Below are 60,948 nucleotides of genomic sequence, written 5' to 3'. Positions count from 1 at the left end.
AACTCACGTCTGCACAATAACCGCAGTAACTAATCTACTCTCTGGAATTTTGTTCCCACAAATCCAGTTGAATCTTCATTTTGTTTCTAGAAGATTAAGGAAGTTTACTCTACCAGTTATAAAAATGAAAGCCAGTTAGAATTCTAAATATAAACATTATTTACGTTAGTTTGTAAAAATAGATTGGGAGTTTAGGAAAAGTTAAACAGCTAGTCATTTCTACTTCAGTTCATTAGGCATAATGAATTCCTTGCTTTTCAAGCCTGACCCTGTTTCCTTAATGTTTAGCAATATCAATTTGGAGGGAGTGGGGGAAGGGTGCCAAAACAATACTTACAAGATCCTTTAGCTGATCTGTGTCCCACTAGGTAAGTTACTGGCTTAAAAAAAAAAAAAAACCAACAAACATTAATCTTCATACATAACCACTGATAACTTAAAAAAATGGTCTAAACTCTCCAAACATTCTTGATACCATAATTACACTACTATACTGTATTAAATTGCTTTCTAAGTATGGGTAATTATATTTTTGCTACTTTAAAACTTTTAGGGGCTCCTGGGTGGCTCAGTGGGTTAAAGCCTCTGCCTTCAGCCCGGGTCATGATCCCAGGTTCCTGGGATCAAGCCCCTAGTCGGGCTCTCTGCTCGGCGGGGAGCCTGCTTCCCTTCCTCTCTCTGCCTGCCTCTCTGTCTACTTGTGGTCTCTGTTAAATAAATAAATAAAACCTTTAAAAAAAAAAAAAAAAGAAAAACTTTTACATTAGGGGCACCTGGGTGACTCAGTCACAGTTAAGCTTCTGCCTTTGGCTCAGGTCATGATCCTGGTGTCTTGGCATCAGGCTCTCTGCTCAGCAGGGAACCTGCTTCCCCCTCTCCCTCTGTTTCTGTCAAATACAATCTTTAAAAAAAAAAGTTAAATCTGTAATTGGTCTGGGAAAAACTTACCTATGGCTTTCTTGGGTATTCCTGGATTAGCAGACATGTTCATTGACTAACACATCTGGAACTAATGGAAAAACTTGCACAAAAGTTTAAAATCCAACACCATCATCAAAGCAACTAAATGACAATTAGGAAAACAATTTAAAACTTTATTTTCTACAGAAGGCATATTTTAAAAAGTTAACTTTGCTTTCTTCCTATTTGGGCAAAACAACCTATCCTAGGGCAGCATTCCTTTAAGTTCCATAAAACAGTGGTTCCCAAATGCATGGGGGTGAAATGAGAAAAACAAGGACAATGTAGGGTTTTTTTTCCAAAAAAGCTGTATTTATTCCATTTAAAGGACTCTCATTCTGAGACTATCCTTTCATGAAAAAAAAGTGATATAATACAGTGGTTTCTTTCAGATTACTTGGCAAAATACACTGGCAACCCTGTCCCCCAAATTTTTGGAAATGTTACTGGTCCATGGAATCCAAAAGTCTGGGAACCACTGTCATGTAAAAAAGACTAATTCTGTAGGTTATTAACAACTGTTAAGTGGGAAAAAAACTTCTGTGGTCAAATGTTTGGGAAATGATACTACAGAATTTCACACAGTCATGTGAACTAATGGCAGGTACACACCATTCCCCAAACTTCGACCACTAAACACATTCAGACCCCCCGTTAATTGGAAAGACATTGTAAAAATCTCAAGTGAACAACTCGTCTGACTTTGGAATTCCAACCATTTTCAAGTGAAGTTGACATTAGCATCAACAGAGTCTGACTGACTATGACTTAGCTGAAACTAAGGAAATGGTATCAGCAACATTATCATCAATATTAAACTTTTAATATCAAATACATTTTTGTACATTGTTACTAATTTATATAATTATAAAACAATCAAAAGTTCCATAAAATCAGTAAGGTAAAAGCCCTTACTGAATATTATATAAACTTCGGATGTTACCAGGCTGATTTCAGGAAAAGTCATTGGTTTTTGATACAAATTATCTACAAAACAATGTGGTATAAATGGTATTTGGATTTTACAATAATGTGGCCACAATCTGCCCACTACTCTCCTAGGCGTCAGATCTTTAAAGTTCATTTCCATTCACACATTTCTGCTGCTGAAGCCTGGTTCTTCTTAAAGACTCCAGCTGCTTTGCTCTGAGCCATCGCTCTCTTGACAGTGTTGTCTGACCGGCACTGAGAGACAGAAACCTGGCGTGAAACACAGAAACGGATTTAAGTGTAGACCTAGGACAGGATCTAGTTCTTTTTCTTTCCTTTTTTTTTTTAAAGAACCTCAGATATGCTGGGTTAGGGGTCACGACCATCTGGCAGCTACAGACAAGTCAAGAGCCAAGTTAGACTTCCACGAAGGGATCTTTGAAGGTTAGAGACAAAAAAGCCAGCCAGTTCCACTGGTCACTGGCCAAACACAATCCCCCTTCACTAAACCCTTAACGGAAAAACCTTTCCACTGGTACAAATCTCAGTTACTCCTAAAAATCAGAAGGTACACACCGAGCTCACTAGAACAGCAATCACGGATACCGACTACTCACCGAGCCACAATGAGCAGCTGGTGGAGGTCATCTGCGGTGATGCTCTGAGGGTCGCTCTTGCGCATTTCCACAAAGTCATCTTCAACTGCCTGTACCGAGAGAGTAAGTGGACTTGAGCACGACTGCTTATGAACAAGCACTGTGGATTACGCAGGGAAAAAGTAACAAGGTCCACTGGCCGATGTGCAAACGAGGTATCAGCCCTGCTTAGGCTTCTTCAGAGAAAGGAGGGTGAAAGTCCCGCCTCACCCGCAGGCCAGCGCTGCCCACAGAGCAGGCTGGCGTCCAGGCAAACATCGGGTCAGCAATGTGCAAGGCCAACAGGGCAGGGTGACGTCAGCAAAAGTGGCAGAGTGAGGGGGGGGCCTCAGAAAATTCTGCCCACCACTGACGGGTACAAGAACACTAGCAAAAACTATCAGAATCTGCTTCTTCTAGAATCTGAAAATTAACCAGAACACAGGGAGCATTTGTTCAAGAAAGAACACTGGGCTCTGGGGCATGTTCATCCCCCCCCCCCCCACGCCCTGAAAAGGGACAGCCTGGAGACCGCAGGAGAGAGTTCTTTCAAAGCACCATTCCTGAGATCTGTCACTCTCTGCCGGCGAGAATCCACGTGCAAGGCTGTCTTCATTCAGCCAGACTCGGCTTACCCATGGTGAACAGCCTCTTCTCCCAGGGAATTTATCAAAATCAGAAGCAATTACTAATCAACCCGGCTGCTTCACACACTGGATAGTAGTCGGGGCAAACAGACAACCCACCAAAATCCTTAAAAGAAAAAACTAGAAAATGAAAAATTTTCCCCCTAAAGCCCCCAAAGGACGATCTCTATCTCCCCAGGAGTGCAGGTCACCCACGTGCAAAAGGCCACGCGCACACTCTGATTGGAGGAGGCCCTAAGCTGACCTGAGTGACTGTTCTGTGCAGGCAGAAAGAGAAGAGCGGGTCCCAGCTGTACACTGTGTGCCGGAGTGCTGGAGGCCTGCCCCCTGTGCACACAGGGCCCGGGCCCTTGGCTTTGACTGGGAGACCTGTTCCCAGGCATCTAAGGAAATTAAATTTCTATCTGCTCACTGACTGACCAGTGAGCTCGCAGACACTCCAGGAGCCGCATACAAAGAATGCGCTTCACAGAGTTCATTCGAAGAGTCACTAAGCAACAACAAACCCTAGGTGGGGAGGATCCACCGCAGCAGAGCAGAGCTATCCTGGCTTCCACATATCTGGTTTTCAAAACAAAAATGAGACACAGAAAGAAGAGTATCTGGACCCCTTCGCTGGAAACAAAGAAGTCAACAGAACGGTCCTCGAGGAAGCCCAAATATTGGACTTGCTAGACAAAGACTTTTTTTTTTTGACAGGCAGAGATCATAAGTAGGCAGAGAGGCAGGCAGAGAGGGGGAAACAGGATCCCCGCTGAGCAGAGAGCCCGATGCGGGGCTCGATCCCAGGACCCTGAGATCATGACCTGAGCTGAAGGTAGAGACTTAACCCACTGAGCTGCCCAGGGGCCCTGACTATTTTTTTTTTTTTTTTCAATTTTATCTACTTATTTGAGAGGGAGAGAGACTGCGCGCGCACAAGCACACACACGAGAGAGCACAAATGGTGGAGAGGGAGAAGCAGACTGCACGCTGAGTAGGGACCCTGGTGCGGGGCTAGATCCCAGGACCCTGGGATCATGACCTGGGCCAAAGGCAGATGCTGAACCAACTGAACCAGTCAGGTGTCCCTCGAGAAAGAGTTTAAATCAGCTCTTTAAATATATTCAAAGAACTAGAGAAAACCACATATAAAGAACTAAGACAAAGCATGAGAATGCTGTCACCATGAATAAAAAAGTATAGAGAGAGATTATTTTAAAAGCAAGCAGAGGGGCGCCTGGCTGGTTCAGTGGGTTAAGCCTCTGCCTTCGGCTCAGGTCGTGATCCCAGGGTCCTAGGATTGCGCCCCGTATCCGGCTCTCTGCTCAGCAGGGAGCCCGCTTCCCTTCCTCTCTCTCTGCCTGCTGCTCTGCCTGCTTGTGATCTCTCTCGAATAAATAAATAAATAAAATCTTTGGGGGTTAAAAAGGCAAGTAGAGGGGTGGCTGGCTCAGTCAGTCAAGCGTCTAACTCTTGGTTTCAGCTCAGATCATGACCCTGGGGCTGTGGGACGGGGCACAGCACTGGGCTCCACGCTCAGTGTGGAGGCTGCTTGGGATCGTTTCTCTCTCCTCCACTCACTCGCTCTCTCTGAATAAAGCCTTAAAAAAAAAATAAAATAAGAAGCAAACAAATTCTGAAGCTGAACAAGGTGACTGAGACTTAAAATTCCCTGGGAACGAGGCTGAGCCGTGCGCGGCAGGCGGAGCAAGTCTGCCCATGTGCAGAAAGGTGGGCCGCCCGCGGCCGGCCGGTGCAGGAGGAAGCGAAGGGAGGAAGCAGCACGGAGCCCCCGCGACTGTGAGCCACCGTCACGCGCGCCCGCACTCCCAGCAGTGCTGGAAGGAGGAAGGAGAAAGAGGCAGAAAGGAATTTCAACAAGTTCATCGGCCAAAGCCTCCCCAAACTCCTCGCGCACTCCGGCCCGACGCGCGTCCACCCGCACACGCGAGCAGCCGGCCCGGCCCGCAGGCCTGAGCGCCGCAGCCCCACAGGCGGCGCCCGCGGCCCGGCCCGACCCGGGGAGAGTCTGGACGGCACCAGCGCGGGGGAGCCCCGGCCGGACCCCGGGGAGAGTCTGGACGGCACCAGCGCGGGGGAGCCCCTGAGGCCGAAGCAGCGGCTCCTCGGAGCCCACGGGGCCAGCGGGCGACGGGAGGACACACGGACAGAGTGCTGAAGGAACAAGTCTTCACACCGAGAACTCTACGTCCAGGAGAACCCGTCTTCAAACGCGGAGAAACCAAGACCGCCCCAGATAAGCGACAACTGGACGGAACCGGCCGCGGCCGATCTGGCCTTCGAGAACCACGCGGGTCCCCCGGGCCGGAAGGAGAGGACCGCGCGGCGCCGCGAGTCCACGCAGGTGACCGTCCGGGGGATGACACGGCAAATGGACAAAGCAGTCCCGGGTCTCTCCCGCGCCGGCTGAGGGACAACGGCACGCGGGACGGAGCCGGACAGACGGACGACGCACGGAGACCGCCCCGGCCACGCGGCTGGCCGGGAGCCGCGGAGCCCGCGCTCACCGCTCACCGCACCGTCTAGGGCAGCCCGGGCCGCGGATCCTGCGCCGCACACGCACCTTGGTTATCTCGTCGGAGATGCTGTAGTCCAGGAACCGGAGCAGCGTCAGGTAGATGCGGAACTTGTTGAGCAGGGAGGGCAGCACGGCCGACAGGAGGCTGTCCGTGTACTCCTCCATGTTGGGCGGCACGAGCTGCGGCTGCAGGTGGATCCGGCAGTCCGCCTGCGGAGACAAGCCCACGCCGTTCGCCGCGCTGCTCCACCACCCGTCCGGGTGCGTCGGGAGGCGGCTGCGTCCGCATCAGCCCGCGAAGGGATCGGGGACGACTGTCCCTCCCGGGGGAGGGGGGGTGGGGGGGCACTTTTTACCACGAACCCACAAGCGCCGGGACGCCCTCCGCGCTCATGGCTAGAGTGAGCCCTTCTTTGGTTACCGACCCCTCCTGTCCCCTCCTCGACAGGACGAGCGACACAAAGGCCGCCAGCCTCTAAAAAGCAGCTACTTAAAATTCTTTCAAGGTTTCCTTAATCTTGGAATCTGTACTCTGTGTCTTACTGGATCTGCCTTTCTAGAAACCACATAAAGCAAACCACACTTTCCCACAAAAAACCTACACACGGGCCACTTCATTCTTGTTCACAAGCAATTTCTCATAAATCACAGTGACCACGAGTTCAGAGACTGTACACCTTTGGAAACAACTGGGCGTACTTCTCAACATGAAAAAACTCAATTAAAAGCTCTCTTCATCAGTCACTCTGATGATTTACCAGAGCATTTCACCATAAAGCACAAAAATAATTACCATGTCATCGGGAACATTTTAAAAGGAACTCTAAAGTATTTCTCACGTTAGATTGACAGAAAACAATGGGACCGAGACAGTGAGAACAAAGGTCCAGATGTGAATCAGGCAATCAGACGGCTACTCCTTTCTCTGCCTGGATGCGGGAGTTGCTGCGCCAACAGCCTTCCTCTGCTTGTCTTGTGATTTGCCATATCTGGTTCCTCACAGATGGGTGTTCATCCTCCAGGCAGGGACAAAATAATCAATTCTCTTACTAATAATCAGCAGCCCCAATTGTAAAACAAGTTTAACCTCTCAATAACAAGTCGTGCCAAGAAACAAAACAAAAATACAGGATCCTTCCAAGGTAACCTCCGTCCATCTTACAATACCTCACCGTACCGGAAGGAGTGACCGCCCCTCCGAAGTAATAAACACATTAATATTGCAGGGGAATTCCATCTGGTGGTAACTGAAGTCATAATCCACCTTTTGCCACGTTATTAGGTTGCTCAGGGCAGTCACATTATGAACACCTAGGGAAAAAAAATTTTTTTTTTGCTTACTTGATTTTAATCACCTAAACAAATGGTGTAAGACATGACATTTCTACTGCTTTAAAAAAGAAAGAAAGAAACAAACAAACAAACAAAAGTATCTCACGCACTGTTCAACTTCCTAAGCTAAATGTTCACTAAGTAATAGGCTTCACAGACAATACTGGTCAACCTACATAAATGTATTTTGGGGCCAAGACCCCCCAAAATCTAATCTAGCATCTTGTATGCAACTGGGCATAAGACAGGTTCCCAGTAAGCATAATCACTTTCTGTATGGTGTGTTCACAGGTCTAGAACAATATGGTAGAACTAAAATGATTTTTATGCAAAGAAGTAAAATTACTGAATTTTACAGATTTTTTATATTCATCTGTGTCTTAAGGATACCCGTCCACACTAATTTTTTTCTTCTACCTTTACCTTTTGAACTTACCGCCAACAAAGTGTCTTCTCAAATGTCATTTGAGCACAAATAAAGCAACCAGTTTCCTTGTCAATTTATAACAAGTTCCATAACTGAGGTTAGTTCAACCCTTCCAACCTTTTTCCAGAGTCTTTGATAAAAAAATTTTAAACTTACACTCACAGTAAAAAATGGTTTATTAGATCTTCTCTACACTTTTCTTTTAAGCTAACAGATGACTGAAGGCAAGATCTCCTTCTCAGCCTCTCAAGAGCAACTTGCAGCGTCCTTGTCCCATCACTGTACCATGTTTACAGCAGGTCAAAACCCAGCTGATGGACACGGGCTGTGAGCGGACAGTTCCCCCATTAGACAAATTCACATGGCAAGCCTTGATCTTAAATACTTGTGAAATGTGAGTGTCTCTCGATCAGTGATTCTTCTACAAGTCATCACCAGATCTGGCTTTCATGGGAGGTTAGACATGAAGGGAGACACCCGTGTCTGTACCTGGTGTATCCAGCTGCCCTTGCTCGAGGAGAGTTTCATCAATCACGAGGGAAGTGTTGCTCGGGAGCTGCAGGAGCCCGCTGACCAGGCGGTTGGCTGTATAGTCTTTATGGGGGATGAATTTCAAATGGTTCATGTTCTCTATAGTCATTTGCAGACGAAAAGACTGCAAAGAGAAATTTTTTTAATGAGCGAGAAATAAAATTTCCTTGTTTTCAGAATACATATTTGGGGTTAAATACTTTCCATTTGTGTATAAGGAAAAATCTTAATTTCTAAGGATGTAGTTTCGTGGCTTCTTGAGCTCTTAAAGCAAAAATGTTATATATACACCTTAAATAATAAAGCTCCATCTTAAATAAGAATTTCACTATTCTTTTTTTTCTAAAGATTTTATTTATTTATTTGGCAGACAGAGATCACAAGTAGGCAGAGAGGTAGGCAGAGAGAGGGAGAGGAAGAGAAGCAAAGCAGGTCTCCTGCTGAGCAGAGAGCCTGATGCGGGGCTAGATCCCAGGACCCTGGGATCATGACCTGAGCTGAAAGCAGAGGCTTTAACCCACTGAGCCACCCAGGTGCCCCAAGAATTTCACTATTCTATGTGCTGTTTTATTCTCAACTGTTTTGTGCAGTATTCTTAATTTCTAATTTACCAGCAAAGCAGAAACAAACGATAGATAATTCAGATGCATCTGCCAAATATTCAGAAGCTTGAATTCTTCTATCTAATGCAACTCCAGGCTAGCAAAACAGAAAATATTTATTTATTGAAGATGGGAAGAGAAAAGCTTAATTTTCTTCGGTGCTCCTGGAGTTAAAATCATTAAAATCACAGTCATTCCTCAGACTCCCGCTGTCGCAAAGAGAGCTGAGGAGCAGCGCGCGCTGCGCGGGCCCGGGCACTGCAGGTCCTAGAACGCGCTGTAGGCCGCCTCCTCATCCGACCTTAGCCCAGGGTCTGTTAGACCCCTTCGCACCCCCTCCGGCTCTCTGAGCCCCCCAGTCAAGGCCCTCTGCCCCTGCTTCACACTCCACTCTCCCCTCCGATCCCTCCAGCCTAAACAGAAGTTTGTGTGGTCAGGGCGGGGACTGGAACTGGGAAGAAGGGGGCCAAGGAAGAGAGAAACTTTCAGAATTTACGGGATCACTGTACTATGGCTCAGTGATGCAAAGAAAATGGGGCAGAGGGCTGGGAACATTTTATAGCTAGAAGCCAACAAGCCCTAAAGAAGCCCAGACTGTCAAAACACAAGGGGCACACGGCAGGGTCTAGGTCCACATCAGCAGAAGCAGGTCGTGCATACGGAACCCACCGTGAAAACGAGCAAGATATGAGCGAGCCAAGTGTTCAGAAAGAGTTCGGCCCCAGAAAAACACACAAGAGGAATGGAAGGGAATAGGATATGGTAACAATGAAAGAGTGAAACCCACAAACCCACTACGAAGCGATGCAAAATAAAAAGATCAAAAAGGAAATAACTTATATTTAGAAACGTAACTCGTGCCCGTCTGGGCACTCGGCTGCTGCTCAGACTGGACTTCCTTCCCTTCTCCCGAGAACTCACTCCGCACCAGCCGCACCAGCCTGTCTGCGTGCCTCCAGCTGCCGAGCGCACAGCTGCCTCAAAGCCTCTGTGCCTGTCCTCTCCTCTCTCCCAGCACGGACATTCCCCCCAACAGAGCCGTGCGGCTGTGCTCCCACACTGCACACGTGAGCAGCCCCGTGCTCTCCCCCAGCCCCGTGCTCCCCAGTCCCCTTCTCCTGGGCCTTTATTCTTCCTGTGGCACTTCAATGGCAGATTCTGTATTTACTTATTATCTGTTGGTGTTCTGCTACAATAATCTAAAACCTATTTCAGCAATTCCCAAAATGTGGTCCAGGGAACTCCCAAGGAGTTGCTGACACAATTTTTATAGAATCCACGAGGTCAAAATCATGCATGGATAAAAGACCCATTCGATATGCAAGACAGACCAATGAATTTACTACAGCAGAGTATAAAAAATTCATTGAGGACATTAGAGATTTCACACTTGCAACTATCCTTCAAGAAAATGTTATGTAGGGGGACGCCTGGGTGGCTCGGTCGGTTATGTGTCTGGCTTCGGCTCTGTCATGATCCCAGTGTTCTGGGATTGAGTCCCGCATCGGGCTCGCTGCTCAGCAGAGCACCTGCTTCTCCTTCTCCCTTTGCACCCCCTGTGCTTGTACGCTCTCTCTCTGACAAATAAATAAAATCTTAAAATTAAAAAAAAAAAAAAAAAGAAAGAAAAAAGAAAAAGAAAACGTCATGTGGGCAGTTTTAGTCCAGTATCCAAGAAATCCACAGCTATCCAAAAAGGCCAGCTTTCTGTCATATACTTTAATCAAAACATCCTATTACGAAAGACTGAATGCAGAAAGGGTTCTTCAATTCAGCGGTCTTCTATTAATCCAGGTATTAAAGAGATTGGTACAAATTTTAAACCATGTCACTTTTATCACTAATGTTCTTTGAATTGGGAAAATGCTATTGTTAAACAAAAATATTTTATGTTCATATGTAATTGATATATTGATATATTTTCATGAATATTTTAGTCTGTTTTTAGTTTTAATTTCTACTATGGCAAACTGGTAATAAAAACAACCCAGATAAACTACACCTCTTTGAGTCCTCCATAGTTTTGTCAGAGTGCCAAGTGAGGCGAGGAGTGTGAGAAATGCTAGTCTGTTTGGTTCTCTGCTGTTTACGGGCCTGGCACCCTCCAACAACATGGTCACATGAATGATCTATTTTAACCTCTTAAATCTCCAAAAGAAGTGATCAGCATTGTCAGTCACATGACGAGTCAAAAGCAACTCTCTCCTTCCCAGTGTCTCACCACCACACAAACCCTGCATTCCACACACCCTGGCAAACAAAGGCAGCTCGACTTTCTAAACAGGAATTAAAAATTGGGCCATGGAGATAAAGATCTTTACTACCTCAGCTAAATGAATTATGCTCTTGTAATTCAGGCTAAATTTATTTAAAGACTTACGATTTTAATGCACACAAAGGACAGATACCAAGTTGCACAAACTGGGATCAACCAACAGCATAATTTTAAGGGATTTACTTGCAATCGTGCTGTAAGAGTCACAGAAATTTGTGCTAAGGCAATAAAAGAAAAGCGAAGTGTTTCGGGGTGAGTATGTAAATTGTGGAACCTGGCAGGCTTTGTTTCCCCTTAATAAGATCTATTACAATTTCAAATTTAAATATTTGGGTTGAATGAAAGACAATTAGATGAGTTTTTAAAGTGTGCTCAGGTTTTCTTTTTAATTTATTTGAGAGAGAGACCAGAGCGAGCAAGAGTGAACATGAGTAGAGGGGGGAGGGGCAGAGGCAGAGGGAGAAGCAGATTCCTGAGTAAGGAGCCCAACGTGGGGCTCAATTCCAGGACCATCGGATCATGACCTGAGCCAAAGGCAGATGCTTAACTGACTGAACCACCCAGGCGCCCCAGTGTGTTCAGATCTCTAATAATTACTATTTATAATAATTTTTATATTGATCTTACTGCTGGAACAAGATGTTGAATAATCCGGTACAAGTGTTCTGTGAAGGTACTATTCCGTGGGCAACCACTCAAGTTAACTGTGAATTTTCCCAGTGGAAGAACATCTCTTCTTGTATACCTAGAAAAAAAAAAAAGAAACCTACCGGTAAGATTTCAGGTGGATTCCAATTTCCATTGAAAAGCAACCAAAGATTAGCAAAATATTGTCATTAAAAATAAAGCAAATTACTCTGACCAGTTCACTTATCAGAATAACAATAATAGCCAGCATTTGCGCGTGAGCATTGCGCATGCGCCAGGACTGTTCAGCGCTTAACTGTCTCCTGTAATTCCCAGGCTCTCTGAGGCAAGTCACCTTCGCTGTACGGGTGAGAAATCTGAGACAGAAATCTGAAGTAACATGCCCGAGTTCACACAGCAGGATGTGGGAGAGCTGGATTTGAACCTGTGGGGTTTGGCTCCAACGCCTGTGCACTCAACCATTATGTGCTGCGGTCTGAAATCCTAGCCGAGGCAGGATGTGGAGAGCAAAGGCACTGACTGCAGGGTCATTTGGAACTGAGGAAGTTAGGAAACCAGCATTTACGGAACTAGGACAATGGTCTACAATGAAATACCGTGCAGCCGTTGAAAAGTTCATGAAGAATTACAAAGGAAGAATGTTTAAGACATAGTAAATGATAAAAACAAGATCAGCGTTTAGAGTACCACGGAGACCTGTGCAGGGATGCACGCATATGTAAACAAAAAAGATGAAACAAACACGAGCCAAATGTGTTAACGGAGATCATCTCTCAGTGGGTGAGGTGACCGACAGTTTCCAGCTTCTTTATGCTCCTGGAACTTGCTGAAAACCCCCATCACTTCGGAAATCAGGAACCAGAGACCTGCGGTGGGGTGGAAAGGAGGTGAGCACCTTCACCTACAAATGACATGTGCGCACGTGGGCCTTGCAGAGCTGTGGGATGAATAAACCAAGAATTCAGAATGCAGAAAGAATAAAACAGCTCATTTTACTTATCAGCCAGGTTCTCGGTCTGACTGTGGCTCTTATATTTAAGGGAGACATAATCAAAGGTTACATGTAAAACAAAAAAGGTGGACAAAGAATGTGCGATTTGATGTAACACTTGTCACACTGGATAAAAACCACCTGATGATGCAGCTATTGAACTGTAACACCGACGGCCTGAGCAACCTTCCTGCTCTCCTGCGCCGCCGGCACCACCCCCCACCGCCAGCCGCCGGGAGCTCGGCACTTACACAGTGGAGATGAGATGCAGGATCAGGTACTCGGCGGCCAAGCTGTCTCCCAGAAGCGCATGCGTGAGGAACCCAAGCAGCTCTGCGCGGACAGGAGACAATTCAGACATGAAACCTGAAACGACTGGAGAAGGGAGGGAGACCACTCAGACACACACACCAGCCCCTCCTGAGTGTCTCAGGCTAAGAAGGAAAAAAAAAACAAACCCAAGTGGAACAAAGCACTAAAGTCACTAGACAACTAGTGTAGACTTAAATACTGGTCATTAAGTGATGCCAATCTTTGAGATAAGACAGTGTGTAAACTCTTTTTTGCCTCATCTTAATAAAGAGAATTAATGGGAAGGAAAACGGGCCAGGGTCACGGCGACTACTAGAGAGACTGAGGCTGAGCACGAGGATCTGGCTGCCTTGGCCCCACCGTGAGCAGAGCACGCGCCGCAGGCGGCTCCCGCCCAGGGGCCCACGGTCTCTGGCTCCCAAGGCATTAGCACTTACACTTACAGGTTTTGCTCTCCTCCTTGTTAAGGCAAGCGGGCAGTAAAGGATTGATGTGCTGCAACTTCTGGGCTAAAACCACATGAATTCTTGGCACTAATGAAGCAGGAGGACTGTGCACTCTTTGCTCCTCGGCCGTGTCTGTGCATTCCATCGGATCCAGGAGTGAAGAGGCATCCCTGTGGAGAGAGGAGAAAGTCACAAGTCACAGCCACATCTCTGAACATGAGAATTCAAGCCAAGAACAGTTCCACCTGTACATCTCCCTAGAGAACGGAAAATGGCTCCTCATTCTCAATGGTCAGATCACACAGTTCTCAGGCTAATTAGGTCACACAAGGATATATATGTGTTTTTCAAGAAAAAGAACACTTCCACTGAATATGCTGTAGCTGCAGTTAATGGGATAGAGCACATCACTGGTGAAGAGCGTCTGTGTTTTGAAATCACTTCTTCAGCGGAGACATGAAACGCTTCACAGCATGTCTCAAAAACCAGGGTCTTTTTCTCATAAGCCATTAGGCATCTATTACTCAGTGTGGAAGATCCATTCATCTCTTAATCTTGCTAATTGTTTTTCCTAACTTTTATTCCTCCACGACACCTCCCTTGAATAGTGAGTAGTCAAGCGGTGAAATGAAAAAGTGTGAGTTTTTCAGATTTGCTAAATAAATTAGCAGACAATGGATTTACCGTGATACAACTGAAACAAATCACTAAGATGTGTTTAGAACTTCAGACTTCACAGGCTGCTCTACAGAGCTACCCATTCACATGACCGCCTGCCTCCCACACGAGGACGACGACAACTGTACGTGGTCTGGACCATGTGCCGGGCAGTGTCCTTCTCCATGCACACACCAATTCATTAACGCCTCACCTACCCTGGTCTCCAGTGAGGAAGGTGAGGCCCTGCAGAAGTCACGTGGCCGGTAAATGGCCACACCAGGATGGCACCCCAAGCCATCCGGCTCTCTCTGGGCACTAAGTGGCTTCAACCAATGAAGTGACTGAAGCAGGAAAATCATCATCACCAGAAACAGCCAAGGCAAGCAATTTGCAATACTATTATTAAGGAATGCTATTTAAGTTTATTTAAAGTTGTTTAAAAATGTCTGTGTCTCCCCCTTTATTGTAATAGTGAAAAGTAAGTTCTTCTTATAGGGAAACCAAGCTGAATGTCCAATACCCAACAAAAAAACAGTTATGTTGGGGGCGGGGGGGTGGTTCTGACTCCATTCCTCGGCAAACTCAAGACAAAACAAGAAGAATGAGGAAGATCTGAATTCTCAGGATATATTGTTAGCTGTGGAGAGAAAGTGTAAAAGAATACATATAATATGCTATCTTTTATATAATAAAGGGGAATAAAATATACACGTGTCTACTTATTTTTGCAAAAAATACAGTAAAGATAAAGGCAGAAACAGGTTGGTTCTCTATGGAGCTTGAGTGGGAACAGGGCAGGGGAGAAGGCACCCCTACATTCTTTGTATATAGCTCTGATTTGGGCAACAATGTCATTGTTTTCTATACTTAAAAAATCAAAACAAAGGAGAAAATGTTAACAGATTTTAAAAGTTTAAAAATTAGGGCGCCTGGGTGGCTCAGTGGGTTAAGCCACTGCCTTCGGCTCAGGTCATGATCTCAGGGTCCTGGGATTGAGTCCTGCTGAGCAGAGAGCCTGCTTCCTCCTCTCTCTCTCTCTCTGCCTGCCTCTCTGCCTACTTGTGATCTCTTTCTGTCAAATAAATAAATAAAATCTTTAAAAAAAATAAAATTAAATAAAATAAAAGTTGGGACGCCTGGGTGGCTCAGTTGGTTGGACGACTGCCTTCGGCTCAGGTCATGATCCTGGAGTCCCGGGATCGAGTCCCACATCGGGCTCCCAGCTGCACTGGGAGTCTGCTTCTCTCTCTGACCTTCTCCTCGCTCATGATCTCTCTCACTGTCTCTCTCTCAAATAAATAAATAAATAAAAATCTTAAAATAAAATAAAATAAAATAAAATAAAAGTTTAAAAATTAAACTCTTCAAAACATGTACCACCACTTTCACACAAACTTAGTGTATGCTCTAATAAAAACTCATGAATATGTTAAAAAAAAAAAACAGTAAGGACAAAAGAAACACTCTGAAGAGAAACGCAATGGAAACCAACTGAACCTAAACACATAAAATGAATAATGAGCAAAAGGACCAAAGGGGAAGAAAACTCACCCCGGTGATTTTAGACACAGCACTCTAACTATACGCCTCATTCTAAAATAAAAAGAAATGGAAACCAATCTTGGATGCGAGTTATAAAGTTTGTTTTTTGCAGCGGTATGGACTGCTGATTCTGAGATTACCTTCTCTGCACTGTGGAAGGACGTTGAGAACAATGCGAGTCAAGCTCTTTCTGTTAGAAGAGGGGCTACAAACATGGGAAGGGGGAAGGGAGAACATCTGAGTGCAGAACTGGAACTGGAAACACTGTGAATTCACAGTTCTGAGAGACTTGAAAATACATGAAGATGCATGTGTATGGGTATCTAAATGTGCATTTACGTGTACGTGCACAGTGTGCGCGTGTATGTATTTCCTAGCCCCGCCCATTAGAAGGGCAGAGAAGCAATACCATCCTGATACCAGTGAGCACACAAGCACTCAGATCTTGACTTCTAAATAAAATTCCTCACTAAAACAAACTGATGCTCCTTAGAAAAATGGCTGCTACTGCAGCCAGATAATAGGGAGGACAGATGAGGTTGAAACAGCATATGTGCCAGGAAAGACATTTTCAAAAATGAGGTCATGTCAGCAAAGACGCAGAGCCTGCTTACAATGACTCTCACTAGCCAAATGAGGAAACCTGAATTTTGAGCACCAGACTAACAGCCACACTGATATAAACAAATTACTTAAGTAAACAAAAGAGAAGGAAAATCTCTCTTCTAAGAGAAGGCCAATAAACAAGTGTAGAAGGAATGACTGAAATAGAAAATCACCATCGGTTATTACCGATCAAGAATCATCAATGGACAGGGGCATCCGAGTGGTGCAGTCAGTTGAGTATCTGACTCTTCGTTTCAGCTCAGGTTGTCATCCCAGGGTCGTGGGACTGACCCCTGCACCGGGCTCCATGCTCAGTGCGGAATCTGGTTGAGATTCCTCCCCCTCTCCCTCTGCCCCTTCCACTCATGCTCTAACGAAAAATAAAATAGAATCATCAATGGATATTAAAGTAAGTGGATGAGGGACACGTGGGTGGCTCAGTCAGTTAATCGTCTGCCTCTGGCTCAGGTCATGATCCCAGGGTCCTGGGATTGAGCCCAACATGGGGCTCCCTGCTCAGCGGGGAGCCTGCTCCTTCCTCTTCCTTTGCCTGCTACTTCCCATGCTTATGCACATGCCCGTGCACACTCTCTCTGACAAATAAAATTTTACATAAATAAGTGGACAAAAGTTAAATAAGAAAATGGATATTAATGTAATCTCCAAGTACCTCCTTCCAAATCACTTATTACAAAGTGAAAAACAGTAACTTTATAGGACAGAAACCTGGCATATGCCACCTTAACCAAACAATCAAAATTACCACCACCAATAGTGCTGCACACGGACATAAGGTGCCTCCTCATATGACAGCCTGATTCTAAGCATGAGGAAAGGCCACATAAACCCAAACAGATATTCTACAAAATGACTGGCTGTACTCTTCAAAGGTGTCAAGGCTCCTGCCAGGTGAGGACAAGGAAAGACAGCCATCTGCAACCAGGAAACGGGCCCTCACTAGACAATGGATCTGTCAGCACCTTACTCTTGGACTTCCCAGCCTCCAGAACAGTGAGAAACGAATTTTGGCGAAGTTTAAAAAAAAAAAAAAGGTGTCAAGTTCAGGAAAGACAGAAGTTGAGGACTGTTCCAGATTAGTGGAACATGTGACCCTACGGATCCGGACTCACGGAAAAGAAGAAAAAAATTTAAAAAGAAAAAGAAAAAAACAAAAACAAAAAGAACATCACCAGAAGAAACAAGATTGAGATAACTGGTGAAATTAAGTATGAAGTATGGATTAGTGTTACTAATTTTCTAAAAGTTCCTAATTTTGATAGCTGTACTCTGACTACATAGGAGAAAGTCCTTGTTCTTAGGAAATATGGACTCAAGTATTTAAGGGATAATGTACGCAACTTACTCTCCGGTGTTTCAGAAAAACATGTACATATACAAAAATGTGCACATGTAAGAGAACAAACGAATGACAGAGCAAATGGGGCACTAAGGGTTAACAACTGGTAAATCTGGGTAAAGGGAGAAAGCTCTTTGTAACATTATCTTCCAGCTCTTCTGTAAGTTTGAAATTTTATCAAAATAAAGTTACCCAAAAAAGAACAAACAGACTCACCTTTCATCATTATTCAGTATACTTAGCACAGGATCCACAGATAGGACACCATATAACTCAAGAACATCATTGACTTTGAAACAATCCCAGTCTTCATAGACCTGACAGAAGATCGTAAGAAATCACGTTGTTAGGACTAAATAACACCCAAAAAAACCATAAAATATTAGTTTTAAGGCTAAAGAAATAATATTTTAGATTTTTAGGTCAGGAAATGGAATTTAAAGCCATTCTTTTGTTTCATAAATTGAAACCAAGAGAGATAAAATACTTGCCTGAAGTCATTCTCCTAGTTAGCAATTAACACTAAAACAGAGGACTCCTGACTCCCAGACCAGGGTCTGTTGTCAATACACCACACTACTTCGAAGAGGCTTTCCCAATGGATGACTAACATTACAAATGTGCATGACTGGGTGCTTGGGTGGCTCAGTCAGTTATCGGCTCAGGTCATGATCCTGGGACAGAACCCCACGACGGGTTCCCTCCCCAGGAGAGAGAGTCTGCTTCTCCCTTCCCCTCTGCCCCTCCCTCCACTCGTGCTCCCTCTCACTCGCAAATAAATGAAAAATAAAATCTTAAAAAAAAAAAAACAAAATCTTAGATCCTGTGCTAAGTATCTCAAAATCTATTCAGAACACCAAGAGAAGGGGGGGAAAAACAGAAAAACAGCTGCAGGATTACTAACGTTGGACTTATTCACCAACTACACACCATTAGGAGGGTTAACACAAAACTCAGAAAGGCCATGAGGGTTTTCAAAACTTTCAAAACTTTCAAAGTTGTGTCTTTGATGGATGCTAGTAACTGTCAAAGCTTCCTCTTGGTGAGGCTGAACCGAAACATGGCAGGAAAGCCGTCCTCACTCTGGTCCCTATGGTATGGTACAGAACTGAAGTGCCACTTAAGTTAAAACCACAAAATAAAAGAATGGAAATTCTCAATGATCATTTCTGAAACTTACATTGCTTGCTTCACCTATCAGGATTAAAAAACCAGGGTAAGCAAAATAGAACAAACTGCCAACAGATTTTTTGCCTCTATTTTATTTTAAATACAAATGAGAAATACATTTTGATGACAAGAATGCTGAAAAAGTTAGATATTGTTGGAAGCTGGAAATGACATAGGAATTCACATGAATTTAAAAAAAAACTGTTATACTTCTGTGTTCAAAATATTTTTCAATTGTTTTTTTAAGTGAGCTCTACACTCAACATGGGCCTCAAACTCAAAACCCCAAGACTAAGAGTTGCAGGCTCCACCGACTGAGGCAGCCAAGCGCCCCATAATCTTCAACTGAATTTAAGAATGCCGTGGTAGACAGAACATGGCCTCCCAAAGAGGTCCACATCCTACTCCCTGCAATCTGTGAATAGGTTACCTTATAAGCAAAAGGGGGTAGGAATAAATTCAAGACCCTGAGATGAAGAGATTATCCTGGATGATCTGGCTGGGCCCAATCGAATCACAAAGGTCTTTTCCAGGAAGAGGTGACTATGAAAACACTCTGGCTTTGAAGATGGAAGAAGGGGCCCCAAGCCAAGAAATGTGAGCACTTCTAGAAGCTGGAAAAGGCAAGAAAACAGATTTTCCCCCAGATCATTTAGAAAGGAATGCAGCCCAAAGGACACCTTGATTTTTATCTTCAGTGACATCAATGTTGGACTTCTGACCTAAAGCCTGTAAAATGATAAATTTTTGTTGTTTTAAAAGCCACTGACGTGGTGAATATTCGCTCCAGCAGCCACAGAAAATAAACACAAATGCTAAGAGTACTCCATGTTAACTTTGAGACACATTCCACATCTACATCAAGGTTAGGTCTATAAAAGGTTTAGTACCTTCACAAGGCATGCAGGGCCCTTCTCCCCTGGCAGTGGAAAATTCAGGTCAAAAGGAGAAGAGAGGTTCAAGAAGTTCAGCTGTTGGCCAGTAGAAGCTTCAGTTTCTAAACGTTTTGGCTCTCCACACCACTGAAGACCACCAACACTCCCTAAATTCAAAGAACAGCACTGCACTTAGTCATTTTTAAGGCTTCCTGGAGAGAAAGAACATTCCTAAAGAGCCTTTCAAGTCTGATATAAATGATGCTTCTGAACACAAAAAAACTTCAAGTTGTTACAGTTCTTAAGGAAGTAAGATATGCTAACAAAACCCTTTGTCTGACCTAAAAGAGAACAAAGATTATGAAGATCTAAAAAATTCAATCATTTCTCCCACACAACACAATGGCAAAAAGCTCCCCTCTTCAAATCTCAAGTATATTTTAAAAGTTGATATTTACAGTTACTTTGACAACTTTAATCTAAAGATGTCTACTAACAACAAACCCACCTTGGTAGAACATACTTTTTTCTACTTACTACTCAAATAAAATCATATAGCAATACATTCATTTACCAAATATTTGTAACATCCACTGTGTAGTAGGAATCAGACTAATTGTTGGGGACACAAGGATGATTTTTAAAATGCCCTCTATCGCTGAAGTGGTCACAGTTTAGGGCTTATAACTAATTAAAATCAACATATAGCCTGCTACACCATAAAATATTGTTCAGCAATAAGAAGGAATAGACTACTGATACACAGATTAATCTGGATGGATCTCAAACTTTGCTGACTGAAAAAAGCCAATCCACAAAGTATACATACTGTATGATTCCATTTATGTAACTTACCATTATTTTTTAAGGTTAAGCTAGACCGGGATCTTTTTTTTTTTTTTTAAACTGAAGTATTCCCGACTATGCAACACTCTTGCAATAAAATAACATTAGTACAGAGATGAAGAATGGGTTAGTGTTTGCTAGGGATTAAGGACTTCTGGGGAGGGGAGAGGCAGGAGAGCAGTGGGCAGGACTCTACAAGGACAACTCTGAAAGATGTGGGCGATGAACCATTCTGGATCCTGACTGTGGTAGTGGTCCCTTTAGTCTACATGTGCCGACACTGCCCAGAACAAAATACACGCACACAAATAACTGTGTGTAGGAAATATAAATCTAAGGTCACTGGGCGGTAGCAATGTCCATTTCCTGGTTACGATATTCTACTAGAATTATACAAGATGTTACCATCAGGAGAAACTTATTTCTTACAGCTACATGTGATCTACGCTTATCTCAAAAATATTTTTTAAATATATATAGCTTGAAAGATTAATGAGAAACCAACAAACAAGTTACATTGTAAATAAATGATGCACCCAAATGTACAAAAAACCCTACAGTAGGACATCCAAATAAAAGCAAAAAGGGGGAGAGATCGTCAGTTGCTTAGATAACAGAATTACCATATATCCTGGATTCTAATGTTACTTATTGTTATGATACACCATTAATTTTAATAAGCATTTGGGGGGGGTGGAGAAAAAGACCACCACATTTGTACAGATTTACTATAACATTCCGATGTTAAAACCATTAAAGTATGCCTTAACTCTAAGGAAATATATATAAAGTAGGAAAAACATGGCTAAATGAAATTCATTAGTAATTCTTTATTTACCACTCTCAACCCAATCTTGCAGATGCCCCCTGACTAGACTGATTTGTTTGAAACCCCACCCCCCCAACCCTTCAAAACTTGCCCTCTGAGGATGGTGCTACAGAGAAATGACTGGCCATAAAAGGAGGAATAATGACAAACTTCTATACCTGCCGCAATAAAGAAACTCACTATTGTTAAACACTGTGATTGGTAAAACCAGGAATTAAATATGCTAATTCTGAAACTATCTCATGCTCTTTGGATATTCCAAACTTTGGTCTCCGTGTTAATCAGAATTTACTGGGTTTTCAGCATGTTTCAAGATAAACCACTACAAATGTGGGTACATAGAATAGAACTGTGACGATCTCAAGGGCTCTCTGGTCTCAAGCTGAGAATGAAGTTACCTAGTGCCCCACAACTTCATGGTTTTCCTCCGATGTTTTCAATCAAAGTACCACTATCTTGGGGTGCCTGGGTGGCTCAGTCCGTTAAACATCTCCCTTTGGCCCAGGTCATAATCCCAGGGTTAGGCACCCTGCCTTATAAGGAGTCTGCTTTTCCCTCTCTCTCTGCCCCTCCCCATGCTTGTGTGCATACATGCACACTCTCTGTCCCTCTCATGAATAAAATCTCTTAAAAAAATAAAAATAAAAAAATAAAGTTCTACTATGTCCAAAGGAAAATTAAAAAGGATGTTTTCAGATATTAAAAAAAAAAAACATTTTCAGGATAAACTACTAGACTTCCATATTACTTAGGAGCTGAGATAAAAATATAAAGAATGAGAAAAAGACTTTTGTCCACTAACCACCTGAGACTCTTAAAAACTAACAGGAAAGCAGACACTTCTCGCTAAGTGATGCCTAACTGCTCAGTTATGAAGCACGGTTTGACCAGAGTACTGCAAAAATTCTCAAGACTGTTTATAACAGCGATGAACTTGAATGCAAGGTTGTCAAATCGCTGTCATTTCCTAAATCTAGAGCTGTATCACACAACAATTAATTCTGGAAATGGACCTGCGGGAGAAGTAAACAGAAAGCCTGCTGGCTCACACCACCTGCTTGCCTGGCACCTGCATGTTGGTCCTTCTGTTTATTAGGCTGTAGGTCCATATCTTCGTCATCTTCGTAACTCCTCTTGTGACGACTAGGAGTGTAGGATGTTGAAGGACTGACTCGAGCTTGGTTTGCATTAACATAGGCGTTAAATGAAAAGTTAAGGAAAATCTATCAGGAACTGAGGAATATCCTAAGGTATGCTAATTCTAGGGCTAATAAAAGATTATTAGTTTGGCAATTTGGCTAAAATTAAAACATCCTTTTAAAAGACTGGACTTCCAGTTTTGATCATGAGAGTAGCAGCTTAACCTCATGCCCCCTACCTATGCTATATATAAAGAAACTATACAACTGGACAAAAGTTATGAGCAACTGTTTTCAGTAACTGAACATCATAAGGGAACATAAGGTTATAGTTCTTCAATAAGGAAACACACCAGTAAACTCCACACCCTTCTTCCCAGCTTTCTCTTGGGAACATTTCCCAAACCGCAACAAAGAGAAGCAAGCACCCCGCCCTTGCACGACAGAGAAACAGAGCACACAGATCCGGGCTCCTAAGCAACTGGAAGCTGCAGAAAGTAACAGAGGCAAGAGTTGCAGATAAGACCAAGAAACCTGTGCAGGCTCCATTAGGGGCTTTGGTGAACATAACACCATGGATGTACAAGTCAGGATTCCTTGAGGGCTAGCAGGGAACAGCTGCTAGTTGGCTGGGAGCTAAATGGAGATTCGGGACTTCTACAATACTAGTACTGGACCCTGATGGACAACCTGGGCACTGAGGTGTGACCAGAAATAGCACATTTCATGGGTAAGGACTGTGTCCTACAGACCAAGGGCTATTCCATACCCACCTTAACAAATCGCAAAACCAAGCCATGACAAGGTCAAAGTGATCCACTTACATCACCTGCCTGTCAGAATAAAACGCAACATTCTTGGATGGAAGACAAAACCGAACTCTCTACAATGCTGTACATCAGCATACAGTAACACATTACTAGTTATATATGAAGAGTCAAGAAAATATGACCTACAATCAGAATTAAAAATAACCAATAAAAACAAACCCAAAGATGACTCAGATATTGGAATTAGCCGACAAGGACACTAAAAAGGCAATCTAAAATTCACTATTTTTTCATATATATATATTGAGCTATGTTTATGTTCCCTTTAAACCTTATTATGTTGAGATATGTTCCCTCTAAACCTTAAAATTCACAATTTTAAAAGAAAATATAATTGCTTCTTAGCCTTTTGGCTATGATCAAGTGCAGTATCTGGTCTTATCAGTTTAAAAGAAAATATAGACAAGATCGATCTGAGTGGCTCAGTTGGTAATGTGTCTGCCTTTGGCTCAGGTAATGGTCTCAGGGTCCTGGGATGGAGCCCCACATTGGGCTCCCTGCTCAGCGGGGAGTCTGCTTCTCCCTCTCCCTTTTGCCCCCCCAACATGCTCAATATCTCAAATAAATGGTTAAAATCCTAAAGAAAGACTGATGAGTCAAAGATGAGGAATGTTAGCAGAGAAATGGGAACAACGGGAAAGAACCAAATGAAAAATCAAGAACTGAAAGATATCTGCAATGAAAACAAAACAGAACAAAAACAAACAGAATCTCAGTTACCTGGAGGTCAGTAACATCTAATGATTATGTGACTGAATTCCTAGAAAATGAGACAATACAAGAGACTGGGACAGAAAAATATTTGAAGAAATAAAGGCTGAAATCTGAAAAATACCAGTCCACAGATCCAAAACCTCGAAAATACCCAAGCAAGATAAACACAAAAATACCCACACCGACCCACATCACAGCCAAACTGCCAAAAACCACAGAGAGAGAGAGAACATCAGAAGTAGCTGGGGAAAAACAAAGATGTCACACACAAGGATAGAGTAAAATGACGGCTAGCCCTTCGTCCAAAAGCAATGGGGATCAGAGGCACCTGGCAGGCGCAATGGTTTGAGCATCTGACTCTTGATTTCAGGTCAGATAATATCTCAGGGTTGGGGACTGAGCCTCGCATCAGGCTCCCCACCCAGCATGGGGCCTCCTCAAGATTCTCTCTCTCCCCCTCCCCACACTCACGCTCTGGATCCAAAAAAAAAAAGGGCAATGGAGGCCAGAAGACAATGGAACAAGACCACCGGAATGCTGGGGAAGGATAAGAGCTGTTAACCCAGAATTCTATAACCAGCAAAAACATCCTTCAAAAATAGAGGTGAAACAAAGACATTTTTCCTTGAACCAAAGCTGAAAAATTCATCACCAACAGATCTGTACTTAAAGTTGAGTTAAATGACTCCATTTAAAAAAAAAAAAAAGAACAGAGCTAGAAATGGTACATACCACAAACACATACAAGACACTTTTTCCTCATTTCCTAATTTATGTAGAAGACAAATTTTTTAAAGATTTTTTTAAAGATTTTCTTTATTTATTTGACAGAGAAGAGAGTAAAAGCAGGGTGAATGGTAGGAAGAAGGAGAAGCAGGCCCCTGCTGAGCAGAGAGCCCAATGCAGGGCTCAATCCCAAGGCCCTGGGATCAAGATCTGAGCTGAAGGCAGATGCCCAACTGACTGAGATACTCAGGCACCCTTTTTTCAAGATTTTATTTATTTGACAGAGAGAGAGAGAGAAAGAGAGAGAGAAGCTTGATCTCAGGGGCTTGATCCCAGGACCCTGGAATCATGACCTGAGCCAAAGGCAGACGCTTAACCAACTGAGCCACCCCAGCGTCCCAAGACAAATGTTTAAAGCAAACAGGGTAATATATTGTGGGCTCTATAGTTTAAGTACAAATGAAGTATAGGACAACAGCAACACAAAGAATGAGGGGATGAATGGAAGTAAACTGCTGTAAAGATCAAGGAACAAAACAGAAATCACAAGGGAAATTAGAAAATATTTTGAGTTGAATGGTGGTAAAAACAAATCAAAGTCTGGAATACAATCAAAGCAGTGATTAGAAGGAAATATATAGCCTTCGATGCTAATATAAGAAAGGGAAGATTTGAAATTAATGATCTGTGCATCCACTTTGAGAAGCCAGAGAAAAATTAAAGCCAAACTAGCATAAAAGGAAATAAGAGCAAAAGTCAATGAGATAGAAAACAGAAAATTAAACAGTTGGTTTTCTGACAAACCACTAACAACACTGATCAAGAATTAAAAAAAAATTAATGAACATTATTATAAATGAAAAGAGATCATTGCTAGATATCCTCCAGACATGAAAAAGAAATTAATATTATGAAAAGCTTTGTTACTGACATAAATTCAATTAAGACTAAATGATTTTGAAACAATTCCTTGAACAATACAACTTATCACAACTGATACACAGAAAAAACTGTTAAAAAAAAAACTAACTATAAATCTTCTCACAAAATGCCAGCCCCCAAACTGGAAACAACCCAAATTCTTACCAAGTGGAAAAAAATATAAACAAATAAAATCAGCAATAAAAAGGAATGAGCAACACACACACACACACACACACACACACACAGGGATGAATCTCAAATGTGTTATGGAGAACAAATAATCAGACACAAGACTCTGCATGAGTCCATTTTTTGGCATATAGAATAGGTAAAACCAATCTACAGTGAAAGAAATCAGGACAGTGGTCACAAAAGGTGAGTGAGGTGGCTAGAAAGACACAAGGGAACTTTCTGGAACAAGTACTTTACTTTCACAGGTGTAATTTAAATGGGTGTGCATTTGTCCACTCAAGTGCACCCTTAAAATCTACATATCTCAGGGTATGTGAAATACACCTAAAAAAAAAGTATACCAAGATGTTTCCACATCTCTCAATGAGCCAACATGTTGTTTCCCCTTAAGATTTGAAACTATGTTTTTATTTAATTATGGTACTTTTTCAGTATCTTTAAATCCACGGTGGGCTCAATCTTTTTAACAGTATTTCACTACAGGAATGTACCACAATTTTATCATTTCTCAATGACGCATACTTTGGTTGTTTTATAAACCTTTTTGTTTAGGACAAACGAAAAACATTTCATTAAAATAAAGCCAAGTTCTGTAAATGAAGAACAATTTTTTCCCAGCTTATTTTGTTGGTGTAAACACACTAAGTTTCAAAAACTCAAAATTTAACTGTGGTTTTTTCAATTAAGAATATAATCAGGAACCACTCAACACAGAAGAAACTTTAGATAAAGGATATTTCTTTTACCCACGTAGATTCCCCAGGCACTGGGACACAATAGAAAGTCTGTCTTTCCAAAGTGGTAGTTCGTGGGGAGTTTAAATCAACTTCTTGTTGAGGCTGTGATATACACAAAAAGCATATTTAAAGTTTTATTAAGAAAAAAACAAAACTTTAATTAGCAAACCACATATTCATGTTATTTGTAAAACCACAGTAAATACTTCACATTAAGAATTAAAAACTAAATACCAAGCCCAAACCCATTTAAAAAAAGGACATAAAATCATTTCACATGCAACCATCAATATACTACCTTCCCTTAAGTCCATAATACATCTCACCCTGTCACAAAATTAAATCTTTTAATAAACAGGATACTTTATTTTTTCAAAGACAAAGCACTATCTCTTTCATAGACCTTATCAGTATCAGCCTATAAAATAGGAACTTAATGAAATATTCATTAGCAGTAACTCTGACATGAGATTTCAGTCAGATTATATTCCCCAGAAAAGGAATGTTCTCCATTTCAAATATGAGAAAATCCTAAGACATAGAAAGAAGCCAAGATGCAATATTAAAATATTACTTCAATAAGCACATATTACTTTGAGCACATATATTACCAAAAAATCTCTTAAAAGTAAAATAAAACGTATACTCCATTTTGGTGGTGGGAGGAGGGACCCAAGCCAAGGCACATCAAGTTTCATCTGAGCTAGTATGTACAAGCAGGGCTTTCTATGTGTTTCTTTCTTTCCAGGCCCAAAGTATTCCTGGTTTGGTGCTTCTACTTATTATTTCTAGCAACACAATACAAACTCTTTGCCTTCAGCAGTGTCACACGTGGACAGACTCACCTATTTTACTTTCCTATTTCCAGATGCTGAGATTACTAGCTTATGGTGATACTCCATTACAGTGTATTGATAGATGAGGCTAATATGACTAAGGGCTCTTCAAATAAGGGACACAGCAACTATCTGTAAAGTTGACACATTAGACTAGGCACCACATTTTACTTTATGGAAACACTCTCAAAGAAAAAAGATATTGGGAGACCTCAAGTTCATTATGTGTTAAGATTAGCAGATCCGGGGCACCTGGGTGGCTCAGTGGGTTAAAGCCTCTGCCTTCGGCTCAGGTCATGATCCCGGGGGTCCTGGGATCAAGTCCCGCATTGGGCTCTCTGCTCAATGGGAAGCCTGCTTCCTCCTCTCTCTCTGCCTGCCTCTCTCCCTACTTGTGATCTGTCAATAAATAAAAATCTTAAAAAAAAAAAAAAAAGATTAGCAAATCCAACTCTCATGAGTTCCCCTAAATAATTATATGAAGTTACATTTTTGTTTTACAGAATCTTTGCAGCAACCTTCCATATTAGGGCTGTTCTGCTGTCCAGACTGGCCCTGAGCTAGGACATTTTAATCAGGCACAGCCTCTACTGTGAGTAAATGTGCTAATATTAGGGTTTACAAATCAATCTCTTGAGGTTTGGGTAAGCAGAAGTCAGACTCCCAGAATGTAAAAAGCCCCACATAATGTGATTAAACTGGGAGTCTGGATCACCAAAGCAGAGAACTAGACCCAGAATGGGGGAGCTCCACCAATGTGCCATCTTTCTACTTAAGCACCTGCTGATCAATCCCTACCTGTGATACTTTGATTTTTTTTCCCCTCAACGACTGACAATTACCACCAGTTTCAGTAGAACCACACAAAAAAACAATTTTTAAAAAATACAGATATACTGTAGTGTCTCTATAACTGCTTTTCTAGTAAGTTTCTACCTCAAGACTATCCCTTTCATAACCACAGTTATATCCAGTGTCCTCTACCTTCTTGCCTCTCCCATTACTGATATGTAAGTTTCCCTTACTTCTCTTTATCAAAGAAAGTTTAAATTTATTAAAAACTTTCTTCCTCCTAAGAAAAAGCTGCAGGACGTAATGAAATTTAATTAAGCAAGTGTTAAGCCCTAAGTTAATCTTCCACTTTTACTTTAAAAGAATTTACCATAACCCTCTAATTTTGAAACCAAGTGTACAGATATAAGGAAAAGAAAGAAATTAGTTATTTACAATACTCCACCTTTTAAGAGATTTTTAAAAGATCAAAAACTTTAACAGAGAAGCTTAAATAAAAGGTAAATAAAACATTTCACATGACTTCTTAGAACTTATTTACACACAAAATAAATACACTTAAGATCAACCAAAAGAAATAAATTCGCTGCTTAAGAAGTTCTTAAGATGTTTTATATATCTTAAGAATACATACCCCACACTCTGCTACATCTCTGTATTTTCCAAAATGAAGGACCTATGATCCAAAACAAAGGATAACAGCATCATGTCAGTATATCTGAATCAAAACTACCATAAACAACACAAGGATAAAATACCACTAATTAGAAACAGAAATTTTCATGAAGAAAAGCAATACATACCCGTGCTTTTGTGTTTCGGTTAACCGTTTCATAAACTCCCATGTAAAACTCAGGGTCAAACATATCTTGAATCATGCAACGAAACTTCACAAAACTGTTAGGTTTCAAATAATGAAGGGGAACTTCATTCAGTGATGGTACCTGAAAGGAAAACAAGTCAATAAAATATTCTTATCTGTAGAATGTTAAGTACATATACAGAGGTTGTATATCCAGAAACACCCCACCCCCCGCACCACCTCCCACCAAGCCCCATTAGGAAGCCAGTGATCTCAACAGTCAACATAACAAAAGTGCTGGACACGAAAGTATTTTTTATGTTCCTCCAAGTTTGTATAATGACATCCGACTCTAACGTAAAAGGATGTTCTTCCTTCAAAACACTTCTCAAGCAGCAGAAAGGCATTTGCTTTGTTGAGCTCTTCGCTTAAGACTAGTACATACCAATTTTCTTTAAATGAAGATAATAAGGATATTCAGGACTCACAATTACTAATTTTTTTGGTCTTAGAAAGTAACACGGTCAAACACTGCCACCTAGAGACTCCAACACAGAAGCACTGACTCGCTTGAATCTAAATTTCAGTTGGAAAAGTGCAAAATCTTTTAATACATATGCACTTAAAGGGGAAGACACTACACATGAATGTATACAGTTTAAAATTTTAGCACTTACTTCAGCAGCACATATACTAAAATTCTGTGTGGATTACCACTCTACTGAAAGAAACTGAAAGCCCAACCCTCTCCTCTGAAAATAGCAATAAACTTACCCATTTAGGAGCGTTATTTTCCTTCAGCTTTTCCTTAAAATATTCAATTACTTTCTTCTCCCAGTCAGGATTAACTCCATTTTGAGCTGAAAGAAAAACAGACTTTTCAGAGCCAAAGGGACAATAGCTGACAAGACTATGTTCAGGTCACAATCTCGTGGAGCGCTGCCACACTGAGCACTCGGGAAGCTGTCCTGTTGAGGGGCTGGGTACAACACCGGCCAGTGCTGGCCTGGCGCAGGCTCTCAGGAGCCAACAACCTAGTTGAGACTTCCCACAGGATGAGATACGAAGCTACCTGGACAAAGCACAGTGCTCTTTGGAAACATTTTTATACACATTTTCCTCTTTATAACTACCCTAAAATGAGAAGGTGTTCTAAAAAATTTTTTTCAATTTGGGAATAATTTCAAACTTTCAAGAAAATCACATGAAGAGTACAAAGAATACTTGGTACTTTCTCCATTTGCTTTCTCTCATCCCTCACATGTACTTTCCTGCCCGTCTGAGATGAAGTTATACACATCATATACCTTTGCGTCTAAGTATTTTCATGTGTGTTTCCTTTGAACAAAGAGATTATCTTAACGTAGCTAACAGTACTGTTACCCACCTCGGGAAATTCAAACCGATACCACACTTTCTCTCTAAACTACCACCACACTCCCAACGCCACCTGACTGCCCTTTCTCCTCGTCAGGGCAGGAGCCAGTCCAGGAGCACGTACTGCTCACAGCGCTCATGTCTCTCTAATCTCCTTCAGTCTGAACAGTCCCTCAATCTTTCCTCATCTGTGTTTTATGGCATTTATGTTTAAGAGGAAGACAAAACCGTGTGCATGGGTGGCTCAGTGGGTTAAGCCGCTGCCTTCGGCTCAGGTCATGATCTCAGGGTCCTGGGATCGAGTCCCGCATCGGGCTCTCTGCTCGGCGGGGAGCCTGCTTCCCTCTCTCTCTCTCTGCCTGCCTCTCCGTCTACTTGTGATTTCTCTCTGTCAAATAAATAAATAAAAAATCTTCCAAAAAAAAAAAAAAAAGAGGAAGACAAAACCTGTAAAAGAAATAGAGAATGCTCACTTTGGGTTTGTCTGATGTCCACTTAGGATCAGACCGCCATTGTGCACAATCAGTCAGACTGTTCCATTAGTGATGCTGTGTCCTTGTAATGGAATCATCTAGAGACAAGAGGTCCGTCTTCCCCTCACTGATGATGTTCACTTTAATCACCCAGTCAGAATGACAGCCAGTCTTCTGACAGTAGGTTACTTTGTTCCCTTTGCAACCATTAAGTAACCTGCCAGAGACACCTGAAGACCATGCAAAAAGTTTTATGACTCTTGCCCCAACCCAGTTATAACAGCCACTGACAACTCTTACCATGAGTGAAAAATGATGAGAAAGGTGTTTCTGATGTCATATTAAAAATAAGAAAACCGGGGCACCTGGCTGGCTCAGCTGGCAGAGCATGTGACTCTTAATCTCAGGGCTTTATGTCCAAACTGCACGTTGGGTATATAGATTACTTAAAAATAAAACCTTAAAGGGGCACCTGGATGGCTCAGAGGGTTAAAGCCTCTGCCTTCGGCTCAGGTCGTGATCTCAGGGTTCTGGGATCGAGTCCCACATCGGGCTCTCTGCTCGGCGGGAAGCCTGCTTCCTCCTCTCTCTCTCTCTCTGCCTGCCTCTCTGCCTGCTTGTGATCTCTCTCTCTCTCTGTCAAATAAATAAATAAATAAATAATCTTAAAAAAATAAAAATAAAAAAATAAAACCTTAAAAAAAAAGGTAAGAAAACCAAGGCTTTGGGGAAAAAATTATGGGAACTGGTCAAGACCAAAGAAAATCACTGCCAGAATCAGGAACACCTATTTTGAGAGAGCGAGCAAACCACGCAGCGAGCCAAGACTTCTGCCATTTATATTCATCACTAGGTGCTCTGCAGATGTGAAGTAAAGGAACTGTCTCTATTTGTTACAGAGCTGATTGTTAGAAATACTCATAAAATCCCACTAACACCATGCTTAGCGGGGATTCCAAACACTTTTACAAAATTGAGCAAAGTCTAGTTCTGGAAAAGGGGCGGGGGATAAACCCCTCAGGTGATTCTGACGTGGAATGAGGGTTCAATTCACTAGTAAACTGGTCCTCGACCACCAGCATTAGAATCACCTGAATAGGTATTAGAAATGCTAATTTTTCAGCCCATCACAGACACACTGAATCAAAAATTCTGGAGGTGAGGCCTAGCAGTTGATGTTCTAAAGTGCCTGCTAAGTGGTTCTGCAGTGCCGGTCCCTTTCTGCTGGCCATGCCCTCCCCGTGGAGCAGCCTGGCACCTAGCTAGAATGGCATGACCCCGAAGTCCCGCTTTCACAAGGACTGGCAATGGTGCATGGCCACATGGTTCAACGAGCCAGCACGGAAAATCCACAGACAAAAGGCCTGACCCAGGGACCCCTCCAGCCCAAAGTGAGGTGCCCCACTGTGAGGCATCACACCAAAATGTGAGCTGGCGGGGGCTTCAGCTCGGAAGAGTTACAGGTGGCTGGCATATACTAGAAGGTGGCATGGACCACTGGGATCTCAGTGGATGCAAGAGGCAAAAAAAGTCCACAGAGTCCTTGAAGGCTAGCACACAGCAGCTGTGGGGTACGACTTGAAGCCCACCCCTTCCCAGGAAGTCCTTGGTCCGTCCCTAAGCAGGGAGAGAGCTCTGCTGAAGACCTCAAACTGGCTACTCAGCTGACATGACCAGTCATGCCGGCATGCAATGTCTAGGAGAAGGAGAAAGCCAGAGGCACAGTGGAGGAGAACTGCAAGGTGTTTTGGCCAGAGTTCACATGGCCCGTGTCCATGCCCGGCTCTGGCACCCAGGCAAGCAAAAAGGGCCAAGGAAGCTGCAGAACAGGATGTCGAGAAGAAAAAGTAAGTGCCATTGGCAAATTGTGACAAAAAATAGTACAAATACATAAAGAAAATGCCCTCTGATTCTGATGCACACTAAAGTCTGAGAACCACTATTACTAATGCCAATAAAGGACTACTGAATTAGAAAAAAAAAGAATATGAGTTTTTGCTTCCACTGAAAATGGGTATTAAAGAAAAGGCCGATACACAGTCATGACAGCACACCAACACTGCTGTTCTGACTGCACTTGTGTAAGATACATGAACACGCTTGGGGAGGCTGGTGGGCTGGCTGGCTCGTTCAACTGGTGGAGCATAGGACTCTTGATCTCAGGGTGGTGAGTTCAAACCCTACACTGGGTGCGGATAAAATAAAGGAAACAAAAAAAGAAAGAAAATGAACAAACAAACATGACCACGCCACCTAAGAGATGCTGAAGCTCCATCAGAGACCGACTGGGAGGCAGGAAGGTGTGTGTATTCAGACTGGATTTTCCCCAAGGCCACCTTACAAGTATCTGGTACTGCTAGACAATTAAAGGACTGCAACAGGTAATTAAAAAAATCAAATGTGCAATAACTGTCCATTATTTATTAAGCCTACGGTGTGCCTGGCACTCCACTAGGTTCAATAAGGACACTGAGAGCTGACAAACTTACAGAAAAGTGGTGAACAGAGAATAACAGCCAAAAGCAAGGAGGTCAAATAATCTCAGAGAGGGCTTCTCGGTGGAGGGGGTACTTGAGCTGGGCCTTGAAAGAGGGGTAGACCTGAAACATGCTGAGGTCTAAGAAATTAGTGTATTCCAGACATAAAGCCAGGACAAGGATGGCACTACCAGATATTCAAGTACACAGAGCAACGTCGGAAGCTACACGTGGCACCTAGGATTAAGTTCTGTCTCAAAATTAAACCATTCCAGAGGAAAACAGCAGACACGGCTTAATTATTTGGCTTAACTGACAGCCCGACCTAACCCACTCGTGAATTTGATTACCCAAGATAATGTAGTCATCATTTTGACTACATTTTGCAAGTTGGGTCACTTGCAACCAAGAATCCTGCTAATTAGCACACGCGTATCACTATCGTTATTTGCTAAGAATTCTTGGCCATCTGAATTTGAGCATTGCCGCACTCAATCACTCAATCTTGATCTAGTTTAAGAGTCAAAGGAACTAGGAAAAAATATATAGGCTCTCACCAACAGTGTATGAGCTTTAGTTGGTTCTACCTTGCCAATACTTGACCTTGTCAATCTTAATCCTAGTCATTCTGCCGGATACATACTGATATGTCACTGTGGTCTTAATATGCATTTTCCTAATGACATTGTACACTTTTCATGTTTACTGACCATTTCAATGAATTCTTTTGTGAGATGCCTAGTCACAATTTTGCCCATTTTTAAAAAATGGTTTTGTTGTGGCATCACTGATTATACTAATTCTTTGTTTATTCTAGACATGTCTTAAGTCAGATATATATGTAGAGCACATTCTTCTCCTAATCTGTACTTTGTTTTTTAATATTCTTTTATGTCTTTTGATAAGAAGTTTTTCATTTTGATGAAGTCCAATTTGCCAAGTTTTTCTTTCATAGTTACAGACCCCAAGGTCATGAAGATATTCTCCTAGGTTTTTTGTTTTCCACATTTAGGTCTGTAACTGACACCAAATTAATCTTTTTGTTTATATTGTGACAGAGGGGTCAAGGCTCATTTTTTTCCAAAAAAGATCCACTTGTTCCAGCGTTAATTAAAAGGCTTTCTTTCTAGCACCGAATTGTTTTGGCATTTGTGTCAAAAATCAACTCATGTACTGTACTTGTTAGCCTATTTCTACATTCTCTATTATGTTAACTGATCTATTTGTCTATCTTTATGCTGCCTTAATACTATAGTCATACTGTGTTAACCACTACAGCTTGCCCTTGAGTCTTAAAATCAAGTACTTAAGTTCTTCAAGTTTGTCTTGATTATTCCCATCCTCAATATATCTAATTTTGAGGACCACTTTATTGACTTCTGTGTAAAGTCTGCTAAAATTTTAGTAAGAGTTGTGTTGAATCTACAGATTAATTTGAGGAGAAGAGACATCTTAACAAAACTGAGTCTTCCAATCTATGAATTCTCCCTGGGAGAGAAAATAAAGGGGCCTACACTCAGATTCCTCCAGACTCGACCTGTCTCTTTTTCCCTTAGGATCCAGCTGTATATCTTCACTATTCTGCTATAATAAACCTTAGCCTTGAATACAAATATATATGGAGTCACAGTAAGTCCTTTTAGTGAATCTCTGAAGATAGAAATGACCCTGGGAACCCCAACACATGAGTATATTAATGGTTCATTTCTTTTAATTGCTGAATAGTATTCCATGGTATAGCTGAATGACAATGTTTCTCCATTTAGTTGTTGAAGAACATTTGAATTGTCTCCAGATCTAATAGCTATGAACAAAAACAAATACAAACACAAACATTTGTCAACAAGTTTTGTGCGAACATAAGCTTTCATTTCTCTAGGTAAAAACCTAGGAATGGGACAGTTGGGTACATGGTAAATGTATGGTTAATTTTTAAGATTTTGCCTGTGTTCAGAAGGGCTATACCATTTCGCATTCTCACCAGCAACGTATTTGAAATCCAGCTGTTTGTATCCTCACCAGAATTTGGTACTGTCACTGTGTTTTCCAATTTTAGCTGTTCTAATAGGTGTGTAGTATCTCATCATGGTTCAAATTTGCATTTCCCTAGTGGCTAATGATACTGAGTTAGTGAAGCATCTATTTAATGTTGGCCCTTTTTACAATTGGGTTAATTACCATTGTGTGTAGGGTTTTTTTATATTCTGGATACAAGTGTTCTCTGGGAATCTCAAACATATTCTCCTAGTCAATAGCTTAACAGTATTTTTTGCAGAACAAAAGGTTTTAGTTTTGATGATTATCAAAGTTTTGTTTTATGCACATCTAAAATCTCATTGCCAAACCCTGAGATCTTCTATTTCTGAAAGCTTTATATGTTTATAGTCTTGGGTTTTATACTTCTATCTGTGACCCATGTTGAGTTAATTTTTGTATAAGGTATGAGATCTTTGGTTAAAATTCGTATTTTTGCAAATAAATATCTAATTGTTCCAATATCTTTGTTGAAAAGATCCTTTTCCATTGAATTACCTTTGTACTCTGTCAAACAATGAAGACAAGGATGAACCTTACAAACATTATGCTGAGTAAAATAATCTAGACACAAAAGAACAAATATTATAGGATTCCACTTACATGAAGTACCAAGAATCAGCAAACTCATCGAAATGAAAATTAGAACAATGGTCCTTAGGAGGACACAGGAAGGAGGGGGAACTGGTGGGGAGGGGTATCTATTTCATCTTGGGTGAGTGTGCATAACATGAGATTGTGGTAGGCAGAATTATGACACCCCCTCCCCAAGACGGCTACATCCTAATCCCCAGAAACTGTGAATATGTTACCGGACAAAGGGGAAATTTAGGTAAAAGATAAAACAGGGAGATTTTCCGGGTGGGTTCAATATTATCACAAGGGTACTGTGGGAAAATGAGACAGAAGCAGCAGTCACTAGTAAGATGAGAAAAGAACTTGAAGGGGGCCTTAACCCAAGAAACACTGGAAGATTCTAGAAGCTGGAAAACAACAAGGAAATAGATTCTCCCTGAAAGCCTCCAGAAAGGAATGCAGTCCTGTTGACAAGTTGATTTAACCCAGTAAGACCCACATCATTCCGGCCTCCATAACTGTAAAATAATAACTTTATGTTGTTTTAAGCCACTAAATTTGTGGTGATTTGCTACAGTAAAAATAGCAAAAAATAGTGTTTTTTGAGGAATTACTCCACTAACTTACTGAGTTAATGTCCATAGAGCTATCTTGTATCATCCTTTCCATGTCCATACAGTCTATAGTATTATCTCCTCTTTCATTACTGGGACTGGTAATTTGTGTCCCACCCCCCTTTGCTAGTCTGGCTATAAACTTGTGAATTTTACTGAGCTTTTTATATCAAAAAAAAATACAGCTTTAGCTTTCATTGATTTTTTTTTTCTTTTGTTTTCAATTTCGTTTATTTCTGACCTATCTTCAGTAGTTCCTTCTATTTGACTTGGGTTTACTTTGCTTTTCTAGTTCTAAGGTAGTAACTCAAATTATTGATTTGAGACATTTTCTTCTAGTAAGTGTACTTAATGCTTCTTAGCACATCTTTGGCTGTATCCCACAAATTTTGATATGCTATGTTTTCATTTTCATTTAGTTCAAATATTTTTAAATTCCCTTTGAGACTTTTTGATCCACGGATTGTTTAGAAATATTATTTCCATGAGTTCGAATTTTCTTGTTATCTGTTACTGATTTCTAATCTAACTTCATTATGGTCAGAGAACATACCTGATGACTTCAACTCTTTAAGATCTCTTAATGTTTGTTTTACAGTCCAGGATGTGGATTATATTGGGGAATGTTCCACATACACTTGAAAACAGTGTAATATCCTGCTGATGTTGGTGGAGCATTCTACAAATGGTAATTAGCTGTACTTGGTTGGTGGTAGTGTGCAGGTTTTTTTAGATCCTTATTTTCTGTTCACTAGTTCTGCAGACTACTAAAAGAGAAGTGGTAAAATCTCCAAAACAGATTTCTCTTTTTCAGTTCTGAGCTTTTACTTCATGCATTCTGAAGTTCTGCTGTTAGGTACATGTACACTTACATCTTCTTAGCAAACTGTTTTATCATTGTATGATGTTATCTCTTGTTCTCTTCTCACACAACCTTACACAACCTTTCTTAAAAAATATTTTTAAATTTAAGGGGCATCTGGGTAGCTCAGTCAGTTAAGCATCCATCCGACCCTTGGTTTCTGCTCTGGCTGTGATCTCCGGGTCCTGGGATTGAGCCCTGTGTCAGGCTCCACACTCACTGTGGCATCTGCTTGAGATTCTCTCTCCCTCTGACCCTCCCACTCATGCTCTCATGCTCTAAAATGGTCTTTAAAAAAATATATTTTTTTTTAATTTAAAATGAGGAGTCCACTAAAGAGGAAGATCTGAGATCCTAGAACACATGAACACAATGGGGGAAAAAATCCAAGCATTGCAAACAACAAACCTAAAAAGCAACTGGCACAAATTAAGAGGAATAATCCAGAGGGCGAAGCTGAAAAACACCCACAAAGAAATCATAGTTCTCAGTAAATAATATGAATGAAATGCTGGAAGAACTTGATAAAAATGTCAAATTTCTGCTCAATAAGAATGCAGTAATATGGGACGCCTGGGTGGCTCAGTTGGTTGGACGACTGCCTTCGGCTCAGGTCATGATCCTGGAGTCCCGGGATCAAGTCCCGCATCGGACTCCCAGCTCCATGGGGAGTCTGCTTCTCTCTCTGACCTTCTCCTCGTTCATGCTCTCTCTCACTGTTTCTCTCTCAAGTAAATAAATAAAATCTTTAAAAAAAAAAAAAAAGAATGCAGTAATACAAATATAAGTAAGTTAAATTTTAACACAGTCCTGCTCAATAAAATACACATACACCTGAAAGCATGGCTTCAAAATACACAAAGCAACAACTTCCAGAACTAAAGAGAAAAACTAAACAGAAACCACAATTAGAGACTTTTAACAGAGCCCTCTCAGAAACATATATCAAAAGCATAAACACATATCAAGCATAAACAGAAAAATAACTATACAGCAGGTATGAAGATAATAAGCTCTCCAATAAATACAAATATTCAGGATACTGCTTTAGCACATGTGACGTTCACAGAAAGTTCTATGTGCTAGTCATAGAGAAAACCTCAATAGATGCCAGGTATATATTCTCTGTCCAAAATGTTGACAAGAACTCCTGACAAAAGGAAAGCTTAATATACAAACACCCTTATGTCTACAATGATTTATTTATTTGAGAGAGAGAGAGAGAGAGAGCAAGCACAGAGGACGAAGGAGCAGCAGACTCCCTACTGAGCAGGGAGCTCTCCACCAGGCTCAATTCCAGGACCCTGAGACCATGATCTGAGCCAAAGGCAGACACTTACCCAGCTAAGCCACCAGGTGCCCCTTTACAATGATTTTTTTAAAAAACAAAGAAGCCCATACTAAAAAATAATCCGGAGAGAGGAATTTGTAGGGTAATTACGAAATTTTCCCAGATGGCTAACAAAGAAAACTACAAGGGTTAATGTTTGTGGGTTACTAAGGTGGTGTTCAGAGAGAAAGTTATAGATTCAAATACAATTTATCAAGTACCAAGAAAGAGTGGAAATGGATGAGCTTCAGTTTAAGCTGAGTTGAAAAAGGGGGCACCTGGGTGGCTCAGTCGTTGAGTGGGCTGCCTTCGGCTCAGGTCATGATCCCAGCATTCTGGGATCAAGCCCCACATTGGGCTCCGTACTCTGTGGGAGGCCTGCTTCTCCCTCTCCTACTCCCCCGACCGTGTTCCCTCTCTCGCTGTGTCTCTGTCAAATAAATAAATAAAATCTTGGTGGGGGTGGTGGGGGGAGGATGTGTAGAAGAGGCTAGAAAAAGAAAATAGAGCAAATTCAAAGAATAAGAAAAATAACAGAGTTAAGGACAAACATCAATGAAGTGGAGAACAAAAATACTAATAAAAATCATTAATATTAAGATGGACAAATTTTTTTGGCAAGACTGTTCAGAAGAAAAACAAAGAAGATCCAAAAGAAAGAACTGTACAAATAAGTAAAAGCAGAAGACAGAATACAATACTAAAAGAAACAAATAACTATACAAGAACAAAATTAAAAAAGGGGAAATGTTATACAGATAACAGAAATATTAAAAAACTGTGTGAAATATTATGAATTAAAAATATATTTGAAAATTCAGGTGAAATGGATAAATTTTTTAGAAGATTTTTATTTATTTATTTAGTTTTGTAAGAGAGAGCGGGCCCACGGGGTGTGTGTGTGGGGGGAGCAGACTCCCTGCTGAGGAGGGAGCTCCATATGGGGATATAGGACCTGATCCCAGGACTTTGGGATCATGACCCAAGCTGAAGGCAGATGCTTAACCAACTAAGCCACCCGGGCACCCAGAAATGGATAAATTTTGAAAGAATATAAGCTGCCAAAAAAGGCCAAGACTGGCAGAGTTCATATTGTTACCACAACTTGGTCAAAGAACATCGTATGTTTAATATCGATATGAAAGGGAAAAAAACTGCTGATTCTTCCTCTCGATTCCATGAAGTCCCAAGTCCAGATAATTTTGCATTTTGAAGCAAAGTTCACAAAAGATAAAGATGCAAAAATCCTACATAAACTGTTAACTGAATCCAATGGAGTATTCAAAAAAAAGAAAAATTAGACCAAGCGGTACTTATCCCAATACAAAAACAGTCTATTATCTTTGAGTGTAACCTAGGACATTGAAAGATTAAAGAAAAGGGGCACCTAAATGCTTCAGTGGGTTAAATGTCTGCCTTCAGCTTGGGTCATGATCTCAGGGTTCTGAGATCAAGCCAGGTATTGGGCTCCCTTCTCAGCGGGGAGCCTGCTCCTTCCTCTCCCTCCACCTGCGGCTCCCCAGCCCATGCTCACATGTGCACACTCTCTTCCCATCAAAAAAAAAAAAAGAAAAGAAAAAATATAACCCTCTCGGGGACAGGAAAATAGGTATTTAATAAAGTATAAAACCTATTTTATGATGAAAAATTATAAGTTATGGCTTGATAGTAAACTCTGGAGTGTAAGAGAAACCATTTGGCCTTGATTCTTGAAACACTGTCCTTAAAGCAAAATAATTTAATGACAGGATTGGGCTTCCTTCCCTACTGGTCCAAACACACTAGCCAGGCCTGCAGGGAAAGCGATTACACCATCATAATAACGCACATGTTATTCACTGGGTTTTGACCTTTATAATATGATAAGATAAAGCACTAAAGTACTGTAAACTAGTAATGCACAATGACTGACACGAATGAGACAGAAGTAATAGAAGGTCGTAGAGATACTAATTTTCTCATCTTATGGAACAGAAACCCTGAAATAGGATCTAAAGTTGCTGGATAGAAGAAGTAATTTTAGAATATGCCTTTACATTCAAAAGGAAAGCAATCGAAGAATTAAAAATAAGTGAAAAACCAACAGCTTCCCACTAAGATAGGAAAAAGGCAAGGATGTCCCTCTCACCACTCCTTTTCGACACTACTAGAAGTCAAATTAATGCAGTAAGACAAAAAAAGGAAATAAAAGGTATACTGAGAGAGAAGAAAAAAATAAAAGTGTTCACAGATGAGATGTTTCTACATAGAAAACCCAAAGGGAATCCACAAAAAAACCTCCCGGAACTAATAAGCAATTATAGCAAGATTGCAAAATGCAAGGTTAATGCACATGAGTCAATCATATTCCTACATGCTATCAGTGAACATGTAGAGTTTGAAATTAAAAACACATACCATTCACATTAGCATCCCCCAAAATGAAATTCTTGTGTATAAATCTAACAAAATATGTACAAGATCTGTATAAGGAAAACTATAAAATTCTGAGAAAGAAATTCAGGAACCACATAAATGGGGAAATATTCCACATTCGTGGATAGAAAGATTTAATATTTTCAAGTCATCAGTTCTTCCCAGCAAAAACTCAGCTAAGTGCCTTTGCTTGGACAGTAAATCTTAAATGGTCCAGAACAGTCCAAAGTTGCTTAGGGGGTAATAAGCATCCCCCAACCCCTGCGTGGCAATCTACAGTCCCACATGCATATGACAGATTTTAAATAAACAACACAGTGATTACAAAGATGAAGGAACAAAATTTGAATCATTCAATTCTATCTTCTATGAGGTAACTTGGGAGTGTTCAGTAGTGTTTAATATATAAAACAGTGTGAGGGCACCTGGGTAGCTCAGTGGGTTAAAGCCTCTGCCTTCAGTTCAGATCATGATCCCAGTGTCCTGGGATCAAGCCCCACATCAGGCTCTCTGCTCAGTGGGGAGCCTGTGTTTTCCTTTCCCTCTCTCTCCCCCTGCCTCTCTGCCTACTTGTGATCTCTTCCTGTAAATAAATAAATAAATCTTTTTTTTTTAAGTGTGAAATAAGAGGTATAATAAGTGCAAATTTTAGCTCATACATGAACTATTTCACTAAATTTGAATCATAGATTTAATACTGAAATGTATTCTTCTCAGTTACTTGCTTTGTAACTAAAGAATGAATCAATAAAATACACAAACATCAGGGGCATGATTTGGTAACTGCCTCACTTATGTCTTTTGCAGTTGCCTGTTCTGTTAGAATTCACTTATTAATTATCAGACAATTATTTCCTTTTTGTACTGCAAGAACTTGGGAAGTTATTTTTGTTCAAAGAATTCATTATACAATTAACACAAAAATTTTCAAATCTCCTGTGTGGTACCCACCAACATGAAACAACATCCAGAGTGATACCAAACAAAAAAATACTCAAAAATGGGGGAGCAGGGGACAGAGGAAGGTGATAAAAGCAATGCCAGAACCATTTTGAAATGTGGAATACCCTAAGCATTGTATATGGCTCTATTTACTGATTATTACTGAAAATAATTCTGTAGTAAAAAGGGAAGTATCTTTAAAAAATGATCCAGGGAGCCAAATATGGTCCTGATTAAACAGTCTAGTTCTAGAGTCTATAATCTTAATTATCTCTATTATCAAAAGAACTAAAAGCACTACAGATTCAATGCAATTTCTACCAAAATGCTGTCACTTTTTGCAGAAATGGGCGATTTGATTCTAAATTTTTATGGAAATGGGAAGGACTCTGAAGAGCTAAAACTGTATCAAAAAAGAACAAAGTTGAAAAGCTCACATTTCTTGATTTTACAAGACCAGTGCTCTAACCCCTGAGCTATGGAGCCTTCCCCTACATTTCTTGATTTTAAAACTTACTGCAAAGCTACAGTAATTAAGACAACATGGTACTAGCATAAGGATAAACATATAGACCAATAGATGGAATTGAAAGTTCAGTAAAGCTATACATCTATGATCCAGTGGTTTTTTTTGACAAACGTGGCAAAACCATTCACTGGGGAGAGAGGTCTTTTTGACAAATAGTGCAAGAGCTTCCAGGTTGGTGAATGCATTCCCTGCTGGGAGGTAGTAACATGTTCCCTGGAGACAGAAGCGAGAGGTACCATCCAAATCTCACCCTATGTCCCTCTTCATCTGGCTGTTCATCTGTAAAGTTCATCATATCCTGTATAATAAACTGGTAAATGTAAAAAATAAACCAAAACCAAATGATACTGGGACAACTAACTATCCACATGCAAAAGAATGAATCTGGATCCCTACCTCATACCTTATATTAAAAACTAATCCAAAATGAATCAAAGATCTAAATCTAAGAGCTCAAGCCACAAAACTCTTAGAACACAAGTATAAATTTTTATGACCTGGCATTAGACCATGGGTTCTTAGATTTGGCCATCAAAGGGAAAAGAGATAAACTGGATATGACTTTGTCAAAATTTAAAACTTATACAAGTAAAATGTTATGAAAGCTTTTCTGTTGCTTTCTGTCCTTTACATAAATTATAGTATATTACGTACAAAAAAATTAAAACTTACATCAAAAGACACTACCAAGTGAAGACAATCCAAAAAATGGTAACAAACATTTGCAAATAATATATATCTGACAAGTCTAGTATGCAGAATATTTTAAAAAGTCATATCTCAACAATAAAGACAAAAACCTAAAGGATTTGAATACACATTTCTCGAAAGATATACAAATGACCAACATGCATATTGAAAAGGCTATTATCATTAGTCAGTAGGGAAACGTTAATCAAGGAGTTACCACTTCACACCCACTAGGATGCCTATAACAAACAAAACAGCAGAAAATAACAAGTGTTAGATATAAGAAAGTGGAAACCTCACAAATTACTGATGAAAATTTAAAATGCTACAGCCACTTGGGACAATAGTTTGGCAGTTCCTCAAAGAATTAAACATAAAATTACCTTATGACCCAGCAAGCCCATTCCTAGGTATATTACCAAGAGGACTTAAAACATACATTCACACAAAAATTTGCACACGGATGTTTACAGCAGCACTATTCACAATAACCAAGAAGTGGAAACAACCAAGGGCAATTCATCAATGAACGGATAAAGAAGATGTGGTACATCCACTCAATGGAATATTATTTTCAATCATAAAAAGGAATGAAGTGATGATATACGCTACTGCATGGTTGAACTTTGAAAATCTTGTGCTAAGTGAAAAGCCAGACACAGAAGTCCATAGTATTATTCCATTTACATAAATGTCCAGACTAGGTAAATATTAAACAGAGGTAGACTGATTACCAGAGAATGGAAGAAGGAGCAATTGGGAGTGATTGGCTCACTGGCACAGGATTTCTTTTTGGGGTGACAGAAATGATAGTGAATTGTACATTTCTAAATGGTTAATTTCATGTTATGTGAGTTATATCTCAATAAAAAAAATATTTTTTATTTTTATTATTTATTTTTTATTTTACTTTACACAAAGGGGGTGCCTGGGTGGCCCATTTGGTTAAGCATTCAACTCTTGGTTTTGGCTCCAGTCGTGATTATCAGGGCCTTGAGATGGAGCCCGACATAGGGCTCTGCACTCAGCTCTGAGTCTGCTTTAGATTCTCTCCCTTTGTCCTTCCCATTCATGCTCATGCTGTTTAAAATAAATAAAATCTTAAAAATAAATAAAGGCACTAAAAGCAGAAACAAAAGTGGTCACCTCTGTGGGGAAAGAGCATTCTTTTACTGATCACTTAATACCATTGTGATTTTTTTTATAACCATGTGCAAGGTATTATTTAATAACCTCGAAATGCATATATACATATTTGTACTTTTTGCCCCAGGTACTTCTCAGGGAACTTGCCCCACTGTTGAAGTGTGGGCCTCAGTAGTCAGGACTGTCCTACAAGACTCTGTGCCCTGGCCATAGCTGTTGGTGCATGGGTGGACTCCTGACTCCATGCCGGGCCAATCAGATTCTCTAGCCCTAGCATCTGGGATTAAGACAAAGATGCTACCTAGTGTGGAACTGAGAGCAAGTGAATTTGGGAGTTGCGGAGTTGAGGTAATTAAATTCATGTACAGAGATGAATGTGGCCTAAGGAAGAAAAACTGATAAGAGTTGCTTAGATTCCTGCTATCTTTCCAGTTCCTGATTCTGCTCTTGGGATGCCAAGATGCCCTCCCTATCTCTGGGTTCTACAGCCTTTTAACAAATGCCTTTTTTCAGTGGCCTACCAAGATCAGGACGATAGGAGAGATCTAAGGTGGATACAAACAAAAGGTGATGAATTATCTAGAATCATGGTGACAATAAAAAAGCAGACTGACTTTCAGTCGATTTTATTATTGCTTTAAATTCTCTAAAATGATAGTGATAAAGGGGCACCTGGGTGGTGCAGTCAGTTGAGCATCTGACTCATTGTTTCGGCTCAGGTTGTGATTTCCCATCCTGGAATCAAGCCCCTGCGCCAGGCTTTGTGCTTGGTGATGAGTCTGCTTGGGGACTCTCTCTCTGCCCCTCTCCCCCAGCTTACACTCTCTGTTTCTCTACCTCTCTCTCAAGTAAATCTTTAAAAAATAAAATAAATAAATAGAATACTAGTGATCAAATACTTCTCCCTATCCTTCTCCGCAAACCACTGCTTTTTGCATGAGCTAGTCTGTTAGATACAAAGTACCTTGAATGTAACCAGTAATAATGATCTTGACTGAACCAACAATCTAAAAAGAAAATAGTGAAAGAAATCAGAGTCCATATGCAATCCTGCTTTGTCCAAAATTAACAGAAGTCATTAATTCAAGTAAAGAAAATTTATTTTAAATATTAAAAGAAAGAAAAGTAAATAGAACCTTTTTTTAAAATTACAATTCCTGCCTTTGTTTAAAGGAAGTGATTTGATATGGATCACTAAATGAACAGTCACTGTAGGGACTAAGCCATTAGCACTATGCACATAACAGAGACCAACAAAGATAGGCTGAACCAAAGTATTTCTAAATCATAATTTAAACCTTTGGATCTCAATGTCCTGTACATAAGATCTTTTAGAAACTCTGAGGGAGGGGCGCCTGGGTGGCTTAGTGGGTTAAAGCCTCTGCCTTCAGCTCAGGTCATGATCCCAGGGTCCTGGGATCGAGCCCCACATCGGGCTCTCTGCTCTGCGGGGAGCCTGCTTCCTCCTCCTCTCTCTCTGTCTCTGCCTACCTCTCTGCCTACTTGTGATCTCTGTCTGTCAAATAAATAAATAAAATCTTTAAAAAAAAAAAAAAAAGAAACTCTGAGGGAAACATTAAAGATATTTTATGAATGCTTACAGGAAAAAAATGTACATATGAACAACTGTAATATGGCAGATACAAAATCAAAATACAGATTGTATCACAAAAATGAATTATGATCCCTGTAGTTATGACTGGCCACTCACTGAATTTCAAAGTTTCCTATCTGAATGAAGAAGAAAGAATTAGGACTTGCATGGGAAGGAACTCAAACCTGGTAGGATCTTGAATCCTCTGAGAAGAGGAGTTCCACCAGGACCGTCCTAAGTCTGAGACTTGTGGTCACAGTACCATCCCAGTTCACATTTGATTGATTAATCAGTCTTTTCACTGCCTCTATTCAGCACATATTCATTGAGCATTTTTTAACGTACAAGGTGTATTCCAGGCAATGAGGATATATTGGTGAATAAGTCAGATACAGGCCCTCAACTCCCTGAGTAAAAAACGTAGCAAAGGAACCAGGAAACAAGTTCTTCAACAACTTACTTTACGTATGTGAAAATTAATAAAAGGAAACCTCACTGAAGTGGACCTGGGTGGCGCTTGGGTGGCTCAGGTGGCTAAGCATCTGCTTTTGGCTCAGGTCATAATCCTGGGGTCCTGGGATGGAATCCGTGGTTGGGTTCTCTGCTCAGCAGGGAGCCTGCTCCCCCACCCCCGCCTGCCTCTCTGTCTACTTGTGATCTCTCTCTGTCAAATAAATAAATAAAATCTTAAAAAAAAAAAAAATTAAGAAGGGACACCTGAGTGGCTCAGTCATTAAGATCTGCCTTCGGGTCAGATCATGATCCCGGGGTCCTGGGATTGAGTCCTGCATCAGGCTCATTCCTAAATGGGGAGTCTGCCTCTCCCCCTGTTTGTGCTCACACACACACCCTCTCTTTTTCTGGAAAATAAATCTTTTTAAAAAATTAATTAAGAGGGACGCCTGGGTGGCTCAGTTGGTTAAGCGGCTGCCTTCGGCTCAGGTCATGATCCCAGCGTCCTGGGATCGAGTCCCACATCAGGCTCCTTGCTCCGCAGGGAGCCTGCTTCTCCCTCTGACTCTGCCTTCCACTCTGTCTGCCTGTGCTCGCTCTCACTCTCTCTCTCTTACAAATAAATAAATAAAATCTTTAAAAAAAAATTAATTAAGAAAAATAAGTAAAGGAGCTAGAAGAGGCTGAAAAGGGGAGCTGTACCACCCAATGTCAATTATAAGAACTGTCATTTACACACCCCTAACAAGAAGTCTCTGCAACAGGAAAGAATCAAATACAGGCACCAACAGGGAGAGCTGTACATCGCATCTCCTACAGGAAATCTACTGGCCTTACAACTCAGCCACTGAGGAACCGACATCACCCTCAACTCCTGCTTTTCTCCAATGGGCTTTTCTTCAAAATAATCCATCCCAACGTCCTCATCTGTAAAATAAAGTTCCTCTCCTTTGTTTGTGGGACTTGTCTACGGTTTGCACAGCTTGCATGTCCCGAACTGCAGTTTTTCTGATATTTCCTCATAAACCCATTTTTACTGTTAAAGTAACTGGCAGTTTTATTTTTTAGATTAACACATGTTACTTTCCAGGACACATAGGATCCTATAGTAATCGAAGCAGGGAATACCTAACTTATGTTCCCAAAAGAAAAGAGTTAGCCAGGAATGTACAAGTGGAACGAAGTGGGCATGAGGCAAAGGAGACAGCTGATGCAGAGGGCCTAGAGGGAAGACTCACAACAAAGAACTGAAAGAAGGTTCAGTAGGAGAGGGAATGCCGTGATGAGAGCTGAGTAGGGGAGGAGCCAAGAAAGGTCTCATAAACCACTAGAGACATTTCTCTATCTGGGTGAAAATCAATTTAAAACAATTTACTACAAAACGGAAGAGAGTCTACAAGTTTAACACCTTGTGACTTACTTTTCACAGAAACATACCTGTAATGCTGTTATCATAAAGGCTTTCAATATATTCACGGTGATTAAAAAAAATACAGTGAAGGTAAATACTTCAGAACAGCTTCTCCCCAAAAATTATGACTATAAAGCGTATTATTTTCTTCTCTATAACACACAATCTATATGGGAAAAGAAGGCATCCTGTGGGGAAACTTATCAACAAGGTCCAGGTGCCCACGACAATTTACAAAATTTGCAAAATACCGTAAAGCCAGTATTTCATACCCAAACACACCCTTTCTGCACTATAATGAAACGTGCCCCTTAGGAACACACACTTAGTATGCAAAATCTGACAAACACCTTCAAAACTACATCAAATATAAAATCATCCCACGTATCCGTCAAGACTAAGGCATGGGGTATTTCTCATAAATGTTCTAAATATCTGTAACTGGAACTTTGCCCTTAAGCACCAAAACTTTTTACTTTTGATGGAATTTCCCTAAAAATTACCTACGCATCTACACCCACCAACTGTGCAGTTTAATCTTCACTCCATATTTTGGGGCCATTGCTTGGGACATTAATTATGGGCTCCAGTATTCACTGTGAAGTAGAATTTAGTGGAGGTATAGGTGCCCCTTCCTCAAAGCATCCTATGGTTATAGTGATTTTTTTTTTATCTTTTTAAAAATATATATACACATAGTTGTAGATTTCGTCTTTACCACTTGTCAGTGTTCACGGGCTACAATCCGGACGCCTATCCAGGCCTCCTCCTAATTTGCTGCTTCTAAGTTTCGGCCTAGAAAACCAGAAAACTAAACTAGCTCAAATTATATGGAAAAATGAATAAAGAGTTGCTGAGTCCCTCCTACAGAAAGACATGGATTTTACGCCACCGATTTGGCTGCTGGACACTATTCAGCGTCTCACTAGCCCTACTCACCAATCCCCCACGGCGTTTCCCAGGAGCGGAGGCCACTCCTACAACGCCAAGTTATCTCCAGGTGCTACAACCTAAGGGATTCCGGGTTTGCCTCCACCACTCCTGAGTGCAACGTAAGGAGGGAGGGGGCCAAGATGACCAGTTCACCGCACGCCAACCTAAAACTCCCCCCGTGGACGCTTCACGGGAAAGTAGCATTTACAAATAAACGGCAATTAAAATGCACTAAGCTGGTCTGCAGCATTCTCGGCTCTTTCTGCGCAGGAGCTCGTCCGAGCGGTCCCACGTTTCTCGCTAGCTCTGGCACGAGAGGCGACGTGCACCTGGCAGGTGGAAAAGTCATCCCAAGAGCAAAATTAAGCCCTGACACCCAACCTCATCTCGGCAAGAGAGGATGTGTGCAATACAGTAGTTGGAGCCAACTTCTGCGGCGAGCGAGCACTCCCCCCACACACCGGAAGTTTTGAAATATCCTGCAGGCTCCCCGTAGGCAAAGTGCTTTTCCTCGCCCCGACTCAGCGGGTCCCCAGGGTTCAAGGACCCCTCGGCGAACTGCCGCACGCGGGGCGCGGGTCCCCGGTGCGCCACGGCGAGGAGCGAGGCCGGCAATCACGGCCGACCCCGGCTCCTCGCCGCGTAACCTTGGCCGCTCGCGAATCGCGAATCGGGCAGGTGGGAGGCACCTGCGGCCGAGCCGGGAAGCCGCGGCCCGGGCCCCCGCCCCGGCGCCGGCCCCGGGGTGCCTCGGCGTCGCCCGCGCAGGCCCGGCCGGCCGCGAGAGCCTTCGGGGGAGCCCCGCGTGGGGCCGCGCGGCGGGGCCGGGCCCCGAGCTCGGCAAACTCGGCGGCCCGCCCGGCCCGCCCCCGGCGCCGCCACTCACCGAAGAAGCCTTGCACGATCCCCAGCGGGTGGCTGAGCCAATCCTCCCCGCAGGGCATCTCGCCGACGGGCCGGGGCCCGCGCGGCCCGGCGTCCCGCGCCGCGGCTCCTCCTCGGGGGCTCGGTCGCTCGTCGCCCGCGCCCTCCCACGCACGGCGAGCTTCGGGGCGCGAGCCGCCCGGCCTCCCGGCGCCTCAGGGAACCGCGGCTGTGGCGGCGACAGCCCAGAAGCAGCTGGCCACGGGCAGGCGGCGCGTGCGGGCCCCCAACCTCCACTTCGCACAATGGCGGGAAATAGGCGCCGCCGACCGCGCTGCCTGCGACCTGGGTGGAGCTCGCGCGGGGAGGGGCGGCGGGAACGCGCGGCGCGGCCCCGCGGGCGGGAGGAGGGGCGGGTCGGCTTGCGCGGGGGCGGGGCGGGGCGGGGCGGGGCCGCGACGCGGCGGCAGACCGCCGCCATCTTGGAGATGGGCAAAAGGAAGGGCAGGCGGGGCTTTGGGGGGACGGGCGTCGTGGCCGAGGTTGACGTGTTGCAGTTTATCACGCTGCGCAAGTGTGAAGGGGGAAACTGCCCATGTCCAGTTTATTAATTCATGATAGGAGGCCTTGCCCAGGTAGGAGGCCGCAGCAACCTGAAAGTACAAACCCAAGGAGAACCCGGGGTCCTCTCTGGGCAGAATTAGAGGGTGAAACAGCCCTTGGGGTGCACCCACCTCCTCCTGGTGCTGATGTGGTTTTGGTTTTGCTCCTTTCTCTGTAGCCCTGCCTGAAACCCATGCAGTGATTTTTCCTTCAGCTACATAACATCTTATCCCACTGAGGAAGGTTTGCATTTTGGTAAGGGGCACTTTGAAAAACCCCAAACGCCCTTTGCTTGTCATCTCCAGCGCTATGTTAAAGGGACCAGTTCCTAAATGAGAGGCAAGGTCATAACTGAAAACCTACCTGGTCTGCCTCTGCCTAGAAGCTGGAAACAGCCAGGGAGCTTGGACAGGTTCATGCAGAAGGTGTACAGGCACACCGCGGCAATAAAGCGAAAATCGTAGTAAGGCGAATCAAACGAATTTTTTGGTGTTCCAATACACACAAAGATTATGTGTATGCCATACTATAATCTATTAAGTGTGCAATAGCATTATGTCTAAAAGAAGGTGCATAATTTAAAATATTGCCTAAAGGGCGGCTGCCTTCAGCTCCAGTCATGATCCCGGGGTCCTGGAATCGAGCCCCACACTGGGCTCCCTGCTTGGCGGGAAGCCTGCTTCTCTCTCTCCCACCTACCCTGCTTGTGTTTCCTCTCTCGCCATGTTTGTGTCAAATAAATTTTAAAATCTTTTTTTTTTTTTTAATATATTGCCTTAAAGATACTGTCTTCAGGGGGCTTCTGGGTGGCTCAATCGGGGTCACTAGATGGAGTCCCACAGCCAGCGCTCAGTGGGGAGTCTGCTTGAGATTCTCTCTCCCTCTGTTCCTCCCTTTCCCAAATAAATAAATCTTCCAAAAAAAAAAAAAAGTGCTGTCATTTGAACTTTCAGCAAGTCATAATAACCCATCAGTGATCATTATAACAAACACATTAATAAGGAAAATGTTTGAAATGCCATGAGAATTACAAAACCTGTCACAGAGATACACAGTGAGCAAATGCTTTTGGAAAAATAACATCAATGGACTTGCTCACAATACTGTTGCCACAAACTTGCAATTTGTAAAAAGAAAAAAAAAACACACAAAACAAAACAAAACCCAAAAAACCAACAAACAAAAAATCCCCACAGTATCTGTGAAAGCAATGCATGCCTGTATGGAGATATCCTCAGAATGGAGATGGAGGCATCAGTACACACAAAAGATCAAATCTAGCGGTAAACTTTTAGCAAGGAAATTTGGAAAATATCCAAGTTTGGCGATGAAATAGCATGTTTCTCCTAGGCCTGGAATGTACCTGAGAAAACTGCAGTATCAGCAGCCGAAAATAGAGCTTATTAACAGAAGAATGATCGGAATAGAGTCGGGAAAGTGGGGAGCCTACGAACAAGAACTGAATTCAAATCTCAAGTCCCACTTGGGGCAAAGAGCGGGGTCATTTGTACATCTCATTATGAACTAATTAGTCGGCATACTGGATTATACATCTGGCTCTTGTGAGTCTGAGTGAGTTGAGAACACTGATGGAACATCCAAAGGCGCTACCACCACTGGGTTCATTTATTCATTTGTTTCGCAGAGAGGGTTGCCAAGTACCTCGTAGCAAATGGAGAAATCCCATATTTTAGCTTTGTGACCAGTAACATGCAAATTAAATGTATACAGCCATGAAAACATCTGTATTTAAGTCATAATAATCTAAGATTTGTTTTAGAGGAAATTGCAGATGGATACCAAGTCAGCAGTGGCTAGGGACACTGCAGTTTTAGGTTTCTCCCTCTGTATTTAGTTACTTATAAACAAACAGTTGCTCAGATTTACTTAAAGAGACACTGTGATATTTTTGAAATGTCGTTATTTTATAATGTGAATGACTGCAACATCTAATTTCTTGGTGGGAAGATTTGATACTACTACTAAGTAGTTGTGAAAACATAAGTGGCCAGGGCAGGGTCCAAAAGATACATCTCCAGGGCACGATTTTTTCCCCACCACCAGTAACAGCACTTCTGCCCCCACTCTCCAAGCCTGTATTTTTAAGGAAGGCATTAAGTAATTCCTTTACCTTTGTCGGGTAAAGGAAAAGGATGCTCAAGGGATTTCCTGAAATGTGACATTTACACTAGGACTTGAAAGATAAATAAGAGTTAACTAGGCAAAAAGTGGAGCAGAAGAGTGTTCCAAGTCTAGGAAAACAAAACTTGCAAAGAAAAATTAAAGTAATGACAATGTATTATATGACTTGGCTACTAATAGTCTTTATATAAGCATAATACTGTTAAAATTTGAATGTCGCTCTAACCAGCATTATAATTTAACTTTAGTGAGAGGCAAGAGGGGAAAGCGTTCATAAGTGATGAGAACACAGATCAAAAGGGGCAAAATCCTCATTGTTTATCTGGGACATCAGCACATAATGCAAACGGGAAAATTTTCAGAAGTGGCAATGTAACCACATTAATTTAAAAACAGAAATACTAAAAGAATCGGCTGAAAGAGTTGAATGTAGTTTCCTTCAGGGTGGGGTAAATTTCCTTTTAAGATATTTGCTAGTTTTCTGCATACTTGTTATTAATTCAACACCAACTGCCCTAGAATTTCCACTCGATTGTAAGATCCGTGAAGCAATGATTTTGGTATTTATGTGCTGTTTTATTCCCTAGCACCTAGAAGAGTGCCTGGCATAGCATAGGTGCTCAATAAATGGTTGCCTAATGGGTAATGCACATTTTCCATCAGTTGCCTCAATTTCCTCTCTAGGTGTTTAGACATATATTCTTGGATATCTTTCCCAGAGACTTTGACTTGTTCCAATCTGGACTTCTTGCCCTCTACCTCTGGTATAAAACTGTCTTCCTAGGGTCTCCTATCACCATTATCCTAAGGATTCTTCCTTTCATGTTTTCATTGAGACTTTGAAAAAAATCTGTTCCCTTCTTCTTCCCTACCTCCAGAGAGATTGCTTAGGGAAGAACTGCAATGCTTAGTTTCAGAGGTATAGCTGAGGCTGGTTACCCAACTAGGGACTACATTTCCCAGCCTCCTTTGCAGCTGGGTGGGGCTGTGTGATTAGGTTCTCACCAATGTACTGGGATTGAATGAAGTGTATGAACTTTTATTTCAGTGTCTTAGCAGAAAACTCTTGGCCTGGATACGTTCTTTCCTCCTTCATATTGGATGGAATGGTGATGACTAGAATGACCCTGTGTCAAAGACAGCCTGGATTTTCATAGGAATGTTGCATTCTGTGGCCTCTTTGTTACAGCTGCTAACATTACTCTAAAGAATTCAGAGAGCTGGTATAAGTGGGGTGTTATAACGAACAGAAAGTGTGGCTCTCATTTAGTGGTTGGAGAGCAGGTCGCAATAAGGGAAAGAGGAAATGGCCCAGAACATGAAGGAGACTGATTTCGTTCAGGCTGTTATAATAGGGAGAACTTTCATCCAGAAACATCTGGAAGACGAGGGTTAAATGCTGAGGTTTTGTAAAGCAAGGGAGTTGTTGAGGAAGGGGAGATGTGAGTTTTATGTTGGAATATGCAAAAGCAAGTTGGTCTTTTGCATTTATCCTTTTCTTGGAACACAAAGGGAGAAGGGATTTCTTAACTATCCTTGTTTTCTGAAGAGTAAGTGGGGGCAACTAATAGGAAATTTGGACTCATTGACCAAGTCCTGACTTTTCTAGGCCAATTGCTGCAGATATTGGGGGTCAAAGTTCTATATAAATATAGTTAAATATGGTTTGGCCACTGTTTGTATAGTCAGTCTCAGAAATAACATGGAAGCCACATATAAATTAAGTTTTAGTAGTTACATTAAGAGGTATTAAGAGGTACAAACTTCTGCTTATAAAATAAAGAAGTCACGGGAATGAAAAGAACACCATAGGGAATATAGTCAATAATATTGTACTGACTTCACATGGTGGCAGGTGGAAATTACACTTACAGTGGAGAGCATTTCATAATGTTTATAACTGTGAAATCATTATGTTTTACAACTTAAACTAACATAATATTATATGTCAACTATACTTCAATTAAAAATTGAAAACAAACAGGGGCGCCTGGGTAGCTCAGTGGATTAAGCACTGCCTTCGGCTCAGGTCATGATCTCGGGGTCCTGGGATCCAGTCCCGCATCGGGCTCTCTGCTCAGCGGGGAGCCTGCTTCCCTCTATCTCTCTCTCTGCCTGCTTCTCCGTCTGCTTGTGATCCCTCTCTGTCAAATAGATAAATAAAATCTTAAAAAAAAATTGAAAACAAACAAAAAACTATAGTGAGATACTATTATACACCCATTAGAATGGCCAAAATTTAAAATACTGGCAACACCAAGTATAGATATTACTGGTTGGAAAATAAGATGATACAGTCACTTTAGAAAATAAAGTGGGCGATGCCTGGGTGGCTCAGTTGGTTAAGTGGCTGCCTTCGGCTCAGGTATTGATCCCAGAGTCCTAGGATTGAGTCCCACATCAGGCTCCTTGCTCAGCGGGGAGCCTGCTCCTCCCTCTGCCTCCGCCTGCCACTCTGTCTGCCTGTGCTCGCTCTCACTCCTCTCTCTCTCTCTGACAAATAAATAAATAAAATCTTAAAAAAAAAAAAAAAAAGAAAGTGGTGGGGCATCTGGGGGTCTCAATCAGTTAAGCGGCCGACTCCTGATTTTGGGTCAGGTCATGATTTCAGGGTCCTGGGATCCAGTGCTGTGTTGGGCTCTGCACTCATCAGGGAGTCTGCTTGAGGAGTCTCTCCGCCTCTCATTCTGCCCCTCCCCCACTACATGCATGCTCTCTAAATAAATAAACAAATCTTAAAAAAAAAAAAAAAAAAGAGGGCCACCTGGATGGTGCAGTCAATAAAGCATCTAACTCTTAGTCTTGGCTGAGGTCATGATCTCAAGGTCATGGGATTGACCCATGCAGGACTCTGTGCTTAGTATGGAGTCTGTTTGAGATTCTCTCCTTCTCCCTCTGCCTACCCCTCCAGCTTCTGCTCCTGTTTGCTCTCTTTCTTTTAAGTAAATAAAATAAAGGGTGTCTGGGCAGCTCAGTCAGTTAAGCACCTGCTTTCGGCTCAGGTCATGATCCCAGAGTCCTGGAGTCGAGCCCCACATCGGGCTTCCCCTTCCACAGGAAGCCTGCTTCTCCCTCTCCCTCTGCCTGCTGCTCCCCCTGCTTGTGCTCTCTTTCTCTGTATCAAATAAATAAATGAAATCTTTAGAAAAATAAATAATAAAATAAAATTAATGGAGTTTTTTAAAAAGATTTTATTTATTTATTTGACAGAGAGAAATCATAAGTAGACAGAGAGGCAGGCAGAGAGAGAGAGGGAGAGAGAGGGAAGCAGGCTCCCTGCTGAGCAGAGAGCCCAATGCGGGACTTGATCCCAGAACCCTGGGATCATGACCTGAGCTGAAGGCAGCAGCTTAACCCACTGAGCCACCCAGGTGCCCCTAAATGGAATCTTGAAAAAATAAATTAAATAAATCCTTAAAAAAGAAAAGAAAGCATTTTCTTACAAAGTTAAATATTCTTGACAATTCTATGCCAGATGAAGTGAAAACATGTTCACATGAAGATTTTTACATAAATGTTCATTTTAGCCTTAATAACAATAACCCAAACTTGAAACAACTGAAATGTCCACCAAAAACTGAATGGGAGGGGCGCCTGGGTGGCTCAGTGGGTTAAAGCCTCTGCCTTCGGCTCAGGTCATGATCTCAGGGTCCTGGGATCGAGCCCCACATCGGGCTCTCTGCTCCGCAGGGAGCCTGCTTCCCCCTTCTCTCTCTCTGCCTGCCTCTCTGCCTACTTGTGATCTCTGTCTGTCAAATAAATAAATAAAATCTTAAAAAAAAAAAAAACTGAATGGGAAAATAAATTGCAGTATAGTCATGCAATAAAACCTTATTTTTTTTTTTAAAGATTTTATTTATTTATTTGACAGACAGAGATCACAAGTAGGCAGAGAGGCAGGCACAGAGAGAGAGAGAGAGAGAGAAGCAGGCTTCCTGCGGAGCAGAGAGCCCGATGCAGGGCTCGATCCCAGGACCCTGAGATCACGACCTGAGCCAAAGGCAGCAGCCCAAACCACTGAGCCACCCAGGCGCCCCTAAAACCTTATTTAATAAAGAAAAAAGAATGAACTATGATTCACATGACCTGGATGAACCTCAGAAACATTATATTAATCTTCTATTAATCAAAAGATGCCAAGTACAAAAGAATACATACTGTTTGATTCCATTTGTATGAAACTTACTAAAGAAAAATGTAGGGAGGTGGGGAGGTGGGGTCACTGGGTGATGGACATTAAGGAGGATACCTCGTGTAATAAGCACTGAGCATTATATAAGACTGATGAATCACTGACCTTACCTCTGAAACCAATAATACATTATGCATTAATTAATTGAATTTATTTTTTTAGTATTTTAAAATTTAAATTCAATTGATCAACATATAATGTATTACTGGTTTCAGAGGTACAGGCCTATGACTCATCAGTCTTACATAACACCCAGTGCTCATTACATCATGTGCCTTCCTTAATGTCCATCACCCAGTTACCCCATCCCTCCATCCCCCTCCCCTCCAGCAACCCTCAGTTTGCTTCCCATGATTAAGAGTCTCTTATGGTTTGTTTCCCTCTCTGGTTTCATCTTGTTTTATTTTTTCCTCTCATCTCCTATGATCCTCTGTTTTGTTTCTCAAATTCCACACATCAGTGAGATTGTATATTTGTCTTTCTCTAATTGACTTATTTTGCTTAGCATAATACCCTCTAGTTCCATTCATGTCACTGCAAATGGCAAGATTTCAACTTTCTGATGGCTGCATAGTATTCCATTGTATATATATACACCACATCTTCTTTATCCATTCATCAGTCGATGGACATTTGGGCTCTCTCCATAGTTTGGCTATTGTGGACATTGCTGCTATAAACATTGATGTGCAAGTGCCCCTTCAGATCACTAGATTTGTATCTTTAGGGCAAATACCCAGTAGTGCAATTGCAGAGTCATAGGGTAGCTCTATTTTCAACTTTTTGAGGAACCTCCACACTGTTTTCCAGAGTGGTTGCACCAGCTTGCATTCCCAACAGTGTAAGAGGCTCCTCTTTCTCCACATCCTCACCGACATGTCATTTCCTGATTTGTTAATTTTAGCCATTCTGACTGGCATCAGGTAGTACCTCATTGTGGTTTCAATTTGTATTTGTATACAAATATGATCACTTTCCCCGATGCCAAGTAATTAATTGAATTTAAATTTTTTAAAATGGTGCCACCAAAAAAAAAAAGACAAATGTAAAAATAGAAAGTAGATCAGTGGTTGAGTAGGGCTGGGAGTAGAACTTACAAAGTTATGTAAAGGGCTGGAAAAAGGAAAACAAGGGAATAGTCTGGGGGATGGAATTATTCTACACTGATAGATATTTTTTGTCAAAACTCATAGAATTGTATACTCACAGTTCATGCATTTTATCATGTAAATTATACTTCAATAAAGTTGATTTGAAAAGCAAAAAGAAACTGGGACGCCTGGGTGGCTCAGTTGGTTAAGCTGCTGCCTTCGGCTCAGGTCATGATCCCAGAGTCCTGGGATCCGAGTCCCACATCTGGTTCCTTACTCAGCTGGGAGCTTTCTTATCCCTTTCCCTCTGCCTACTGCTCCCCCTGCTTGTGCTCTCTCTCTCTCTCTGTGTCAAATAAATAGATAACTTTTAAGAATTTTAAAAAAAGTAAAAAGAAACAGATAACATGTTTTTAAGATTTTATTTATTTATTTTACAGAGAGAGAAAGGGGGGAGGGGCAGAGGGAGAGGAAGAGTAAGAGAAACTCAAGCAGACTACATTGTGCACAGACCCTGACATAAGGCTCGATCTCTTGACCCTGAGGTCATGATCTGTGCCAAAATCAAGAGTCAAAGGCTAACTAACTGAGCCACCCAGAATATCTCCTCCCCAGATAACATTAATTTTAATATGTTTAACTCAACATATCCAAAATATTATAATTCGAATAATCAGTGTGAAGATTTTTAATGGATATTTTACATTCTTTTTTTTTAATGAATTCTTTGAAATCTGGTGTGTATTTTACACTTAAAGCACACCTCGATTCGGACAGACACATTTCTCCTCAATGGGCACAGGTGGCCACTGCAACCAGATTAGGCAGCACAAGAGAAATGAAGGCCTTCAGTATTCAGATCAAAGGAGGTAAGAATCTTTCTCAAAGATATTTTCAAGTGTCCTTTAAGATCTCTCAGGTAACTAAAGGATCTAGCTTTACAGCAAAGGTCAGATCAAAATTGTAGCTTTCCCACCCATGCCCATGGGGTTGACAGAAAAAGAGCTAAGGTCAGATATGGAAGTAAGGAACATGGAGCTATCAGGAATAAAACACCAGGACCTTGGCCTGAAAACGTCTGCAAATGGTCAAGCTTTATTTTTCTTCTTTTTTAAAAAATTTTATTTTTAGGGGTGCCTGGGTGGCTCAGTGGGTTGAAGCCTCTACCTTCGGCAGGGGTCATGATCCTGGGGTGTTGGGATCAAGTCCCGCATCCGGCTCTCTGCTCAGTGGGGAGTCTGCTTCCTCCTCTCTCTCTGCCTACTTGTGATCTCTGTCAAATAATTAAGTTAAAATCTTAAAAAAAAAAAAAGATTTTATTTCTATTATGTATTTGACAGAGAGAGAGAGAGCAGTGAGACAGGGAACACAAGCAGGGGGAGTGAGAGAGGGAGAAGCAGCCTCCCCACTGAGCAGGGAGCCCAATGGGGGGCTCGATCCCAGGACCCCGGGATCATGACCTGAGCCAAAGGCAGACGCTTAATGACAGAGCTACCCAGGCACCCCTGGCCAAACTTTAAAGCGAGTCTCAAGCCCCATCCTGGTAGGAGCAGGAGGTGGGCTACCAAAGCTATACAGTTCCCAAAGAGGACATGCTTCCCAGTGTCACTTCCCAGTGGCCGCAGAAGATCCTGGACAAGGAGAAAGCTCCTGAGGGCAAAGCTGAGGCCAGGGAAGACTATTGACTGGGGTAAGAGATCCAGAATCCCAAAAAAGAGGCAGCCAGGACTAGTGATAAATATTCTCTACGATCAGAGCAGGAAATATTTTCAATTTCTGCCTAGCAGGATTTCATTACTTCTGGGGGACAGTGGGAGTCTTCATGGCCATTACCCTGCCCCTCTTGTCACAGCCCAGGAAGAGCCATATCTGGACCTCATGGAAAAGGCTGAGCCGCCCCCAGCGATCCTGGGGTTTTTAAGATGAATGCAGCTGGTTGCTTCCTTTGGGGAGTGAGTATGTTTGGGAAGATGGGTTGGTATTTAGTGGCCAGAGGGACAGACTGTCGTGGTGCTGTTCATATGCTCATTTAAATCTTCTTCCTCCCTGCAGAACAACTACAGGATTGTAGTTAAGACGCAGCTGCTCAGGTGGGGAACAGCTCTTCCTAGCTGCTCTTGTACCGAGGGCCTTTTGCTGAGCTTGCACTGGTGGAATGTGAACAGAAGCACCTCGGGCAAGGGCCGCCTCACTTGTTAAGAGGAGATGTTTGTGCCCCAGCTCTGACCTCTTCCTGTGGCCACAGCTGGCAGGAATGAGAGCAGCCATGGAACCTTATGTTGAAGGTGAAAAGCTGGTTACCTACATGTACTCTTATGTGAGCGACAAATGAACGTTTATTTTGTTTGAGCCATTGTTGCACTTTTGGGTCTTTTTGTTATAACATCTCACATTCCCCTGTATGCTTGTGTTGGACACCGTGTTTCTTGTATCCCACATCAGAAGACTTTCTTGGCGTATTCCTTTATTTTGGTGGAGTTCTTCCTCTGTTTCCTTTCTTAGAAGGTGTGCTTGGTGGGGGGGTGGGGGTGGTAAGTGTTCTGAGAGCTGAATTCCTTGGCATTTGACCTGTTCTTATCTTTCTGGAATCTTTAAGGATCTTCTCTTTGTCTCCAGTGTTCTAGTATGTGTCTATTTTCAACAATTGTGCTGGGTTCTGAACCCTTTCAACGTGGACACTTGTATCCTTCATTTCTGGGAATAATTTTTTTTTCTTTGATGATATCCTCCCCTGCATTTTCTCTGTCTCTATTCTTAGCAGAATTCTTAATATATAGATATTGGCTTTCCTTGCCCGGCACTCAAATTCTCTTATGTTTCTTTTTTAGCGCCCATCTGTTTGTCTTTTTACTTCGTTTTTTTGGGAAATTTCCTTATTATTTATCTTCCTTCTACTGATTTGCTTGTTTGTTCCCTGAACATTTCTTTTTAAAATAACACCCTGGTCTTGTTTCTTGGTTACAGACCTTCTTACACCCCTGAGGTTATTATTGATAGATTTTGTAAGTCTTTTTCTTCTTGGGTGGGTTGTTCCTTCTACATTGCTATTTCTTCTTCCTTTTTTGTGTGCACCTTGCTTTGATCTCTTTCACGTTAAAGGCTCTTCTCAACATGTGGTTGTATTTAAAGTGTGGGGATTTGGGGGGGCGTGACTGGCTCAGTAGGTAGAGCATGCAGCTCTTGATCTTGGGGTTGTGAGTGTGAGCCACACATTGGGTGTAGGGCATACTTAACAAAAATAAAAATGAAAAAATAAAGTGTGGGTGATGTCATCTTTTTAAATCTTGTTGGTGGGATCCAGAGCTGATGGCCAAGAAAGAATTCTTGAGGTGTCTCTGGTGCAAAATGGTGGTTTTATTAAAGCCT

The 60,948-nt window shown here is 41.9% G+C and overlaps 1 protein-coding gene and 2 pseudogenes across 2 annotated transcripts; 2 read left to right on the top strand and 1 right to left on the bottom strand.

Annotated features, from left to right (window-relative positions):
- Positions 1-1,073: 1,073 nt before the first annotated feature.
- LOC101684981 (minichromosome maintenance complex binding protein) lies at positions 1,074-49,935 on the bottom strand. Of its 2 annotated transcripts, none has more exons than XM_045068773.1 (16): positions 49,577-49,935; positions 29,609-29,694; positions 28,836-28,976; positions 28,667-28,708; positions 26,405-26,506; positions 22,197-22,341; positions 19,483-19,634; positions 17,639-17,739; positions 13,249-13,427; positions 12,751-12,874; positions 11,488-11,605; positions 7,942-8,107; positions 6,871-7,004; positions 5,739-5,903; positions 2,508-2,596; positions 1,074-2,160 (listed from the first exon to the last, which is right to left on the bottom strand). In XM_045068773.1, the coding sequence occupies exons 1-16, from the start codon at positions 49,632-49,634 to the stop codon at positions 2,034-2,036; spliced, it is 1,929 nt and encodes a 642-aa protein (XP_044924708.1). In that variant the 5' UTR covers positions 49,635-49,935; the 3' UTR covers positions 1,074-2,033. The 2 variants fall into 2 exon arrangements, with proteins under 2 accessions (XP_044924708.1, XP_044924709.1); XM_045068774.1 differs by having other exon boundaries at positions 13,255-13,427.
- LOC123388780 lies at positions 23,445-23,654 on the top strand (annotated as a pseudogene).
- On the top strand, positions 31,915-32,535 carry LOC123388696 (annotated as a pseudogene).
- Positions 49,936-60,948: the final 11,013 nt, after the last annotated feature.

Source organism: Mustela putorius, unplaced genomic scaffold (assembly GCF_011764305.1).
Source record: "Mustela putorius furo isolate JIRA1106 unplaced genomic scaffold, ASM1176430v1.1 tig00003909_pilon_pilon_pilon, whole genome shotgun sequence".
In the NCBI taxonomy this organism is placed as follows: domain Eukaryota; kingdom Metazoa; phylum Chordata; class Mammalia; order Carnivora; family Mustelidae; genus Mustela; species Mustela putorius.
This window is presented reverse-complemented; position numbering and strand designations above follow the sequence as displayed.

Coding starts and splice junctions, on each gene's coding strand:
- LOC101684981 (XM_045068773.1), bottom strand. CDS start 49,634: ATGCCCTGCGGGGAGGATTGGCTCAGCCACCCGCTGGGGATCGTGCAA. Junction 17,740..19,482: donor GCCCTGCATGCCTTGTGAAG/GTACTAAACCTT, acceptor ATCTTCTGTCAG/GTCTATGAAGACTGGGATTG. Junction 2,597..5,738: donor TCTCCGACGAGATAACCAAG/GTGCGTGTGCGG, acceptor CTCTCGGTACAG/GCAGTTGAAGATGACTTTGT.